Source organism: Moschus berezovskii, chromosome X (assembly GCF_049115385.1).
Source record: "Moschus berezovskii isolate FMDL1 chromosome X, NW_MosBer_1.0, whole genome shotgun sequence".
Classification (NCBI taxonomy): Eukaryota; Metazoa; Chordata; class Mammalia; order Artiodactyla; family Moschidae; genus Moschus; species Moschus berezovskii.
Genome location: NC_142488.1, coordinates 76,317,775 through 76,389,863, shown reverse-complemented (window position 1 = coordinate 76,389,863; position 72,089 = coordinate 76,317,775).

Sequence of the window (72,089 nt, the reverse complement as noted above, 5' to 3'; positions counted from 1 at the left end):
TGGAGATAGCAGAGAAGACTGTGGGGTAGCTACCCCATGAAAAGGCGAAAAGGCCTAACCTAAGACTCCGCCAGACCCGCTCACAGAACAAAGGACTGAGCAAAGCTAGCCAGCTGCGGATGGCCCATCCCCCACTGAGGCAGGCAGAGGAGATCAACCAGAGCCGGAAGGGGGCAATCGTGGCCCCAGAAAGGCATCCGATACAAAACTGCAGGCAGGCTTCATTGTTAACCAAGACTTTTTGGGTTTCTGGCCTGTCAACATACTCCTGAGAAGATGCGCCGGTTGTACACACAGAAAACCAAGCAGGAGGGACTGGGGAGGTGATAAGTCACAGCGACCACACTCGCAAAAGACCTGGTCACTTGAGCTGCTCGGTCTGGTGAAGGCACAAAACACAGGCCCAAACGAGTCTGCGTCTTTGTGGAGTACCTGAGTACATGAACCTGAGTGGCTTAGACCTGGGATGTGCATGCAACCCAGCGCCAGCCTCGGACAGTTATTGGCAGAGCAACCTAGAGCCTGTGCAGTGTAGACTGGGACAGCATACACGCCGTGAGTGGGGGCAAACCCAGTGTGGCCGGACACTGTGAGCACTTTCCACAGATGCCAGAGATATTTATTTGCAGTGTTCTTCCCTTCCCAGAACAGGACTGAACAGGTAAGCCTTTAAAAGTGTCCGCCACTGCCCCGCTAGTGTCAGGGAGGAAATTAAACACTGAAGAGACCAGAAAACAGAAGTTAAAACAGAGGGAACCACCTTGGAAGTGACAGATAGAGAAGTCTAGAGGCTACTGCAAGAATAAGACCGAAAACCAGAGGCAGGAGAATTAAGTCCGAATCGTTAGAACACCAGAGAACTCCTGACTACAGGGAACATTAATCGATAGGAGCTCATCAAAAGCCTCCATACCCACACTGAAACCAAGTACCACCCAAGGGTCACCAAGTTCCAGAGCAAGACATACCACACAAATTCTCCAGCAACACAGGAACATAACCCTGAGCTTCAATATACAGGCTATCCAAAGTAACTCCAAACCCATTGACATCTCATAACTCATTACTGGACACTTCATTGCACCCCAGAGAGAAGAAATCCAGCTCTACCCACCAGAACACTGACACAAACTTCCCTAACCAGGGAACCTTGACAAGCCATCCGTCCAACCTCACCTCTAGCGAGGAAACTCCACAATAAAGAGAACTCCACAAACTGCCAGAAGACAGAAAGGCCACCTCAAACACAGCAATATAACCAAGATGAGGAGGCAGATAAATATTCAGCAAATAAAGGAACAAGATAAATGCCCACCAACCCAAACAAAAGAGGAAGAGGTAGGGAATCTACCTGATAAAGAATTACGAATAGTGATAGTGAAATTGATCCAAAATTTTGAAAGCAAATTGGAGTTACAGATAAATAACCTGGAGACAAGGATTGAGAAGATGCAAGAAAGGTTTAATAAGGATCTAGAAGAAATAAAAAAGAGTCAATATACAATGAATAATAAAATAGATGAGATCAAAAACACTTTGGAGGAAACCAACAGTAGAATAACGGAGGCAGAAGATAGAATAAGTGAGTTAGAAGATAGAATAGTAGAAATAAATGAAGCAGAGAGGAAAAAAGAAAAACGAATTAAAAGAAATGAGGACAATCTCAGAGACCACTGGGACAATTTTAAATGCCCCAACATCCTAATCATAGGAGTACCAGAAGAAGAAGACAAGAAGAAAGCCCATGAGAAAATACGTGAGAAGATAATAGTTGAAAATTTCCCTAAAATGGGGAAGGAAATAATCAACCAAGTCCAAGAAACCAAGAGAGTCCCAAACAGGATAAACACAAGGCGAAATACTCCAAGACACATATTAATCAAATTGACAAAGATCAAACACAAAGAACAAATATTAAAAGCAGCAAGGGAAAAGCAGCAAATAACACACAAGGGGATTCCCATAAGGATAACAGCTGATCTTTCAACAGAAACTCTTCAGGCCAGGAGAGAATGGCAAGACATACTTAAAGTGATGAAAGAAAATAACCTACAGCCCAGATTACTGTACCCAGCAAGGATCTCATTCAAATATGAAGGAGAAATCAAAAGCTTTACAGACAAGCAAAAGCTGAGAGAATCCAGCATCACCAAACCAGCTCCCCAAAAAATGCTAAAGGAACTTTTCTAGACAGGAAACAGAATGAGTGTATAAACTCGAACCCAAAACAATAAAGTAAATGGCAACAGGATCATACTTATCAATAATTACCTTAAAAGTAAATGGGTTGAATGCCCCAACCAAAAGACAAACACTGGCTGAATGGATACAAAAACAAGACCCCTATATATGTTGTCTACAAGAGACCCACCTCAAAACGAGGGACACATACAGATTGAAAGTGAAGGACTGAAAAAAGATATTCCAAGCAAATAGAGACGAAAAAAAGCAGGAGTAGCAATACTCATATCAGATAAAATAGACTTTAAGACAAAGGATGTGAAAAGAGACAAAGAAGGAAACTACATAATGATCAAAAGCTCAACCCAAGAAGAAGATATAACAATTATAAATACATATGCACCCAACATAGGATATGTAAGACAAATGCTAACAAGTATATAAGGGGAAATCAACAATAACACAATAATAGTGGAAGACCTAAATACACTATGCACACCTATGGATAGATCAACTAAACAGAAAAATAACAAGGAAACACAAAAGTTAAGTGATACAATAGACCAGTTAGACCTAATAGATATCTATAGGACATTTCACCCCAAAACAATGAATTTCACCTTCTTCCCAAGTGCACACGGAACCTTTTCCAGGATAGATCACATCCTGGGCCATAAATCTAGCCTTGGTAAATTCAAAAAAATTGAAATCATTCCAAGCATCTTTTCTGACCACAATGCAGTAAGACTAGATCACAATTACAAGATAAAAACTATTAAAAATTCCAACATATGAAAGCTGAACAACACGCTGCAGAATAACCAACAAATCATTGAAGAAATAAAAAAATAAATCAAAATATGCATAGAAATTAATGAAAATGAAAACAAAACGACCCAAATCCTGTGGAAAACTGTAAAAGCAGTGCTAACGGGAAGGTTCATAGCAATACAAGTGTATCTCAAGAAACAAGAAAAAAAAATCAGCTAAATAACCTAACTCTACACCTAAAGCAACTAGAAAAGGAAGAAATGAAGAACCCTAGAGTTAGTAGAAGGAAAGAAATCTTTAAATTAGGGCAGAAATAAATGCAAAAGAAACAAAAGGGACCATAGCAAAAATCAACAAAGCCAAAAGCTGTTTCTTTGAGAGGGTAAATTAAATTGACAAACCACTAGCCAGACTCATCAAGAAACAAAGGGAGAAGAACCAAATCAATAAAATTAGAAATGAAAAGGAAGAGGTCACAACAGACAAAACAGAAACACAAAGGATCATAAGAGACTACTATCAGCAATTATATGGCAAAAAAATGGACAACTTGGAAGAAATGGACAAATTCTTAGAAAAGTACAACTTTCCAAAACTGAACCAGCAAGAAATAGAAAATCTTAACAGACCCATCACAAGCACAGAAATTGAAACTGTAATCAGAAATCTTCCAGCAAACAGAAGTCCAGTTGCAGACGGCTTCACAGATGAATTCTATCAAAATTTAGAGAAGAGCTAACACTTGTCCTATTCAAATGTTTCCAGAAAATTGCAGAGGAAGGTAAACTTCCAAACTCATTCTAGGCTACCATCACACTAATACCAAAACGTGAAAAAGATGCCACAAAAAAAGAGAACTATAGGCCCATATCACTGACGAACATAGATGCAATAATCCTTAACAAACTACTAGCAATCAGAATCCAACAACTCATTCAAAAGATCATGCATCATGACCAAGTGGGCTTTATCCCAGGAATGCAAGGATTCTTCAATATCCACAAATCAGTCAATGTAATACACCACATTAACAAATTGAAAAATAAAAACCATATGGTTATCTCAATAGATTCAGAGAAAGCCTTTGCCAAAATTCAACATCCATTTATGATCAAAACCCTCCAGAAGGCAGGAATACAAGGAACATTCCTCAACATAATAAAAGCTATATATGACAAACCCACAGCAAACATTATCCTCAATGGTGAAAAATTGAAAGGATTTCCCCTAAAGTCAGGAACAAGATAAGGGTGCTTACTCCCACCACTACTATTCAACATAGTTTTGGAAGTTTTGGCCACAGCAATCAGAGCAGAAAAAGACATAAAAGGGATCCAAATTGGAAAAGAAGAAGTATAAATCTCACTGTTTGCAGATGACATGATCCTCTACACAGAAAACTCTAAAGACTCTACCAGAAAATTACTAGATCTAATCAATGAATATAGTAAAGTTGCAGGATATAAAATCAACACACAGAAATCCCTTGCATTCCTATACACTAAAAATGAGAAAATAGAAAGAGAAATTAAGGAAATAATTCCATTCACCATTGCAACGAAAAGAATAAAATATTTAGGAATATATCTACCTAAAGAAACAAAAGACCTATATATATATAAAACATTGGTGAAAGAAATCAGAGAGGACACTAATAGATGGAGAAATATACCGTGTTCATGGATTGGAGGAATAAATATTGTGAAAATGAATATATTACGGAAAGTAATTTATAAGTTCAATGCAATCCTTATCAAGCTACCAATGGTGTTTTTCACAAAGGTAGAAAAAATAATTTCACAATTTGTATGGAAATAGAAAAAAACTCGAATAGCCAAAGCAATCTTGGAAAAGAAGAATGGAACTGGGGAAATTAACCTGCCAGACTTCAGGTTCTACTACAAAGCCACAGTCATCAAGACAGTACGGTACTGGCATAAAGACAGAAATATAGATCAATGGAACAGAATAGAAAGTCCAGAGATAAATCCATGCCCCTATGGACATGGGGCATGGATTCATCTTTGACAAAGAAGGCAAGAATATTCAATGCAGAAAAGACAATCTCTTTAACAAGTGGTGTTGGGACAACTGGTCAGCCACATGTAAAAGAATGAAACTAGAACGCTCCCTAACACCATACACAAAAATAAACTCAAAATGGATTAAAGATCTAAATATAAGACCAGAAACTATAAAATTCCTAGAGGAGAACATAGGCAAGACACTCTTCGACATAAATCACAGCAGGATCCTCCATGACACACCTCCCAGAATATTGGAAATAAAAGCAAAAATAAACAAATGGGACCTAATTCAAATTAAAAGCTTTTGCACAGCAAAGGAAACTATAAGCAAGGTGAACAGACAGCCTTCAGAATGAGAGAAAATAATAGCAAATGAAGCAACAGACAAAGTATTAATCTCAAAATTATACAAGCAATCCCTGCAGCTCAATTCCAGAAAAATAAATGACCCAATCAAAAAATGGGCCAAAGAACTAAACAGACATTTCTCCAAAGAAGACATACAAATGGCTAGCAAACACATGAAAAGATGCTCAAAATCATTCATTATCAGAGAAATACAAATCAAAACCACAATGTGGTTTGATCTCACACTGGTCAGAATGGCTGTCATCAAAAATTCTACAAACAATAAATGCTGGAGAAGGTGTGGAGGAAATGGAATCCCCTTACACTGTTGGTGGGAATGCAAACTAGTACAGCCACTCTGGAGAACAGTGTGGAGATTCCTTAAAACCTGGAAATACAACTTCCATATGACCCAGCAAACCCACTGCTGGGCATCCACACCAAGGAAACCAGAATTGAAAAAGACACATGAACCTCAATGTTAATTGCCGCACTATTTACAGTAGCTAGGACTTGATAGCAAGCTAGATATCCATTGGCAGATGAATGGATAAGGAATTTGTGGTTCAAATACACAATGGAATATTATTCAGTTATAAAAAGAATGCATTTGAGTCGATTCTAATGAGGTTGGTGAATCTGAACCCTATTATACAGAGTGAAGTAAGTCAGAAAGAGAAACACCAATATAGTATAAAAACACATATATATGGAATTTAGGAAGATGGTAATGATGATCGTATATACAAGACAGGAATAGAGACACCAATGTAAAGAACAGATTTTTGGACTCTGTGGGAGAAGGTGAGGGTGGGTTGATTTGAGAGAATAGCATTAAAACATGTATATTACCATATGTAAAATAAATGACCAGTGAAAGTTCAATGCATGAAGCAGGGTACTCAAAACTGGTGCTCTGGGACAACCCAGAGGGAAAGGGTGGGGAGGGAAGTTAGAGAGGGGTTCAGGATAGAGGGACACGTGTACACCTATGGCTGAATCATGGTGATGTATGGCAAAAATCACCACAATATTGTAAAGTACGCAGCCTCCAATTAAAATAAATAATTTTTAAAATAAATTAAATAAATAAATATAAAACTAAAAAAAAATGTTCAAATGCCTCCATAGAGGCTTCTTAATACAATTATCCTGTAAGTAAATTGGAATGAGATACATAATCTCTCCTTCTCATGGTAAAACAGCTGGATTGTTGCTAGGCAGTCAGTCTGCACTACCAAAATTATTAATAACACTTGAAAATGTGAAATCTACCAGGTGTGTCATTTTCAATATACTTCTGATAAGCTATTTTGGTTGCATCTCTTCTTTGGCACCTACATTAAAACATTGATTCTCCACCTCTGAGGAAATTAGTTCATTTCAATTAACCATCAAGGTGAAGGCTGCATGTGTATTTGGTAGGATCTAAACAAAACTATGTGTCAGCTCGATTTACTTATACAGTGTAAAACTTGCCTTTCTTAAACTTTTCATTCTAACTTAAAACATAAAGGAATTTTCATTTTTCAACCTTATGGAACCAAAGCTTTTTATTCTTTGAATTAGATCCACTGATTAAAGTGTTGTGTCACCTTAGCTTTCTACCATATATATATATACATATATATATATACACACACACACACACACACACACACATATATATATACATATATATTGCATCTTGTTTAGTTTCTGGTTTGTTTCTTTAAGGCAGAATAATAACTTAATGCAACTTGTAGAGAAGTTTTATTGATTCTTTACCATTACGCCACCTGAGAAGCCCTATAATGGCCACAAACTATATATAATTTGATATTTAAGCTATTTAACTTTGCTGTTTGATAGCTTTCAGTTTAATGTTCATACAACATGTTTTACAATCATATTAAATTAAGCTTCTATCATTATAAACCAATAAATCTGGCAGGGTTTGGGAAAAATGATAGTTGGTTCGGTGAGCACACAACTCAGAAGTAGTAGCAGAAACATGAAGGAATTATAGCAGCAAATAATTTAGCAATATGTTTCATAGAGGATAAAGATACCATTGGTTAATTGGGCAAGGTAGTTAAGTGGATTGTAGTTGAAAACATTCAGTTCATTGCAAATACATTCATCTCTGATCTTACAAATGACAGTGCTATTTTTAAAGTTACTATGGATCATTGATTATACACATTGATACTACAGTATAGTATTATGTATTATTTGATGTTCTTTCCAAGGATCAATCTTAGTTTTATATTTTATTGGTATATGTCAATGAGGCTAGGGTCCTAAGGTCACACACATTTTAGATGTTGCTGTGAAGGTGTTTTTAGATGTCAGTACCATTTAAATAAGTAGAATCGAGTAAAGCAGATTTACCCTCCATAAGGTTAATGACCTTCATCAAATCAATCGGTTGAAGGCCGTAAGAGAAAAAAATGAGGTCCCCTCAAAGAACAAGGAACTGCCTACATACTGATTTTGAACTCAAGCTGCAACATTAACTCTTTCCTAGATCTCTAGCCTACCAGTATTCCCTGCAGATTTTAATATAAGTAAGATGCGTTTTTATTTAATTAGCTAATTTAGTTCTCTTTCTCCATATTTATTTATATATTTACACACACATATCATACTGGTTCTATTTCTCAGAAGAATCTTAATATATTTCCAATAACTAAATCAGTATGTAAGCAACTTTTAGAAATATTAAACAAGTATAAATAGCTTATATACTACTAAGTGACAGTCATCAAAACAGTATGGTATTGGCACAAAAGTAGACAAATAAATCAATGTAACAGGAAAGAAAGTCAAGAAATGAACTCACACTCTTATAGTCAATTAATCTTTGACAAAAGAGTAAAGAATATTTAATGGAGAAAAGACAGACTCTTTAAGAAGTGGTGCTGGGAAAATTGGACATGTAAAAGAATAAAATTAAAACATTCTGTATCACCATATACTAAAAATAAATCCAAGATGGATTAAAGATCTAAATGTAAGAGTGCATATTATGAAACTTATAGGACAACATAGGAAGAACATTCTGACATAAATCACAGCAGTTTTTTTGATCTGTCACCTACATTAATGGAAATAGCAATACATGTCAATGTATGGCAAAACCAACCAATATAATATTGTAAAATAATTAGCCTCCAATAAAACATAAACAAATTGAAAAAATAAATAAATAAACAGATAGGACAATTTAAAAGTTTTTCTTTTCTTTTTATAAAGGAAACCATAAACAAAAGAAAACACAACCCACAGAGTGGGAAAAATATTTGTAAATTATGTGACTGACAAAGGATTAATTTTCAAAGCATACAGTTCATAGAGTTCAATGTAAGAAAAAAAAAAAAACATATATGAAACGAATCACCAGTCTAGGTTCGATGCATGAGACAGTGTGCTTGGGGCTGGTACACTGGGATGACCCAGAGAGATGGGATGGGGAGGGAGGTGGGAGGTGGAGTTCAGGATGGGGAACACATGTACACCTGTGGTGGATTCATGTCAGTGTATGGCAAAACCATTACAATATTGTAAAGTAATTAGCCTCCAACTAAAATAAATAAATTTATTAAAAAAAAAAACCTCAATAAAAAAATGTGCAGAAGATCTAAATAGACATTTTTCCAAAGAAGACATACATATGTATGGTCAACAAGCACATGAAAATATGCTCAACATCACTAATTATTAAATGCAAATCAAATCTGAAATGAGGTGACACCTAATTCTGCAACCATTCTGCCACTATTCAGAATGGTCATCATCAAAAATTATATAAATAATTAATACTAAAAATAGAATAAGTATATGATCCTGTGATCCCACTCTGGGCACATATTTGGAGAAAACTATTAATTTAAAGGGTGCATGCACCCCAGTGTTAATAGCAACACTATTTACAATAGCCAAGATGTGGAAATAACCCAAGGTCCCATCAACAGATGACTGGCTAAGAGGATGTTATATATACACTTATATGAGTGTGTTTGTGTGTGTGTGTGTGTGTATAGGGACACACAATGTGTCACAGCCTTCATAGACTGGGACCTGGGGACGGGATTCAATGAGAAGAAGGACACAGGGGACCCAAGTCTCGAGTGAAACAAAGGTACTTTATTTGCAGAAACGTATGCTTATATATCTCCAATAAAATGATTACTCAGTCATTAAGAATAATGAAATTTCACTAGTTGCAACAAAATGGATAGTTCTTTAAGTAAAAAGTCACTGAAGAGAGTCACTGAAGGGAGTCACTGAAGGGAATCCAAGCAGGTGCTCTTTCCCATGATCGCAGTCCTGAGAACTGCATGCAGCTCTGCTTGTTCCTGTTTTCCAGGAACTGATAAGGAACAGAGAGTCCTTGAGAAATGGCACACAAAGGAAGAAAACATATTGGATCCTTAAAGTTGAACATCCCCTGACAATTCTCCCTTTTTTAATTTTTTCATAACTGGGGGTGACTGTAGATACTTTTGTGAAAAAGTTCCTGACCAATTGAGCTTGTTTACTTTGAACAATTTTAGTTGAAAGGCATCGGTATACTACAAATATAATCACCAGGATAATTACCAGCTTTACAGCTCCAGATCCAATACTATGTGTAATGTTTTGAAACCATCCTCAAGGGTCTAGCCCAGATAATTGATCAACTAGCTGTTCAGCCAAGGTTTCCAAATTGTTGGAAGAGGGTAGACTCTTAGAGAAGGTTTCAAAGATTTCCTTTTGCAGCAATTGTACATTCAAGGAAGGGTTATTATGTATATCTTGCAAGTGAAATTTGATTTGTTCCCAGTTGTAAGCACTATGGTTGAACCGAACAGAAGTAATGCAAAATTGCATAGAATTCCAATCACATTTTAATAATACTTGTTTTTGTAAATCTATTAATTGATCTCCAACCCATTTGATGGCTGCTTTTAATTCCTGTATTTTATCCTGAACTTCCTCAACTATCTGAGCCTGGGTGGCCCACATAGTATGATCACCTTTAGTCCAATTTTGAATAAAGTTTTGTGTTTGAATTGAAGTTTGTAAAGTGTTGCCTGCAACAACAGCAGTGATACAAATGGCTATTAGTCCGAAAACGTCAAGGCTTGGCATGCTGCGATTCATGGGTTGCAAAGAGTCAGACATGGCTGAGTGACTGAACTGAACTGAGCCATCCAATGAATCACTTAGATTGTCAGGGTAATTCTGTGAGTAACCAGGAGGCAAGTCCTGCCATGGGACCCTCTTTCCAGGGTCATTGGAGATCTACTGGCAACCACAGACTATGTCAAGTTAGAAGAATCAAAAGGGATTCGTATTTTAGAGAAATAGAGGAATTAAGGATACAATTTACAATCTATACAAGTCACAGAACGAAAAGTCTTATTAAATTGTAAGTTTCCTATGGCTATAACAAAAGGAAGGGGAACACAAGCTTGTATAAAGTATGAATGATTATAACGAAGGAATAGATACTATGACTATGACTGGTCTCTGTGAAACAGCCAGTCCAAGTTCCAAGTTTTTCAGAACTTGCAGCAAGTTTCCAGATATCCCATTGTTCAGGCCCAATTCATTTACTGAGGACAATTCGAGGTTCCATTCCACTGTCAAACCAGCCAAGGAGTCCTTTGTCATGGAAGTGTCCCATTGAATTGTTGGTAATCTTCTATGTTACTTGAGTAACATAATCACAAATAGTACTATTAATATCACCTGAGCAGTTAGATAGCCTCATACCATGGGATCCCCAATCAGCAATGGTGTAATTGGCCATAAACATTAATTTCCCTGATTTAGCTTGCCATCTATCCCAATAAACAGGTGTATATTTAAAGTCCTTTTAAGTAAACCCCTTATATTCCAATTTTTGTCCTTTTCCTAGAGTACTGGTAGTACTGACATGGTTTTCATAAAAGGACAGGGCAGTAAACAGTCCAAGTAATGTGTGGAAGTTCCTTTTTGGAGGCAGGACAAAAGCCCATGTTTGTCGACTAACATTAATACATAATTTTGCTGGGCCCGTGCATAAAGGAAGGATTTCATAGCTTAGAGAAATGTTAGTCTTCCTTCTTCCTCAGGATGAGAGGACCCCTCCAAGCTCCAAGGAGGAAGCATATGTACTGAGTCATTAGTGGATATGATCGGTCTTATACCTGTCCATTCTACAACCTGCAATAAAGGGGGGTTAGGCATATAAGCCCAATATATGTGATTAATCAAGTCAGCCTGAGCGGAGGAAGCAGAAGCAACAAAGCAAGCATAGCGACACAAATATTCTCAGAATTCCGAGGCATTCCCTGTTGAGAAACCTGATTTTTAGCTTGATTAGTAAGAGTTTTTATCTGTCCCCAAGTAGGGAGGTCATAAGGTCGTTGACATCGAGTGTGGAGTTTCTTGGAAATTTTTAAAGCCGCCATGGCTTGTACTGGAATCTCCTCCTCCTGGGGATTTTGCCGTTTCTTCTCTATCTTGAACCCTTGTGGTTCCCCTGGGGTGGATCTTCTGAAGAGGGAGCCAGCTGATTTCATTGGATCCATCTAGAGAATGGAGAAATACAAGCTTACCCCTTTCCCTGTAATATTAATTTTCCAGATTTCCATTGTTTAGTCAACCTGTCTTGATACCAAATGGGCAGAGGAAGGGAAGTATCCTTCAATGTCTTGAAATGTTTTTCTGCTTTTGTCAAAATTTCTCCTTGCAGTAAGTTTAAAAAAATTAAAACAAATAAAGCCGTATTAGCAATAGTTATAGGCTTAAAGAATATATTGTATTGGAATCTAGTAAAGACTGCTCTGGATAAGGAAGATAAAAATGTTCCTTTGTATTCCCCATTTTTAAATTGTTTTATTTGTAGTTTCAGTGTATGAAGTGCTCTTTTAATAATGCCTTGCGTTTGTGGATTATAAGGAATGCTTTTAATATGTTTAATAGAAAATAATTGTAAGAATTGTTTGAATTGCCTAGAAATATAGGCAGGGCCATTGTCTATTTTTATAAAACTAGGTGTTGCCATTGTAGCAAAACAAGCTAACAGGTGGGTTATAACATGTCATGTAGCCTCACCTCGAAGAGGTATGGCCCATATAAAAGAGGAATTTGTATCTATTGAGACTTGTCAGAAAGAAGAGGGAGAAAGTTCAGGGCCATGAGTTACATCCATTTGCCATAGTTCATTAGGTTGTAATCTTTGAGGGTTAATAACTTGTGCAATAGGTCAAAGATGTAAGGGCCTACAAGTAGGGCAATTATTAATGATTTCTTTAGCATGGCGGTATGGACTTTTCCAAATTTGGTGTAATGAACCAGCATTATTGTGTAATAGAGCATGTTGCTCTTCAGGAGTAGCAAAAGAGACAAGGTTATCAGTTTGTTCATTGCCATGAGCCATAGGGCCAGGAAGACAAGAATGTGTTAGAATATGGGTAATACAAATGGGGGGAACTGTGTTTCCTAATAAGAGATTGTAGTTCAAGAAAAAGTTGTTCAATAATATACTGATAGAATTTATGGTAGAAGTTTCTATATATCGTAATATAAAAACTGAATATAAAGAATCAGAATCTATATTAATAGGGTAAGGATGTAGGTGAATAACCTGAAAGAGAGCATATAATTCATTTTATTTAGCAGAGTGAAATTTAGTATAAAAAGCTTTATATTTTTTGAGAGACCAGAATAAGTCTTTGGTGTTTTTAATCTCATCTATATAGAAAACATCAGCTTGAGGTATAGGTTGTGATGTGACAATGTGAGAGATAAGAAATTCAGTATTTTTAAAGAAATTCCAAAGTTTGTCAGAAGGATAAAGAAATGAAATTTCTCTAAAATATTTCAGAAGGGCTATTTGGAAATCAGTAGGAGTTTGTAATGTGTTTTCTAATTGAGATTTTTTGATAGGTACTACAATTTTATGAGGGTCGGAGCCAACTAGAGTCTTAGCTCTATTTTTTCTATTGATACTTATTACAGCAATCAAATCAAGATAGGTTGTAAGTGACCTTGCCTCTCTAAAATGGATGTAGATCCATTTTATTGGATATTCTTGTGGGTAAGACGTCTTGTGGGAGAATGGAGAGAGGGGAGTATAAATAACTCTAGAGGTAAATCAAGTCTAATATAAGTAAGAAACTGTTTTTGCAATTTATTTTGTATCAAATAGAGTTCTTTTTGTGTCTCTTGTAAAAAGGAAAGATGGCTATTTAAATCGGGATTTCTTTTTAAAGTGTTAAATTAGTCAGTTGATAATTTGCAACATCTAAAGAGGGTCTAATACAATTTATATCGCCTAAAAGTTTTTGAAAATCATTCAAGGTTGATAATTTATTAACATGAATCTGTGTTAGTTGGGGAGTAATATGTTGTCTATTAACAACAAATCTTAAGTAATAGTAAGGTGTAGATGTTTGAATCATTTTAGGGGCAATGTTTAATATAGAAGGTTTTTAAGCATTGTTGAGTTATGTCAAACATCTGTTGAGTTTATAAAACGGAGTTGAAAACAATATATTATCCATATAGTGAATAAGAAAGTTAGAAAATTGTATTCTTAAAGGTTCAAGAGCTTTGGCTACATAATATTGACATATGGTAGGAGAATTCATCATTCCTTGAGGCAATATAGTCCATTGATACCATTTGTGAGGTCCGATATGATTAGGATACGGGAGAGAGAATGCAAATCTCTCTTAGTCTAGAGGGTGTAAAAATATAGTAAAAAAACAATCTTGGAAATCTATAATAATAATATGCCAGTTTTGAGGAATAGTGGTAGGTGATGGAATTCCTGGTTGTAATGCACCCATAAGTTTCATGGGTCCATTAGCCTTTTGAAGGTGTGTTAAAAGATGTCATTTGTTAGATTTCTTCTTTATCATTAAAATGGGAGAATTCCAAGGGGAATAAGATTCCGCAATATGTTTTAATTTCAATTGTGTATCTATAAGTTCTTTATTAGCCTCCAATTTCTCTTTTGTAAGGGGTCACTGCTCTGTCCAAATAAGCTCGTCATTTTTCCAAGTTATTTTAAAAATTGTATTGTTTATTAAATGAGCAGTGGCCCCTAGGAAAAATGTGGAATATATATTTGAGTTTGCCATTGCATAAATAAATCTCTTCCTATTAAATTAAGGGGTGCATCTATCACATAACTTTTTAATGTTGTAGGCTGGCATTTTGGTCTCTCACATGGATATACTTGGATATTTTGATAAAACTCTTGTACTTTGGTTTGAGATATTCTTGTAATCTGGCAAGAAATTTTTTGTAAAGGTCATGATTTGGGCCATGAATATTTGGAAATAATAGTAATATTGGATCCAGTATCAAAAAGACCAGAAAATCTTTTGTCATTAATTTTTGTATTTATATTTGGTCGTGTATATTTAGATATTACTGAAGTCCATAAGGATTGTTTTTGATCAGTATTACTAAATCCACCTATCCTTATATGGTTAGAGAAGAAAATAGAAATGTAAGGTAAAATAAATAATTGGGCAATCTTTTTTTAATGGCTCTTATCTCTACAAACAAATCATCTTTCATTTTCCTTTTTAAAGGTAGCCACCATTGATTTAGTTAACATTTGTGTTTTCTGAGTTTTTGATCTTAAGTTGTGACAAGCCTTTAAATAATAAAGTTTCTGGTCTCATGAATTGGAGTGATGGCTCTCTGACATTCCTGATTTGCATTCTCATATGTAAGCAGTTTTTCTAATTACATTTTGGCCTCCTCTCTGATAACATTATGGGAGATGGAAACTCCCAGTGTAGCTAAAAAATCAGCACAGGCTTCATTAGGCCCTTGTAATATCTTTGTGTAGCTATCCTTGAGGAGCAATTTGATCTCAAGTTTCAAGGGCAACCTTTTTTTTTTAAGTTGTTCATGCAACAAAGGAGGGCATTGTATCTGAGCTTTTATTGAATCAAATTGTCCCCTACCGGTTAACATTTTAAAAGTAATTTGTCTTTGGGGAGTGCCAACTCGAGCATTAGAATTGGCATGATCTTGGGTCATATCATGAAACCATATTATCTATCGAAGATATTTTCCTGGTTTAAGAGCTTTTATCAAAATTTGTCAATCATAAGGAATAAAATTTTCAATAGAAAATGTCATAGCGTTTAGAGTTTTTTTTTTTTTTAATAAAAGGTGAATGAGGGCCGTACATAGTTACAGCTTTTTTTGTTTGTTGCATGTGAGAAAAATCAATGTCTTCATATTGAGGTATTAGTTGTCCTTGAGCATTAACATGTTTTAACATAGGAAAAGCAAAAAGATCATCTGCCTCAGAGATTCGAGATTGCAAAGCCAATAAATCAGAAAGCTTTTGTTGTGAAGGAGAATGAGTGGATCTTCTATTTTCATAAATATGAGTGTGTGTTAGGGGTTTATAATTGTCATCAAAGAAAGTATTGTTGGCTTTAGTGTCAAAAAGAGCATCAGAAGAATCATCATCAGATTTATCTTGTCCTTGAATCGAGGGGACTTTCGGTTTTGTGCCTGTTACAAGAGGAGGAGGAGTGCTTGGGACGGCTGGAGCAGGGATGGTGGGAAAGTTTTGAAACATTTTATGTTGTTCTCATCGGGCCTTCTATAAAGTCTTATCATCTAATTTATATTTGTATAATGAGTGTTCCACTTGTTGACAAATATCAGGGGGGCTAGAATTGCCTTGAAATGGTAAGATTTTGGCTTTAATGAGGCCCCACAAAGGCCAGAAATATATTGGAAGATTTTCTCCCCGTCTTGTGGCTTGTTTAATATTTTCTTTAACCCGGTTCCAAGTTTTTAAATCAAAACTGCCTTCATCAGGGAACCAGAGATTATATTTAACCACTCTTTGGAGACAAGCCTCTAACTGCTGATGCAAAACCGAAAGTCTTTTAACCATAAATGATGAAGTAAAGTAGAAAAGTGGTGGTCTTTCCAGCCGTTTGTCCCATAACCCCACACTTACCGACCTTTGTAGGTGCTAACAGTCAATCTGTCCTCTGGCCAAGGGTGTTCACTAGGTCCCTGTTCGGGCGCCACTTGTCACAGTCTTAGTAGACCAGGACCTGGGGACTGGAGTTGATGAGAAGAAGGATTCAGGGGACCCAAGACTCGAGTGAAACAAGGGTACTTTATTTGCAGAAACGTATGCTTATATATCAGAGAAAACAATGGAAACCCATTCCAGTACTCTTGCCTGTCAAATCCCATGGATGAAGGAGCCTTGTAGGCTGCAGTCCATGGGGTCGCCAAGAGTCGGACGCGACTGAGTGAATTCACTTTCACTTTTCACTTTCATGCATTGGAAAAGGAAATGGCAACCCACTCCAATGTTATTGCCTGGAGAATCCCAGGGACAGGGGAGCCTGGTGGGCTGCCATCTATGGGGTCTCACAGAGTCAGACACGACTGAAGCGACTTAGCAGCAGCAGCAGCATGCTTATATATCTTCAATAAAATGATTACTCAGCCATAAGAATGAAATTGCACTAGTTGCAACAAAATGGATAGTCCTTTCAGGAAAAGGTCACTGAAGGGAGTCACTGAAGGGAATCCAAGCAGATGCTTTTTCCCATGATCTCAGTCCTGAGAACTGTGTGCAGCTCTGCTCGTTCCTGTTTTCCAGGAACTGATAAGAAACAGAGAGTTCTTGAGAAATGCACACAAAGGAAGAAAACATATTGGATCCCTTAAAGTTGTACGTCCCCTGACAACAATGGAAGGTTACTCAGCCATAAAATAGAATGAAATAATGCCATGTGCAGCAACATGGATGGATCTAGATATTAACATGCTGTCGTTGTCATTTAGTCACTAAGTCAAGGGCAACTCTTTGCAACCCCATGGACTATAGAATGCCAGGTTCCTCTGTCCATGGATTTTTGCAGGCAGGAGTACTGGACTGGGCTGCCATTTCCTTCTCCAGGGGATCTTCCTGATCCAGGGATCCAATTCCTGTCTCCTGCAGGCAAGCTGATTCTTTATTGTTTGATCAGCAAGGAAACCCAAGATATTATCATACTGAGGGAAATAAGTGAGAGAATGAAAAACAACAAATGATATCAATTACACGTGAAATATAAAAACATGATATAAGTGAACTCATTTACAAAGTCTTACACACATAGAAAAGAAACTTATGGATATCAAAGGGAAAAGACAAAGGGGTGAGGGATGAATTAAGAGTTTGGGATTAAAATATATATACTGCTGCTGTTGCTGCTAAGTCACTTCAGTCGTGTCCGACTCTGTGTGACCCCATAGACAGAAGCCCACCAGGGTCCCCGGTCCCTGGGATTCTCTAGGCAAGAACACTGGCATGGGTTGCCATTTCCTTCTACAATATATAAAATAGAAAACCAACAAGACATCTACTGTATAATGCAGGGACTATACTCAATATCTTATAGTAACCAATAATGGAAAATAATCTAAAGAATTATATATATATATATATTTTTTTTTAAGATATATGCATTATATACACATACACGCATGCGCACACACACATATACATATATGTATGTATATATATATGTATGTATATGTGTGTGTGTGTGTATATATATATATATCGGAGAAGGCAATGGCACCCCACTCTGGTACTCTTGCTTGGAGAGCTACATGGACGGTGGAGCCTGGTGGGCTGCAGCCCATGGGGTCACTAGGAGTCGGACAGACTGAGCGACTTCCCTTTCACTCTCACTTTTCACTTTCATGCATTGGAAAAGGAAATGGCTACCCACTCTAGTGTTCTTGCCTGGAGAATCCCTGTGACAGGGGGGCCTGGTGGGCTGCTGTCTCTGGGGTTGCACAGAGTCGGATATGACTGAAACTACTAAGCAGCTGCAGTGTATATATATATATATATATATATATATATATATATATATATAATTGAATCAGTTTGCTCTACATCTGAGCTAGCACAATATTAAAAATCAACTATATTTCAATAAACCTTTCATGGATTATAGCCTTGTTGTGATGAAGGAGTTTTCATAATTCAATGAAGCTATAAACCATGTCATGCAGGGCCAATCAAGATGGACAGATCATTATAGGGAGTTCTGACAAAACGTTGTCCACTGGAGGAGGGAATGGCAAACACTCCAGTATTCTTGCCAGGAGAACCCCAAGAACAGTATGAAAAGGCAAAAAGATGTGACAAATTGGAAAGTGTCCAATATGCTACTGGGAAAAAGAGCAGAAGTATTTCAAGAAATAATGAGGAGGCTGGCCAAAGCAGAAATGACGTTTCAATTGTGGATGTGTCTGGTGGTGGAAGTAATGTCAAATGCTGTAAGAACAATATTGCGTAAGGTCTGGAAATATTGATTTCATGAATCAAGGTAAATTGGATGTGGTCAAGCAGGAGATGGCAAGAGTGAGCATTTATATCTTAGCAATCAGTGAAGTAAAATGGACAGGAATTGGCGAATTTAATTCAGATGACCATTATATACACTACTGTCAGCCATAACCCCTTAGAAGACAAGGAATAGTCCTCATAATCAGGAAAAGAGTCCAAAATGCAGCATTTCAGTGCAATCTCAAAAACAACAGAATGATCCTGGTTCATCTCCAAGGCAAACCATTCAACATCACAGTAATCCAAGTTTATGCTTCAACCACTAATGCCAAAGAAGCTGAATGGTTCCAGGAATATCGGCAAGACCTTCTCAAACTAACACCAGAAATAAAGATGTCCTTTTCTTCATAAGAGATTGTAATGCAAAAAGTAGGAAGTCAAGAGATACCTAGAGTAACAGGCAAATTTGGCCTTGTAGTAGAAAATGAGGCAGAGCAAAGGCTAACAGAATTTTGCCAAGAGAATGCACTGGTCATAGCAAATATCTTCTTCCTATAACACAAAAGATGGTGCTACACATGGACATCATTAGATGGTCAATACTGAAATCAGATTGACTATATTCTTTACAGCTGAAGATTGGGAAGCTCTATCAGTTCAGTTCAGTTCAGTTCAGTCACTCAGTCGTGTCCGACTCTCTGCAACCCCATGAATCACAGCACGCCAGGCCTCCCTGTCCATCAACAACTCCCGGAATTCACTCAAACTCATGTCCACAGAGTCGGTGATGCCATCCAGCCATCTCATTCTCTGTCGTCCCCTTCTCCTCCCGCCCCCAATCTTTCCCAGCATCAGAGTCTTTTCCAGTGAGTCAACTCGTCACATGAGGTGGCCAAAGTTTTGCAGTTTCAGCTTCAGCATCAGTCCTTCCAATGAACACCCAGGATTGATCTCCTCTAGAATGGACTGGTTGGATCTCCTTGCAGTATAAGGGACTCTCAAGAGTCTTCTCCAACACCACAGTTCAAAAGCATCAATTCTTCGGCAATCAGCTTTCTTCACAGTCCAACTCTCACATCCATACATGACCACGGGAAAAACCATTGCCTTGACTAGACGGACCTTGGTTGGCAAAGTAATGTCTCTGCTTTTAGATATACTATCAAGGTTGGTCATAACTTTCCTTCCAAGGAGCAAGCGTCTTTTAATTTCATGGCTGCAATCAGCATCTGCAGTGATTTTGGAGCCCCCAAAAATAAAGTCTGACACTGTTTCCACTGGTTTTCCATCTATTTCCCATGAATAGATGGGACCAGATGCCATGATCGTTGGTTTCTGAATGTTGAGCTTCAAGCCAACCTTCTCACTCTCCTCTTTCACTTTCATCAAGAGGCTTTTGAGTTCCTCTTCACTTTCTGCATAAGGGTTGTGTCATCTGCATATCTGATGTTATTGATATTTCTCCTGGCAATCTTGATTCCAGCTTGTGCTTCTTCCAGCCCAGCATTCCTCATAATGTACTCTGCATATAAGTTAAATAAGCAAAGTGACAATATACAACCTTAATATATAGAGTCAGCAAAGACAAGACCTGGAGCTGACTATGGCTCGTATTATCAACTCCTTATCACAAAATTCAGGCTCAAATTGAAGAAAGTAGGGAAAACAACTAGGGCATTCAAGGATGACCTAAATTAAATTCCTTATGATTATACAGTGGAGGTGATGAATAGGTTTAAACAACTAGATTTGGTGTACAGAGGGCCTGTAGAATTATGGATAGAGTTTCATAACACTGTACAGCAGGCAGTGATCAAAACCATTCCAAAGAAAGAGAAAAGTAAGAAGGCAAAATAGTTGTCTGAGGAGTGTTTCCAAATAGCTGAGAAAAGAAGAGAAGCAAAAGGCAAGGGACAAAGGGAAAGATATACCCAACTGAATGCACAGATCCAGAGAATCGTAAGGAGAGAGGAAAAATAAAAGTCTTCTTGAGTGAAAAATGCAAAGAAATAGAGGAAAACAATAGAATGGGAAAGACTATAGATCTCTTCAAGAAACATGGAAATACCAAGGGAATATTTCATGCAAAGAGGGGCACAGTAATGAACAGAAATGACAAGGACTTAACAGAGGAGCTGAAGAAGAGGCAGCAAGAATGCACACAAGAACTCTACATGAAAGGTCTTAATAACCCAAATAACAAAGGTAGTGTGATCACTCACCTAGAGCCAGTCATACTGCAGTGTGACATCAAGTGGGCCTTAGGAAACATCACTATGAACAAAACTAGTGGAGGTGATGGAACGCCATCTGAGCTATTTCAGATCTAAAACATGATGCTGTTAAAGGGTTGCACTCAATATGTCAGAAAATTTGTAAAACTCAAGCAGTGGCCCCAAGACTGGAAAAGTTTCGTTTTCATTCCAATCCCAAAGAAAGGTAATGGCAAAGAAGGTTCAAACGATCATAAAATTTGTCTTCATTTCACATGTTAGCAAGAAAATGATCACAATCCTTCAAGCTAGGCTTCAGCACTATGTAAACTGAGAACTTCCAGATATACAAGCTGGGTTTAGAAAAGGCAGAGAAACAAGAGATCAAATTACTAACATCTCTTGGATCTTTAAAGGAAGGGAATTCCAGAAAAAACATATACTTCTGCTTCATCGACTGTGTGCATCACAACAAACTGCAGAAAATTCTTAAATATGGGAATATAAGAAAATCTTACCTGCCTCCTGAGAACCCTGTATGGAGCTCAAGTAACAACAGTTAGAACTGGACGTGGAACAATGGATTGGATCAAAATTAGGAAAGGAGTACAATAAGGCTGTATATTGTCACCCTGCTTATTTAACTTCTATGCAGAGTATATCATGTGAAATGCCATGTTGGATGAATCACAAGCTGGAATGAAGATAGCCAGGAGAAATATCAACAACCTAAGACATATAGATGATACCATTCTAGTGGCAGAAAGTGAAGAGGAACTAAAGAGCCTCTTGATGAGAATGAAGGAGGAGAGTGAAAAATCTGGCTTAAAACTCAGCATTCAAAAAACTAAGATCTTGGCATCTGATCCCATCACTTCATGTCAAATAGAAGCGGGAAAATTGTAGCAGTGACATAATTTCTCTTCTTGGAGTCTAAAATCAATGTGGACACTGATTTCAGCATGAAATTAAAAGGTGTTTGCTCCTTGAAAGAAAAGCCATGATAAACCTAGACAGTGTATTAAAAAGCAGAGACATTACTTTGCCAACAAGTTCGGTATAGTCAAAGCTATGTTTTTTCCAGTTGTCATGTACAAATGTAAGAATTTCACCACAAAAAAATCTGAGTTCCTAATAATTGATGGTTTCGAATTGTGACACTGGAGAAGACTCTTGAGAATTCTTTGGACATCAAGGAGATCAAATCAGTGAATACTAAAGGAAATCAACTCTGAATATTCATTGAAAGATCTGATGTTGAAGCTGAAGCTCCAATACTTTGGACACTTGATGTGAAGAGCTGACTCACTGGAAAATACTCTGCTACTGGGAGTGATTGAGGGCAGGAGAAGAAACGGGTGACAGAGTATGAGAAGTTTGAATGTCATCACCAAATTAAGAGACATGATTTTGAGCAAACGTTGGGAGACAGTGAAGGACAGGGAAGCCTGATGTGCTGCCGTCCATGTAGTCACAAAGATAAAACAAAATTTGAATAGAATTTTTTAATAAAGTATAAATAGTCTCTGAGCACTGACAGCTCAACTTCTTTTAAAATTTCAGTAAATACAAAGATGACATTTGGAAAAGTTAGCAATATAAATAATATTATTTTATCGTTTTATTTCAATATTTTCATGTGCACTGAATAATTTTATGTTTGTATCTGTGTGATCTATAAAAGCAATAATGTAATGGTTATTTGTTCAAGGATATATTTTAAATGATTGTTCATTTTCATTGAACATGAAAATGTTCATTGATTACATTGTTTCAGGCTACATGGGCTGGTATAAAATAAGCAATTAATGTAATTGTAAAACACGTGATCCAAATTTTCCATACTATATTGTAAATTTTATGGAGTAAAAACAAAGTAAATGACCGTAAACTTAAATAATCAACTGATTAAATATTTGATATCCCTGGTGCTGGAGAAGACTCTTGAGAGTCCCTTGGACTGCAAGGAGATCCAACCAGTCCATTCTAAAGGAGATCAATCCTGGGTGTTCATTGGAAGGACTGATGCTAAAGCTGAAACTCCAATACTTTGGCCACCTCATGCGACGAGTTGACTGACTAGAAAAGAGTCTGATGCTGGGAGGGATTGGGGGTGGTAGGAGACGGGGACGACAGAGAATGAGATGGCTGGATGGTATCACCGACTCGATGGACATGAGTTTGAGTGAACTCCGGGAGTTGGTGATGGACAGGGAGGCCTGGCGTGCTGTGATTCATGGGGTCACGGAGAGTCAGACACGACTGAGCGACTGAAATGAACTGAACTGAACTGAAACAACTTTTAAGGAGTGGCTGCACTGGCGCAGGAGGGCCGAGAGGAGCTACGCCACGTTCAAGGTCAGAAGTGGCGACCTTGTCAAAGGTAAGGAGCAGTGGTTGTGCTTTGCTGGAACAGCCGTGAAGAGATACCCCACATCCAAGGTAAGAGAAATCCAAGTAAGATGGTAGGTGTTGTGAGAGGGCATCAGAGGGTAGGCACACTAAAACCATAACCACAGGAAACCAACCAATCTGATTACATGGACCACAGCCTTCTCTAACTCAATGAAACTAAGACATGCTGTGTGGGGCCACCTGAGATGGATTGGTCATGGTGGAGAGGTCTGACAGAATGTGGTCCACTGCAGAAGGGAATGCAAACCATTTCAGTATTCTTGCCTTGAGAACCCCATGAACAGTATGAAAAGGCAAAATGATAGAAAGAGGAACTCCCCAGGTCGGTAGGTGCCCAATATGCTACTGGAGATCGCTGGAGAAATAACTCCAGAAAGAATGAAGGGATGAAACCAAAGCAAAAACAATACCCAGTTGTGGATGTGACCAGTGATAGAAGCAAGGTCCGATGCTGTAAAGAGCAATATTGCAAAGGAACCTGGAATGTTAGGTCCATGAATCAAGGCAGAATCGAAGTGGTCAAACAGCAGATGGCAAGAGTGAATGTCGACATTCTAGGAATCAATGAACTAAAATGGACTGGATTGGGTGAATTTAACTCAGATGACCATTACATCTACTACTGTGGGCAGGAATCCCTTAGAAGAAATGGAGTAGACATCATGGTCAACAAAAGAGTCTGAAATGCAGTACTTGGATGCAATCTTAAAAATGACAGAATGAACTCTGTTCGTTTCCAAGGCAAACCATTCAATATCATGCTATTCAAAGCCTATGCCCCAACCAGTAATGCTGAAGAAGCTGAAATTGAAAGATTCTATGAAGACCTACAAGACCTTTCAGAACTAACACCCAAAAAAGATGTCCTTTTCATTATAGGGGACTGGAATGCAAAAGTAGGAAATCAAGAAACACCTGGAGTAACAGGCAAATTTGGCCTTGGAGCACGGAATGAAGCAAGGTAAAGGTTAATAGAGTTTTGTCAAGAGAACACACTGGTCGTAGCACACACGCTCTTCCAACAACACAAGAGAAGAATCTACACATGGACATCACCAGATGATCAAAACTGAAATCAAATTGATTATATTCTTTGCAGCCAAAGAGGGAGAAGCTCTATAGAGTCAGCAAAAACAAGACTGGGAGTTGACTGTGGCTCAGATCATGAACTCCTTATGGCCAAATTCAGACTTAAGGTGAAGAAAGTAGGGAAAATCACTAGACCATTCAGGTATGACCTAAATCAAATCCCTTATGTTTATACAGTGGAAGTGAGAAATAGATGTAAGGGACTAGATCTGACAGAGTGCCTGATGAACTATGCACGGAGGTTCAAGACATTGTAGAGGAGACAGGGATCAAGAACATCCCCATGGAAAAGAAATGAAAAAAAGCAAAATGGCTGTCTGGGGAGGCCTTAAAAATAGCTGTGAAAAGAAGAGAAACAAAAAGTAAAGGAGGAAAGTAAAGATGTAAGCATCTGAATGCAGAGTTCCAAAGAAGAGCAAGGAGAAATAAGAAAGCCTTCCTCAGTGATCAATGCAAAGAAATAGAGGAAAACAACAGAATGGGAAAAACTAGAGATGTCTTCAAGAAAATTAGAGATACCAAGGGAACATTTCATGCAAAGATGGGCTTGATAAAGGACAGAAATGGTATGGACCTAACAGAAGCAGAAGAAATTAAGAAGAGGTGGCAAGAATACAGAGAAAAACTGCACAAAAAAGATCTTCATGATCCAGATAATCACGATAGTGTGATCACTCACCTGGAACCAGACATCCTGGAATGTGAAGTCAAATGGGCCTTAGAAAGCATCACTAAGAACAAAACTAGGGGAGGTGATGGAATTCCAGTTGAGCTATTTCAAATCCTGAAAGATGATGCTGTGAAAGTGCTGAACTCAATATGTCGGCAAATTTGGAAAACTCAGCAGTGGCCACAGGACTGGAAAATGTCCCCAAACTCACCATTACATTTTATTTTCAGCAGATGCCTCTCTTCACTGACAAGATCAAACTGCTCTGCAAATCTTCATTTTTCTCTACCTTAAAATTTCCATTTTACCCATAATTATGCCTATAATAAAGCAAAATGTATCATGTTCTCTGATTAAACTCCTACTTGCAACCTTTATCTGATTCTCTACCTTTTATTCCCTCTGTGATATCTCTTCATCAACATTTTTTATTTCCTTTATATCTTGAATCTCTCTTCAGTCACTGCTTGTTCTCAATCTATGAATATGTTCTAACTCACCTCTCCCAATAATGTTTTGATATATTCAAATTTCTTAAACAGTGAGTCAATGGTGCCTATCATCACCACCAGCTCATACATTTTTCCTTACAATTTCTTTTATAAATATAGTCACTGATTATCACCTAATCACTAAATCTTTCAGCTGTTGTGCAATCTTTTTCCTCCCAAGAAGCCTATGTTGCCCATGATTCCACTGAAAATTTTCTTCTCATTAGCTATAAACTATCATAAAATCCGTGTTTTATTTTTGTATCCCCTAAAAGCAAACATTTACCAAGATTTATTATTGATGTTCCTAAATTCTTTTACTGTACATTTTTCCTTATTCTTGATCTTCCTTAATTCTCCTACTGTATATTTTCCTTTAGTTATCACAGACACTTATGCATTCTATGGTATCAATTTTTATATTTTTTGATAATTTCTAAATTCAAATATCTAATATACACCCAAACTTGTATGGTTAATTTTTAAATGTTAATAATAGTGCATATAGTCTGAATAGATGACAAATATTGTAATAATAGTACACAAGATAAGTAAAGATCTTGAGAAACAAAGGTACAGTTGAATGTACAAGGGCTTTGAACCATCCAGATTTAGATTTAACTCCCACATTACAAGCAAAATAGCTGTTGTTCCTTGAACAAGTGCAATAACCTCTCAAAAATCTATATTTTATTATCTACAAAATGAAGATCATAAGATATATAGTGAAGGATGGCTGTGAGAATCGAAAGTAATATGCAGCTACCAAGACACCGAGCAAGGTTTTCTCCTCAAAAGAGACACTAAGCCAATTGTAGTGTTATTTTTTTTTTTAATTTTATATGCATGCTTTGAAGTTTAGGGACATTCTTTCAGTATGTAAGAATATGGATAATTTTTAAACAAGAGAAGCCTTAATTCCAGTTTGAACTGGCTATTTGAATATGATTCGACATGGAAAGTAACCACCATTTTTTAAAAAAGTATCTTTATTTTCTAGTTTAGTATGTTCTTTGCTCAATTCAGTGAATAACACACCAGTATTCTTTACCACAAAAATAATTCATTAATTTAAGATTGATGGGTAGCAATTATAATCCTTACTTCCTTTCATCATCTAAAGACAGGAAAATTGCTTACTTGTTGAGAAGTAGCAGTAAAACCACTTGTTTATCTAGAGTTTACACTTTTATCCTGATATCGAATTTATTTTATTGCTTTTGTAAACCTAGCCATATTTTGCAGTGTATTTTCTACATTTTGTACTAATTACTCAGAAATGCCTGATAAACTTTAGTGTGGATAGAAACCAGCTTTAAGATTACACGGAAGTGCTTTCCTATACAAACTGGGAATTGAAAGCATGATAACATTCTTGAGCAGCATGATTATGACATAAATAGTGTTTTATTTTATGCCAATAGCATTTGCTACTCACTGCGTACTAGGCCAATAATTAATTTAGCCTAAACGAAATGAGAAAAATCCACAATGAATCTTTTTTAATACTTGAAAGATCTGCTTTGTCTGTTAATTTTAAAGTATGCATGAATTATAATGATATCACTACTGTCTGCATGTATTGTGACCCTTCAAAACATAAAAATACACCAAAAAGAATTTGAGTATAATTCTACACTATACAAAATCTTCCCTATTAAGATTTTTATCATTATTATAATTTTAAAATTAAATTTTAAAATGATAAATTTTTCTCAGTTGGTATCTTATGTACACATAATTAGAGAAGTCTTTGGTGATACTTGCCAATTAATAGTCATGCCATTCTTTTAAATTCAGTAAAGCCTCCTGGGGAGGAGGCAAATGTTAGAATCATGCAGGACTTTGCTAAGCTGAAATTACTAATAAAAATCTTTTGATTACTTACTAAATCACTGCTGAGGTCACTGAATATTTTAACATTGACAAAAAAGTCTATTAATTTATAATCAAGGTTGTAAACATTCTGTAATAGAGTCATCATGTAAACTTGGCAATTATTGTTTTATTATATATTTAACATGTAAAAATATATATGAAATAACTATCTAGTGAGTTTGTAATGAGTGCCTAAAGCAGATTTAACTATTCTTTTTATTTCACAAACATCTGGCTAGAAGCATTTCTTATATTCTCTAGTATAGATTTAAATTGAAAGTGCTCAGCAAAGTAAAAAACAAGCAAAACTTGGTTTTATTTGATAGTTCTTTCTAGTCTCATGGTAAATGCTAAGAAAATTAGTAATTAGGCAAATGTTAAAACTTAACTCTTTTTCCCATCAAAATACTGTACTTATCATTCTGTGTTTGAAGATAATCATAAATGGCATTTTGTTATGAATATGATTGAAATTGCTTTTTTTTTTTTTTTTTGACTGCGCCCCATGTCATGTGGGATCTTAGTTCCCTGATCAGGGATCAAATCCGTGCTCCCTGCTCTGGAAGCATGGAGTCTTAACCACTGAACTGCCAGGAAAGTCCCAGGTTTGGTTGTTTTTGAAATTTGTTTTTTAATTAAAAGACACTAAAAAATATAGCCACTTCTATAATATTGACTAACTTTGTTTGCAAGTTCCGTTAAGATTTTGGAAACTAAAATTTTATACATGTTAATTACAAAAGATCAATTAAAAATATTTTCTCACCTTAAAAATGATCGGCTTACCACAAGATATTTATTATTATATAGATAAGGGATTTGTAGTGCGATACAAAATTTTATTTAATTATTGTTAGTAGTAAACGTATGTTGTTTTCTTAATTTCCAGTGATAGAAAGAACTCCCTAATTCACTTCCTCTTTTCTGCACACTTATTAGGTCCATTTGGTCAACTATTTTTGCTGAAAAATGTTTGCATTTTAACAAAAAACAAAAACAAAAAAACAGAAAACAACTTTACCCTCAGCACGGAAACTCCTGGAAAACATTTTCCACTGTATTGACCACAGAATTGATATTAAGTAATTCTGATGCCAATCATCATTTCCTGAGCTTTATGCTTTCCTTTTTTTTTCCCCAAACAACTTGCAGTATCATCAAAGGTCTTCCATTGCTTTATTTTTAAGAAAGAGATGGTTGTTCCTGGAGCTTTAAATTGTTTTTAATGAAGAAATTTTGTATACATTGCATAATAATTTTAAAGATTATTTTAATATTTTCTTGTTTTTACTTTTGGCCACTTATAGGACTATAGTCTGAGGAATTTTCCTTTTCTTCCTAAGAATAAATGTTATTATTTTCATCTATAAAATTAGTGGAGTTCATTAACTTAACCGCAGGGCATCTTCCAATTCCAAACCATAGCCGATTCTTTTTGTGAAAAAGAAAAGTTAAAATATGTCAAAAATTTTGCCCTTTTAAAAAGTGTATTAAATTCTTTTTATCTCTTTACTTAAAAACAATTATAAAATAAACATCAGTACATAATTTATCATTATCACAAAAATGTTTTTCTAAAATAAGAGGGAAAGACAATCTCAAAATTTACCCAGGAATTATCAGGCTGTTCTCATGACCAAATCAACCTCATGTTCACCTTGTTTATCTGCATAAGTCATTAATGTTAATATAACCAAATTTGCCTCACAACCGTATATGTATGTGCTGTGCTTAGTCATTCAATCATGTCCGACTCTGCGACCCCATGGACTGTAGCGCACCAGGTTCCTCTATTTATGGGGATTCTCCAGGCAAGAATGCTGGGGTGGATTGTCATGCCCTCCTCCAAGGGACCTTCCCAAAGCAGGGTTGAACTCAGGCAGGATCAAACTGCCTGCATTGCAACCAGATTGTTTTTACTGTCTGCGCCAGCAGGGAAGCCCAGGAATACTGGAGTAAGCAGCCTATGCTTTCTCTAGGAGAACTTTCCAACCCAGGAATTGAACTGGTGTCTCCTGATGGCAGGAGGAGTAGGGGACAACAGAGGATGACACGGTTGGATGGCATCTCCTACTGGTTGGACATGAGTTTGTGCAAGCTCCAGGAGTTGGTGATGGACAGGGAAGCCTGGCATGTTGCAGTCCATGGGGTCACAAAGAGTCAGACACGACTGAGCGACTGAACTCCTACCTTGCAGGTGAATTTTATACCAGCTGAGCTACCAAGGGAGCCCTCCCATTTATATAGTTAAATTGAAGTATTAGTTGATTTACAATATTTCATGTATAAAGTAAAGTGATTCAGTTATATATATATATATATACACACACACACACACACAGATGTCTATGTATAACCCACTGCAGTATTCTTGCCTGGAGAATTCCCTGGACAGAGGAGTTTGGCAAACTCCAGTTCATGGGATTGCAAAGAGTCAGACACGACTGAAGCGACTGAGTACGTACTGAGGCAGGAGTATGTATGCATATGTATATATAAATATTCTTTTTCAGATTCTTTTCCTTTATGGGTTATTACAGGATATTGACTAGTTGCCATTGCTATGCAATAAGTCTTTGAAGTTTATTTTATATATAGTAGTGTGAACCTGGACGTTTTTCTTTGCATATCAATTTTTGCATGTGTGCACAACATGTGTAATATTATTTTATTGATCTCATAGATAATAAATATATTTCCACAGTTGTCATAAAGTTATTTCTCAGAGCTATATAATGTATCATCATATTGATATATAAAATGAAATATTGTAATTTCTGTAAATGGTGGGTGTTTTTATTTTTATTTCATAAAAATTAAATTCTGTATGTGTGCATATTTTCTGGAATTTAAAAATTAGAATAATTTCAGAACTTTTATACCTCCTCCCTGGTTTCTGAAAACATAACTAAATGAATTCATTTACTTGAGAAAAATTAATATAAAAAGATGTTTAGTGTTAGCGGAATATGACAAAACAGCAACTCTTGAATGTTTTACATTTTACAAATAGTGTATCATAGTTTTCATTTGAAAATTTAAAAAATGTTTTTCCAACAATGACTTGAACTTCATTTCACTGTATGAAGTGCTTTATTCTTCCATATCCAATAGGAATATGAAGGCCCTGTAGTTGGCACAAGGTTACCCAAAATAGAAATCTGCCAACGTTTAATGTTTGTTTGTTAAAATTTGTAAATATGAAGACTATGATTACATGACAAATTGCTATACTATTACTTTAAAATTTAATATTAATTTATTATCTAAAAGATTTATTTTAATTTGGGAAAGGGAAATTGAATTTTTTCCTTTGTGTAAATCTTTTAAATTAAAAATACCCTCTAATTTATTGTTTAATAATACATCATGTCCATTGTTGAATATTTAGCAGGAGCACCACAAATAATATGGTAGTGGTAGAGTCCCCATGTGCCAATGTTAACTAAAAATATATTATTTTCCTTGGTTAATACTGCTTCCAATGTTTCCCTTTCCATGGTACCCCTCTGTTTATTAAGCACTGCTGTAATAGATTAAATATCTTGGTTAAGTCTTTCATGGAAATTATATTTTGGGAAGTGAATTTCATTTACCCTAAAGCTATCAGAAATATTGACCTAGAATTGCACTCAGCACACAGTTTAATACATCTGTGTGTAAAAATCAAGTACTGATTTTATAAGATTTAGTGCATACACTTCAATGTAAGCATAAATATTAGTTTTAAGCAAAAAAGATGATATTCAGGTTGTTATCAATTATAAATTTTAAACATCTAATGTATATCATATTGTTAAGAATATAAATAAGGCACAAGCTAAAGATTTTCTTACTCTTAGAAAAATAATATGTGGAAGAAACATCCCAAATAAAAATTTAGAATATTTCTTCTATATGTATAATAATGAAATATAACTGCTGAACTGTTTCAAATTTAGACATACGGCAATTTACATAACACATTGTAATTAACAAGATATCCTCTCCTATACCCTGATAAATCTTATTAACCAAAGTCCACCCTACACATTCAACATATTCAACCCTACACATATACAACCATGTAGTCAGGGATAAAATATCAAGAGTGAAAGTTCTAGGTAAAGCTGCTGCTGCTGCTGCTGATAAGTCACTTCAGTTGTGTCCGACTCTGTGTGACCCCATAGACGGAAGCCCACCAGGCTCCCTCTTCCCTGGGATTCTCCAGGCAAGAACACTGGAGTGGGTTGCCATTTCCTTCTCCAATGTGTGAAAGTGGAAAGTGAAAAGTGAAAGTGAAGTCGCTCAGTCATGTCCGACCCTTAGCGACCCCACGGACTGCAGCCTTCCAGGCTCCTCCATCCATGGGATTTTCTAGGAAAGAGTACTGGAGTGGCTTGCCATTGCCTTCTCCGCTAGGTAAAGCTAAATATTTGAAAATAAAGCAAGTGAGGATATAATTAGATCAATTAAGTATTAAAGATGATCAATTATAAAATCCACCTTTATCTGTGACTTTTTTCAACTATCACTATTTTTCATCTTTCCAGATTGAACAAAGCCCTATAAAATTGACTTTTATCTTGTTGAGTAATAGTTATTCTTCTTTGAAAATCCATTTATTTAGCCTTGGAAATTTTTATGCAGGTTATCATCTTAAGAACCTATTAACTCAACTGGAAATGTTGATATCCAAAATCATTAAACCCAAATATACACGGGTATAACAAGTACACGAGAGTTTTCAGTGCAAATATACACATCCTACAATGTTTCTCCCCATAATTATTAATAGACGATACCTCTTAGTTTTTATATAAGTATTAAAGGCTTACATAGTTTGAGTTTTCTCTGTTAAAGTTTCCAACCAATAGTAGTCACTTAATAACTGTGTGATCTTGGCCAAGTTACTTAAGTTCTATGTTTCTTAGTTTCCCTCAGGAATAAAATGGTAAAACAGTCCATTAAGGAGTGTGGTAAAGATGAAGTGAAGGTCAAATACACTATAAAGGAGATAAGTGATAGATGACCCTAGATATGTGGAATATAATTTTATTCTTAGCATTAACAAGTATTGTAAGTACATATAGGAATGCTTATGGTTCCCTGGTAATAAATTATGTAGCAAAGATGCTAAATTCCCCTTAATCAAGGAAATTAAATAAACCAATGGTTTCAATGATTTTTAAAAAAGGCAATATCCATAGAAACTGAAAATGTAATACATCTGAGACACAGAAATTGCATTTCTAGGTCTCTAAATTAAAGAAATATATATGAGTACAAGAAAATACGTGTACATATGTATGTATATTACCAAAGTCACCAGGTGTAGATATGCAATCTGTATTCTGTTCAACCCCACAAGATCTCATTCACATTCAGTATGAGAGGGTAACAAGTAGGAAGGCTAGAGGTCCCAAAGTGTCAGGAGGAAATAAACTGCAAGTGGCAGATGTTTTTTTTCCTTCTCTACACAAAATTAAAAGAGGCTTCTTTTAATTCTGTGTTGAGGACACTTAGTTCTGCCTTAAGCTAACCAATGCATTTTTCTTATGGAAATGTTTTTCTTAAGCCTATGTTATGGAAACTATGTATTTGCTTTGGAATCTGCCATTCTTCAAAATGGTTCTGCCTAAGACTAAATTTTTTTCTTTTATCAAACCTTGGACTGATAATGGCTCAACAAACCGTATTCATGTCAATTGTTTGATGGCCATGGATAACTCACATCATGCCATTTTTTCTCAAAAATGCACATTGTGGGAAAGGGGCCTGGTCAAACTCCCTCAGTCTTCAGGTGTCTCTCTTACCTGATTAATGACATGCTAAGGCACTTTTCATAGAAAAAAACCACTTCCAACAATAAAAAAGAAGTCTATACACGTGGACATCACCAGATGGCCAAGAGCAAAATCAATGATTATATTCTTTGCAGACAAAGATGGAGAAGCCCTATACAGTCAGCAAAAACAAGACCAGGAAGTGACTGTGGCTCGAATCATGAATTCTTTTTGGCCAAATTCAGAATTAAATTGAAGAAAGTAGGGAAAACCACTAGACCATTCATGTATGACCTAAATCAAATCCCTTATGATTATATAGTGGAAGTGAAAAATAGGTTTAAGGGACTAGATCTGATAGACAGAGTGTCTGATGAACTATGGATGGAGGTTAATGACACTGTACAGGAGACATAGATCAAGACAATCTCTAAGAAGACAGAAGTGGAGGAAAGCAAAATGGCTGTCTGAGGAGGCCTTACAAACAACTGTGAAAAGAAGAGAAGCGAAAAGCAAAGGAGAAAAGGAAAGATATAAGTATCTGAATTCAGAGTTCCAAAGAATAGCAAGGAGAGACAAGAAAGCTTTCCTCAGTGATCAGTGCAAAAAATATAGGAAAACAATAGAATAGGAAAAACTAGAGATCACTTAAAGAAAATTAGAGATACCAAGGGAACATTTCATGAAAAGATGGGCTCCATAAGGACAGAAATTGTATGGATCTAAAAGAAACAGAATATATAAAGAAGAGGTGGTAAAAATACACAGAGGAACTGTACAAAAGGGATCTTAATGACCCAGATGATCACGATGGTGTGATCACTCACCTAGAGCCAGACGTCCTGGAATGTGAAATCAAGTGGGAATTAGGAAGCGTCACTATGAACAAAGCTAGTGGAGGTGATGGAATTCCATTTGAGCTATTTCAAATCCTGAAAGATGATGCTGTGAAAGTGCTGCACTCAATATGCCAGCAACTTTGGAAAACTCAACAGTGGCCACAGGACAGGAAAAGGTCAATTTTCATTCCAATACCAAAGAAAGGCAGTGCCAAAGAATGCTCAAACTACTGCACAATTGTACTCATCTCACACGATAGTAAAATAATATTCAAAATTCTCCAAGCCAGGCTTCAGCAATTTGTGAACCATGAACTTCCAGATGTTCAAGCTGGTTTTAGAAAAGGCAGAGGAACCAGAGATCAAATTGCCAACATCCACTGGATCATGGAGAAAGCAAGAGAGTTCCAGAAATACATCTACTTCTGCTTCATTGACTATGCCAAAGCCTTTGACTGTGTGGATAACAACAAACTGTGGAACATTCTGAAAGAGATGGGAATACCAGACCACCTGACCTGCTTCTTCAGAAACTTGTATGCAGGTCAGGAAGCAACAGTTAAAACTGGACATGGAACAACAGACTTGTTCCAAATAGGAAAAGGAGTACGTCAAGGCTACATATTGTCACCCTGCTTATTTAAGTTATATGCAGAGCACAACATGAGGAACGCTGGACAGGAAGAAACACACACTGGAATCAATATTGCCGAGAGAAATATTAATAACCTCAGATATGCAGATGAAACCACCCTTATGGCAGAAAGTGAAGAGGAACTAAAGAGCCCCTTAATGAAAGTGAAAGAGGAGAGTGAAAAAGTTGGCTTAAAGCTCAATATTCAGAAAACTAAGATCACGGCATCTGATCCCATCTCTTCATGGGAAATAGATGGGGAAACAGTGGAAACCGTGTCAGAGTTTATTTTGGGGGGCTCCAAAATCACTGCAGATGCTCATTGCAGCCAGGAAATTAAAATACTCTCACTCCTTGGAAGGAAATTTATGACCACCCTAGATAGTATACTGAAAAGCAGAGACATTACTTTTCCCACAAAAGTCTGTCTAGTCAAGGCTATGTTTTTTCCCGTGGTCGTGTATGGATGTGAGAGTTGGACTGTGAAGAAAGCTGATCGCCGAAGAATTGATGGTTTTGAACTGTGGTGCTGAAGCAGACTCTTGAGAATCCCTTGGACTGCAAGGAGATCCAACCAGTCCATTCTAAAGGAGATCAGTCCTGGGTGTTTACTGGAAGGACTGATGCTAAAGCTGAAACTCCAATACTTTGGCCACCTCATAGGAAGAGTGGACTCACTGGAAAAGACTCTGATTCTGGGAGAGATTGGGGGCGGGAGGAGAAGGGGACGACAAAGAATGAGATGGCTGGATGGCATCACCAACTCGATGGACATGTGAACTCTGGAAGTTGGTGATGGACAGGGAAAACTGACGTGCTGAGATTCATGGGGTCACAAAGAGTCGGACACGACTGAGTGACTGAACTGAACTGAACTGAATCCACTAGTGGCATCTAGATTTAGCAGATAATTTACTGCTACTGCTGCTGCTACTAAGTCGCTTCAGTCATGTCCGACGCTGTGCGACCCCATAGACGGCAGAACACCAGGCTCCCCGTCCCTGGGATTCTCCAGGCAAGAACACTGGAGTGGGTTGACATTTACTGCAAGTAAATAAAACCTGATCTTGAAACAACTGATGAACAGGAGAAAGTTTATCTTGAAGGAAACATGAACATTTTAAACTTTAGAAACATGAACATTTTAAACTTTAGAAAGTTTATCTTGAAGGAAACATGAACATTTTAAACATTTTATATCTGCTGAAGGAAACAAAAAGTAGATGTCATTTTCTCTAGGACAAATGGATTAAGTAGGGAAATCACAGTGGAAAGATTATTGCCATAAAAATAGACCCTCAGTTCAGTTCAGTCGCTCAGTCGTGTCCGACTCTCCATGACCCTATGAATCACAGCACTCCAGGCCTCCCTGTCCATCACCAACTCCCTGAGTACACTCAAACTCATGTCCACAGAGTCGGTGATGCCATCCAGCCATCTCATTCTCTGTTGTCCCCTTCTCCTCCCGCCCCCAATTTTTCCCAGCATCAGAGTCTTTTCCAGTGAGTCAACTCGTCGTATGAGGTGGCTGAAGTATTGCAGTTTCAGCTTTAGCATCAGTCCTTCCAATGAACACCCAGGATTGAACTCCTTTAGAATGGATTGGTTGGATTTCCTTGCAGTCCAAGGGACTGTCAAGAGTCTTCTCCAACACTACAGTTCAAAAGCATCAATTCTTCGGCGATCAGCTTTCTTCACAGTCCAACTCTCACATCCATACATGACCACAGGAAAAACCATAGCCTTGACTAGATGGACCTTTGCTGGCAAAGTAATGTCTCGGCTTTTTAATATACTATCAAGGTTGGTCATAACTTTCCTTCCAAGGAGTAAGCGTCTTTTAATTTCCTGGCTGCAATCAGCATCTGCAGTGATTTTGGAGCCCCCCAAAATAAAGTCTGACACTGTTTCCACTGTTTTTCCATCTATTTCCCATGAAGTGATGGGACCAGATGCCATGATCTTCATTTTCTGAATGTTGAGCTTCAAGCCAACATTTTCACCCTCCTATTTCACTTTCATCAAGAGGCTTTTGAGTTCCTCTTCACTTTCTGCCTTAAGGGTGGTGTCATCTGCATATCCGAGGTTATTGATATTTCTCCAGGCAATCTTGATTCCAGCTTGTGCTTCTTCCAGCCCAGCATTCCTCATGATGTACTCTGCATATAAGTTAAATAAGCAAGGTGACATTATACAGCCTTGACGTACTTCTTTTCCTATTTGGAACAAGTCTGTTGTTCCATATACAGTTCTGACTGTTGCTTCCTGACCTACATACAGGTTTCTCAAGAGGCAGGTCAGGTGGTCTGGTATTCCCATCTCTTTCAGAATTGTCCACAGATTATTGTGATCCACACAGTCAAAGGCTTTGGCATAGTCAATGAAGCAGAAATAGATGTTTTTCTGGAACTCTCTTGCTTTCTCCATGATCCAGCGGATGTTGACAATTTGCTCTCTGGTGCCTCTGTCTTTTCTAAAACCTGCTTGAACATCTAGGAATTCACAGTTCACATATTGCTGGAGCATGGCTTGGAGAATTTTGAGCATGACTTTACTAGCGTGTGAGATGAGTGCAATTGTGTGGTAATTTCAGCACTCTTTGGCATTGCCTTTCTTTGGGATTGGAATGAAGACTGACCTTTTCCAGTCCTGTGGCCACTGCTGAATTTTCCAAATTTGCTGGCATATTAAGTGCAGCACTTTCAAAACATCATCTTTCAAGATTTGAAATAGCTCAACTGGAATTCCATCACCTCCACTAGCTTTCTTCATAATGATGCTTTCTAAGGCCTACTTGACTTCACATTCGAAAATGTCTGGCTCTAAGTCAGTGATCACATTATCGTGACTATCCTGGTCGGGAAGATCTTTTATGTACAGTTCTTCTGCCACCTCTTCTAAATATCTTCTGCTTCTGTTAGGTGCATAACATTTCTGTCCTTTATCGAGCCCATCTTTGCATGAAATATTCCCTTGGAATCTGTAATTTTCTTGAAGAGATCTCTTGTCTTTCCTATTCTATTGTTTTCCTCTATTTCTTTGCATTGATCACGGAGAAAGGCTTTCTTATCTCTCCTTGCTATTCTTTGGAACTCTGCATTCAGTTGCTTAGATCTTTACTTTCCTCCTTTGCTTTTCACTTCTCTTCTTTTCACAGTTATTTGTAAGGCCTCCTCAGACAGCCATTTTTCTTCTTTGCATTACTTTTCCATGGGGATGGTCTTGGTCCCTGTCTCCTGTACAATGTCACGAACCTCCGTCCAGAGTTCATCAGGCACTCTATCTATCAGATCTAGTCCCTTAAATCTATTTCTCACTTCCACTGTATAATCATAAGGGATTTGATTTAGGTCATATCTGAATGGACTAGTGGTTTTCCCTACTTTCTTCAATTTAAGTCTGAATATGGCAATAAGGAGTTCATGATCTGAGCCACAGTCAGCTCCTGGTCTTGTTTTTGCTAACTGTATATAGCTTTTCCATCTTTGGCTCCAAAGAATATAATCAATCTGATTTCGGTGTTGATTATCTGGTGATGTCCATGTGTAGAGTCTTCTATTCTGTTGTTGGAAGAGGGTGTTTGCTATGACCAATGCATTCTCTTGACAAAATTCTATTAGCCTTTGCCCTGCTTCATTCCGTGCTCCAAGGCCAAATTTGCCTGTTACTCCAGGTGTTTCTTGACTTCCTACTTTTGCATTCCAGTCCCCTATAATGAAAAGGACATCTTTTTTGGGTGATAGTTCTTGTATGTCTTCATAGAACCGTTCAACTTCGGCTTCTTCAGTGTTACTGGTTTGAGCATAAGCCTGGATTACTGTAATATTGAATGGTTTGCCTTGGAAACGAACAGAAATCATTCTGTCGTTTTTAAGATTGCATCCAAGTACTGCATTTCGGACTCTTTTGTTGACCATGATGGCTACTCCATTTCTTCTAAGGGATTCCTGCACACAGTAGTAGATATAATGGTCATCTGAGTTAAATTCACCCATTCCAGTCCATTTTAATTCACTGATTCCTAGAATGTCTATGTTCACTCTTGCCATCTCCTGTTTGACCACTTCCAATTTGCCTTGATTCCTGGACCTAGCATTCCAGGTTCCTATGCAATATTGGTCTTTATAGCTCCGGACCTTGCTTCTATCACTGGTCACTTCCACCACTGGGTATTGGTTTTGCTTTTGTTCCATCCCTTTATTCCTTCTAGAGTTATTTCTCCAGTGATCTCCAGTAGCATACTGGGCACCTACTGACCTGGGGAATTCCTCATTCAGTATCCTATCATTTTGCCCTTTGACACTGTTCATGGGGTTCTCAAGGCAAGTATACTGAAGTGGGTTGCCATTCCCTTCTCCAGTGGACCACATTCGGCTGTGGTCCATTTGATCAGATCGACTAGTTTTCTGTGATTATGATTTCAGTGTGTCTGCCCCCTGATGCCCCCTCACAATACCTACCATCTTATTTGGGTTTCTCTTACCTTGTGCGTGGGATGTCTCTTCACAGCTGCTCCAAGAAAGCGCGGACGCTGCACCTTACCTTGGATGAGGGGTATCTCCTCGAGGCCGCAGTATCTTAAATTCTGCCAAGATTAAAATCATATGTGTTTTTAAGTTTAGTCTTTCTCTGTGAAACTATGTGAGACTGGGAAGAAAAACTTGTAAAAGGAAACCATGAGACAGCAAAAAACTTGATTCCATTAGGCATTTAATATATGCGAAACACCAGAACAATGATATGTCCACTCTTCAAGAAATTCTGAAGAAATATTAAAACACAAATCGCAGTTATCTTCCAGGGATAATACTTTTACTACAAGAAAACAGACATCTTTGTGGTGCTCATCCCCCTCAAAAAAGTACAAGGTTTTTCACTGTAAACATCTTCTTTCTTTACTCCAGTTAAAGAACAAATATTATTTGCTAGAGCAATTGACTGTCTTAAGAAATTAAAGAGATTATATTTTGACATGTGTACAAAATTTTACAAATAACACAAACGATTAGTACAGTTATTGTAAATGTGTATGTTATATGAAATGTATTGAAAATAAATCTCATTTACTAGCATAGGAATCATATCTCTTTATGAAAATATGTATTTTGAGTGTAGGAGAGTGTTTACTTGGTAAAGTAAATTAGATGAGCAAGAATGAAGTTGGAGGAACTGTGGATGCTGTGGATATACCCTTTCAAAGAAGAGGTAAATTCAACTAAGGTTAAATTTTTATTTTTTGGGTGGTATGTGCCATCTAAAGGAAATTGTTTAATTGTTAAAGAAAGCAGAGTGGATTTAGAGCCATGTGGAAACATAGGAAGTAAAATGAAGAAGGTGAACAATTGTAAGAAACTTTAGAAAAAAAATAGAGGTTACTTAATGAGAGTTTTAATAAAATTGTTCTGAATGATAACCCTTCCTCTGTTTAACATGGTATCATTCATAGAAAGCAGTTTATAATGTTACAAAATTGAATAATTTTCTTTAAAGTGACAGTAAAATATTGAATATAGCTTGAGGATGAGAATGAAGTGATAACAGAGGCTCCACTCACAGGAAACGAGTTCACATGAATCTGCCTTTAGTGGCTATAGCAAAGTGTGAGAGAAATGTCTTGTGTTGTGTCTTAACAGTTACACTTCTGCTCAAGGAAGGATCTATTTTTGTCTTCTATTCAGTTTTTCCTAAAACACAGCTTGGTTGAAGCATAATTACCATGCCTATATATGTCATATGGGGCACATAGTCTGTTGACATATGTGGACATACATGCTGTCATTTGTCTTGGGTAAATGCTTAGGATTAGGATGGTTGGGCCATAGGCTAAATAGATGATTATATTTATAAGAAATTGCCAAAATACTTTCCTAAATGATTTTATTATTTTGTGTTCTCATTGGCTCGGTCAGTAAAGAGTCTGCCTGCAATGCAGGACACCTGAGTTTGATCCCTGAGTTGGGAAGATGCCCTAGAGAAGAAAATGGCAACCCACTCCACTATTATTGCCTGGAGAATTCCATTGACAGAGGAGCCTGGTGGGCTACAGTCCGTGGGGTCACAAAGTGTTGCACGTGACTGAGTGACTTTCACTTTTTCATTTTCGCATCACTAGTGTATCGGGCTTCCCTAGTGGCTCAGATGGTAAAGAATCTGCCTGCAATTTTGGAGACCTGGGTTCGATCTCTGGGTTTGGAAGATTCCCTGGAGAAGGGAATGAACACTGACTCCAGTATTCTTGCATGGAAAATCCCATCGGTAGAAGATTTTGGCAGGCTACAGTCCATGGGGTCGCAAAGAAATGGAAATGACTGAGTGACTAACATTTCCACTTCCACTAATGTAATAAGTTTCCAGTTGCTCCACAAAAAGATCCATTTTAAACTCAAGATTGTACTGGGAAATTACTTTTGCAACCAAAGAGAGCAGAATAAAATGATCATTTATTCACACATAGTCAAAGTAAAATTTATTCTCTCTTTAATGTTCTTTCCTCTACCATTGTGGCTGGAATCCTTGGATTACATTTTGAAGCCTATTTTGCTTTAGGTATCTGTATATGATTTATAGTCTGTAACTGAGATCACAGACATGATAATTAAAAGGTAGATGGGTGGCAGAAGAAATTCTTCCTCTGGTAGCAGAGGGATTCTGAAATGTGAGAATTTTATAGAAACCAAAATATACATTTCAATCATTTCCCATTTTGGGGGCTGAGGAGAAGCTCAAATGTTAACACTGATCTCCTCCACTTTCTTGATTCAGTTTGATTCAGTTCAGGCAGACAGTCTTGTCCGATTCTTTGTGACTCCATGGACTGCAGCATGCCAAGCTTCCTTGTCCATAACCAACTCCCAGAGCTTACTCAAACTCATGTCCATTGAGTCAGTGATGCCATACAACCATCTCATCCTCTGTTGGCCCTTTCTCCTCCCACCTTCAATCTTTCCCAGCATAAGAGTCTTTTCCAATGAGTTAGTTCTTCACATCAGGTGGCCAAACTATAGGAGTTTCAGCTTCAACATCAGTCCTTCCAATGAACATTCAGGACTGATTTCCTTTAGGATTGACTGATTGGATCTCCTTGCAGTCCAAGGGACTCTCAAAAGTCTTCTCCAACACCTCAGCTCAAAACCATCAATTCTTCAGCACTCAGCTTTCTTTCTAGTCCAACTCTCACATTCATACATGACTACTGGAGAAACTATGGCTTTGACTAGACAGATCTTTGTTGGCAAAGTAATGTTTCTGCTTTTTAATATGTTGCCTAGGTTTGTCATAGCTTACTTCCAAAGAGCAAGTGTCTTTTAATTACATGGCTGCAATCATCATCTGCAGTGATTTTGGAGCCCCCCAAAATAAAGTCTCTCACTGTTTCCACTGTTTCCCCATTTACTTGCCATGAAGTGATGTGATTGTGTGCCACTATCTTAGTTTTCTGAATGTTGAGTTTTAAGCCAATTTTTTCACTTTCCTCTTTCACTTTCATCGAGGCTCTTTAGTTCGTCTTCACTTTCTGCCGTAATGGTGGTGTCATCTGCATATCTGAGGTTATTGATATTTCTCCTGGCAATGTTGATTCCAGCTTGTGTTTCATCCAGCCCAGCACTTTGCATGATGTACCCTGCATATAAGTTAAATAAGCAGGGTGACAATACACAGCCTTGACATACTCCTTGCCCGATTTGGATCCAGTGCGTTGTTCTATGTCCAGTTCTAAAACTGTTGCTTCTTGACCTGCATAAACATTTCTCAGGAGGCAGATCAGGTGGTTTGGTATTCCCATCTCTTTCAGAATTTTCCACATTTTATGATGATCCACACAGTCAAAGGCTTTGGCATAGTCAATAAAGCAGAAATAAATGTTTTTTTCTGGAACTTTCTTACTTTTTGGATTATCCAATGGATGTTGGCAATTCGATCTCTGGTTCCTCTGCCTTTTCTAAATCCAGCTTGAACATCTGGAAGTGCAATGCTGAAGTCTCACTTGGAGAATTTTTAGTGATACTTTACTAGCGTGTGAGATGAATGCAACTGTGTGGTACTTTGAGCTTTCTTTGTCACTGCCTTTCTTTGGGACTGGAGTGAAAACTGACCTTTCCCAGTCCTGTGGCCACTGCTGAGTTTTCCAAATTTTCTGAGTTTTCCATATTGCTGCATTCAATATGCCAGCGCTTTCACAGCATCATCCTTTAGGATTTGAAATAGCTCAACTAGGATTCCATCACCTCCACTTGATTTGTTCATAGTTATGCTTCTTAAGGCCAACTTGACTTTGCATTCCAGGATGTCTGGCTCTAGGTGTGTGTTCACACCATCGTGGTTATCTGTATCATGAATATATTTTTTACATAGTTTTTCTATGTATTCTTGCCACCTCTTCCTAATATCTTATGCTTCTGTTAGGTCCATACCATTTCTGTCCTTTATTGTACCCATCTTTGCATGAAATGTTCTTTCGGTATCTCTAATTTTCCTGAATTATCTTTAGTATTTTCTATTCTTTTATTTTCCTCTATTTCTTTTCATTGATTACTTTGGAAGGCGTTCTTATATCTCCTTGCTATTTTCTGGAACTCTAAAATCATATGGGTATATCTTTCCTTTTTTCCTTTGCCTTTAACTTCTATTCTTTTCTCAGCTATTTGTAACGTCTCCTCAGACAACCGTTATACCTTTTGGTGTTGCTTTTTCTAGAAGATGCTCTTGATCCCTGCCTCCTGTACAATGTCACAAACCTTCACCCATAGTTCTTCAGGCACTCTCTCTCTGTCAGATCTGATCCCTTGAATCTGTTTGTCACTTACACTGTATAATTGTAAGAGATTTGATTTAGGTTCATATCTGAATTGTCCAGTGGTTTTCCCTACTTTCTTCAATTTAAGTCTGAATTTGGCAATAAGGAGTTCATGATCTGAGCCACAGTCAGCTCCTGGTCTTCTTTTTGCTGACTGAATAGAGCTTCTCCATCTTTGGCTGCGAAGAATCTAATCAATCTGATTTCACTATTGACCTGGTTATGCCCATATGTAGAGTCTTCTCTTGTGTTGTTGGAAGCAGGTGTTTGCAATGGCCAGCACATTCTCTTGTCTATACGCTATTAGCCTTTGCCCTGCTTCATTTTGTACTCCAAGGACAAATTTGCCAGTTACTCCAGGTATTTATTGACTTCTTACTTTTGCATTCCAGTTCCCTAAAATGAAAAGGACATCTTTTTTGGTTGTTAGTTCTAGAAGATCTTTTTGGTCTTCATAGAACTGTTCAACTTCAGCTTCTTCAGCATTGCTGGTTGGGGCATAGACTTGGATTATTGTGATATTGAATGGTTTACCTTAAAAACCAACAGAGATCATTCTGTCGTTTTTGAGATTGCACCAAGGTACTGCATTTCTGACTCTTTTGTTGACTATGAAGGTTACTCCATTTCTTCTATGGGATTCCTGCCCACAGTAGCTGATATAATAGTCATCTGAGTTAAATTCACGCATTCCAGTCCATTTTAGTTTACTGATTCCTAAAATGTCAATATTCACTCTTGCTATCTCCGGTTTCACCACTTCCAATTTGCCTTGATTCATGGACCTAACATTCTAGGTTCCTCTGTAATATTGGTCTTTGCAGCATAAGACTTTATTTCCATCACCCAGTCACATCCACAACTGGGTGTTTCTTGATTACATGATTACTTTCCTGACCAATGAGATAGTGATAGCAATTCCCTGACTTGCCAACATAATGGATGGAGAATAACATAAATATTCTGTCAGCCTCCTGATATTTGCTTCTTTAAAACTTCCAGCAATTTTATAAGCACAAATTTATCTGTCATAGCTTCCCATTTGGTTTAAATACCTATACTGGTTTCTGATTTCCTGAACTAAATCATGACTTATATTGGCAGATAAAAGAATTTAGTTTCTGTAGATTATTCATGGTTCACCAGTCAAATAGAGACAAAGAATTACAGTATATTCTCTGAGAAAGATAAATAATGCAGAGAACTAGGAAACCAGAAGATTTTCCTTGGGGATTATTATAGTAAGGCGTAAAAGACTCTGATGCTGGGAAGGATTGGGGGCGGAAGAAGAAGGGGACGACAAAGAATGAGATGGCTGTGTGGCATCACCAACTCGATTGGCATGAGTTTGAGTGAACTCCGGGAGTAGGTGATGGACAGGGAAGCCTGGCATGCTGTGATTCATGGTGTCGCAAAAAGTCAGACACGACTGAGCGACTGAACTGAACTGAAAGTATTGATACGGGAGAAATTTGAGGTAAATCTCTTTGTTTAGCCAAGGATGTGTCAGAGATTCATAAGAGTTTATAGTAGAGATGAATTATGATCTATAGTCAAAGATCGTCAGTGTGCCATGACCAACATAAGTGATCAAATCACAATATTCATACATGAATGATAGCAGGGGAAGCAGTTATCAACCAGACAGTTTCAATGATATAACACAAAATACAATCAAGGGGCATTATGAAGGTATGAGGATTTCTTCATTCAAGTGCCAGAAACAAACTATCTTCTTCTCGTAACCCAAGGAAGGAGAAAGATGGGAAATTTATGAAAATCTAGACATTTCTGCAAAGAGCCAGAATCTTTCAGAAGATATTTTTAAAGCCAGTCTTGATAGGAAGTTGAACTTTGAGTAGACTTAACATTTAAATTGAAAGCAGAATATTCAAATAAGAAGAAATAAAAAATATTAATTAGTAAATATAGGTGGTACATTCTACCCAGGTGGGTAGAGCTTATAGAAATAAAGAAACTACATTATTTATGCATACCTGAGTGTAGTGTGAGTACATTTGTGAGTTTTAAACTTGTGACTTTTTTATACAGCTGACCATATTATATTACACTCAACAAATTCTCTTTAGAATTCACTGGCTAAAAGAGAAATTGATATAAAATTTGAGCATGTCTACATGTGAAAACTAATGCATTTTTATAAATAGTGTTAAAACCCAAATAAAGGACCTCCTTTCCTGCTCAAGATGAAGTAACAGGAACCAGATTTATTCTCCCACTTGAAATAACTAACAAAAGCAGACAAAATATGTGAAATAATGATTTTCAAGACATAGGTATCAGAGAGCAAGGCCAGTGATATTTCATTTGGAAAACAAATGAGGCCATTTCTGTGATTGCTCCAGTTTACTAGTTCTAGAGAGTTTCTAGGACCAGACATAGAACAGGAGCCCAGAAGAATCTCTGGATTGAGGGAATAGAACTTAGATTCTGGGGTTGCCTGGCATTTAGTTCAGAGTATCAAAAAATAGAGGACTAAACAGAAATAAAACACCAGAAATCTGCAGAGGGCTTCCCTCAATTACTCAAAAAAAAAAAAAAAATGCTGATTATGCAACTATGGTGAGGAAACTATGAGATCAGAAATAGTTTTCTAAAGGATTAGTAAGTATAATGGGCTTACCTAGTGGTTCAATTGTAAAGAATCTGCCTGCAGTTCAGGTGCCACATGTTCGATCCGTGGGTCAGGCAGGTTCCCTGGAGGAGAGCATGGAAACCCACTCCAGTATTCTTGCCTGAAGAATCCCATGGACAGAGGAACCTGACAGGCTATGGTTCATAGGGCCGCAAAGAGCTGGACACAGCTGAAGCTGTGCACAGTATGATTTCCAGCATTAACGGAGGGTCAAGAATGGCGTTCCTACCAGTCGGACAGGGAAAATTCATGATACAGAAGACAGAGTACTGAGAAAGATCTGTGCCTTGGACCACGAAATGAAGCAGGGCAAAGGCTAATAGAGTTCTATCAAAAGAACGCACGGGTCATAGCAAACACCCTCTTCCAACAACACAAGAGAAGAATCTACACATGGACATCACCAGATGGTCAACACCGAAATCAGATTGATTATATTCTTTGCGGCCAAAGATGGAGATGCTCTATACAGATAGCAAAAACAAGACCAGGAGCTGACTGTGGCTCAGATTGTGAACTCCTTATTGCGAAATTCAGACTGAAATTGAAGAAAGTAGGGAAAACCACTAGACCATTCAGATATGACCTAAATCAAATCCTTTATGATTATACAGTGAAGTAAGAAATAGATTTAAGGGACTAAATCTGATAGATAGAGTGACTGATGATCTATGAACGGAGGATCGTGACATTGTACAGGAAACAGGGACCAAGACCATCCCAATGGAAAAGAAATGCAAAAAAGAAAAATGGCTGTCTGAGGAGGCCTTACAAATAGCTGTGAAAAGAAGAGAAGAGAAAAGCAAAGGAGAAAAGGAAAGATATAAGCATTTGAATGCAGAGTTCCAAAGAATAGCAAGGAGAGAGAAGAAAGCCTTCCTCAGCGATCAATGCAAAGAAATAGAGGAAAACAACAGAATAGGAAAAACAAGAGATCTCTTCAAGAAAATTAAAGATTCCAAAGGAACATTTCATGCAAAGATGGGCTCGATAAAGGACAGAAATGGTATAGACCTCACAGAAGCAGAAGATATTAAGAGGTGGCAAGAATACACAGAAGAACTGTACAAAAAAGATATTCACGACCAAGATAATCACGATGGCATGACCACTCACCTGGAGCCAGACATCTTGGAATGTGAAGTCCAGTTGGCCTTAGAGAGCATCACAATGAACAAAGCTAGTGGAGGTGATGGAATTCCAGTTGAGCTATTTCAAATCCTGAAAAATGGTGCTGTGAAAGTGCTGCACTCAATATGCCAGCAAATTTGGAAAACTCAGCAGTGGCCACAGGACTGAAAAAGGTCAGTCTTTATTCCAATCCCAAAGAAAGGCAGTGCGAAAGAATGTGCAAACTACCGCACAGTTGCACTCATCTCACACGCTAGTAAAGTCATGCTCAAAAGTCTCCAAGCCAGGCTTCAGCAATATGTGAACCGTGAACTTCAAGATGTTCAAGCAGGTTTTAGAAAAAGCAGAGGAACCAGAGACCAAATTGCCAACATCCACTGGATCATGGAGAAAGCAAGAGAGTTCCAGAAAAAACATCTATTTCTCCTTCGTTGACTATACCAAAGCCTTTGACTGTGTGGATCACAATAAACTGTGGACAATTCTGAAAGAGATGGGAATACCAGACCACCTGACCTGCCTCTTGAGAAACCTGTATGCAGGTCAGGAGGCAACAGTCAGAACTGGACATGGAACAACAGACTGGCTCCAAATAAGAAAAGGAGTTCAACAAGGTTGTATATTGTCACCCTGCTTATTCAACTTATATGCAGAGTACATCATGAGGAACGCTGGGCTGGAAGAAGCACAGGCTGGAGTCAAGACTGCTGGGAGAAATATCAATAACCTCAGATATGCAGATGACACCATCCTTATGGCAGAAAGTGAAGAAGAACTCAAAAGCCTCTTGATGAACATGAAAGAGGAGAGTGAAAACGTTGGCTTGAAGCTCAACATTCAGAAAACAAAGATCATGGCATCTGGTCCCATCACTTCATAAGAAATAAATGGAAAAACAGTGGAAACAGTGTCAGACTTTATTGTTTTGGGCTCCAAAATCACTGCAGATGCTGACTGCAGCCAGGAAATTAAAAGATGCTTTCTCTTTGGAAGGAAAGTTATGTCCAACCTAGATAGCATATTAAAAAGCAAAGACATTACTTTGCCAATCAAGGTCCGTTTATGAAGGCTATGGTTTTTCCCGTGGTCATGTATGGATGTGAGAGTTGGACTGTGAAGAAAGCTGATCGCCGAAGAATTGATGCTTTTGAACTGTGGTGCTGGAGAAGACTCTTGAGAGTCCCTTGGACTGCAAGGAGATCCAATCAGTCCATTCTAAGGGAGATCAATCCTGGGTGTTCACTGGGAGGACTGATGGTAAAGCTGAAACTCCAATACTTTGACCACCTCATGGGACGAGTTGACTCACTGGAACAGGCTCTGATGCTGGGAGGGATTGGGGGTGGGAGTAGACGGGGATGACAGAGAATGAGATGGCTGGATGGCATCACCAGCTCGATGGACATGAGTTTGTGTGAACTCTGGCAGTTGGTAATGGACAGGAAGGCCTGGCGTTCTTTAATTCATGGGGTCGCAAACAGTCTGACATGACTGAGCAACTGAACTGAACTGAACTGAACTGAGACCTCCTAATAAATTTTCAAAGAAAGACTCTAAAGTATCAAACTTTTCCATATAACCTAATTTAATCATAGAACCAACCTCAGGAAGACTTATAGGAATACAAAAATAACTAGCACCCAGTGAGGTATAGGAAAGACTGAACTGTTAAGTGGGCAGCTGGAAAATAGAAAAAAGTCTCAAATCTAACCTTAGAGATGAAACTCCAAATATTTAAGATGGCAAATCACACTGGATTGTATCCAGCTAAAGAAGAAGCAATGGATTTGAGACACAGCAATGGAAACTATTAAAAAGAAAACACAGATCCCATGGCATCTCAAGATGGACTCTGCATCAGTGAGCTGTGGGAAAACTTAAAATGACCTAATATACATGAGGTTAATAAAGAAAACAGTAATGCAGGTACAATTGAGAAGAGCTATATCAGATGGAATTAAGTTTACTAATCTGCTGACAATAAACAGGAGATTTTCCTGGTGGTATCAGTGTAATCATGTGGGTGTGTGCATGCTAAGTTGCTCATTTGTGTTCAACTCTTCAAAACCCTATGGACTGTAGCCTGCCAGGCTCCTCTATCCATGGGGATTCTCCAGGCAAGAATACTGGAGTGGGTTGCCATTCCTTCCTCTAGGGGGTCTTCCCCACCCAGGGATAGATCCCACATCTTCTGTGGCTCCTGCATATAAGGTGAGTTCTTTACCACTGAGTCACCAGAGGAAGACCCTTAAAAGGGGCTTTTAAATGACATGGGCCATTAAAAACATACAGAAAAGTGAAGAGTCAGCCAGAGAGAGATGCCAGAAAGGAAATATGGAGACATTCAAAACATGAGAGGGACTTGATCCACCACTGTTGGAGGAAGGATGCATGGGAAGCTTAAGAAGGAACTTGGACAGCTTTTAGGTGAAAACACCAGTCTCTGGCTGATAGTCAATAAGACAATGGGACCTTAGTCCTACAAACACATGAAAATGAACTCAATCAATAATCTGAATGAGCTCAATTTAAATTCTTCCAGAAACCTCCCAAAAAGAGCCCAATATGGCTGATGCTTTAATTTCTGCTTTGTGAAACCTGGAGCAGAATAAACGTCCAAACCAAACTGGATTTGTTGTTATTGTTCAGTCACTAAGTCTTGTCCAACTCTTTGTGACCCCATGAACCACAGAACCCCAGGCTTCACTATCTCTGGGAGTTTGCTCAAACTCATCTCCATTGAGTCAGTGATGCCATCTAACCATCTGATCCTCTGTCACTCCTTTCTCCTGTCCTCAATCTTTCCCAGCATCAGGATCTTTTCCAATGTGTTGGTTCTTTGCATCAGGTGGCCAAATTATTGGAGCTCCAGCTTCAGCATAAGTCCTTCCAGTGAATATTCAGGGTTGACTTACTTGGGATTAACTGGTTTGATTTCCTTGCAGCCCAAGGGACTCTCAAGAGTCTTCTCCAGTATGACAATTTGAAAGTGTCAGTTCTTTGGTGGCTCAGCCTTCTCTATGGTCCAACTCTCACATCTGTACATGACCACTGGAAAAGCCATAGCTCTGACTGTTTGGACCTTTGTCAGCAATGTGATGTCTCTGCTTTTTAATTTGCTGTCTAGATTTGTCAAAGCTTTTCTTCCAAGAAGTAACCCTCTTTTAATCATCATCAGCAGTGATTTTGGAGCCCAAGAAAATAAAATATGTCACTGTTTAGATTTTTTGCCAGTTATTTGCCAGGAAGTGATGGGAGTGGATATCATGATCTTAGTTTGTTTAATGTTGAGGTTTAAGCCAGCTTTTCACTCTCCTCTTTCACAGTCATGAGGATGCTCTTAAGTTCCATTTTTCTTTCTGCCATAAGGTTGGTATCATCTGCGTATCTGAGGTTATTGTTATTTCACCGGGAAGTCTTGATTCCATCTTGTGATTCATCCAGTCTGCCATTTTGGATGATGTACTCTGAATATAAGTTAAATAAGCAGGAGGACAATATACAGTCTTCATGTACTCCTTTCCCAATCTTGAACCAGTCCATTTTTCCATGTCCGATTCTAGCTGTTGTTTCTTGATCTGCATTCAGGTTTCTCAGAAGGCAGGTAAAGTGGTCTGGTACTCCCATTTCTTGAAGAAATTTCCGCAGTTTGTTGTGATCCACAGTCAAAGCTTTAGTACAGTCAATGAAGCAAAATTAGATGTTCTTCTGGAATTCTCTTGCTTTTACTATGAACTAATGGATGTTGGCAATTTGATCTATGGTTCAGCATGTGCATCTGGAAATTCAGCATGTTCATCTGGAAATTCTCAGATCATATACTATTGAAGCCTTGATTTAAGGATTTTGAGAATTACCTTGCTAGCATGTGAAATGAGTGCAATTGTACAGTAGTTAGAACACTCTTTGGCATTGCCTTTCTTTGGGATTGGAATTAAAACTGACCATTTCCAGTACTGTGGTCACTGCTGAGTTTTCCAAATTTGCTGACATATTGAGTTAGTACTTTAACAGCATCAGCTTTTATGATTTTACCTAGCTCAGATGGAATTCCATCACCTCTACTAGCTTTGTTCATTGAAACACTTCTCTTTTTTTAATAAAAATGTATTTATTTTAGTATGAAGCTATTACTTTACAATATTGCATTGGTTTTGCATACATCGACATGAATCTGCCACGGGTGTACAAGTGTTCCCCATCCTGAACACCCCCTGCCACCTCCCTCCCCATACCATCCCTCTTGGTCATCCCAGTACACCAGCCCCGAGCATCCTGTATCGTGCATCAAACCTGGGCTGGTGATTCATTTCACATACGATAATATACATGTTTCAATGCCAATCTCCGAATCATCCCACCCTCGCCCTATCCCACAGAGTCCAAAAAACTGTTCTATACATCCGTGTCTCTTTTGCTGTCTCTCATACAGGGTTGTCGTTACCATCTTTCTAAATTCCATATATATGCTTTAGTATACTCTATTGAGGTTTTTCTTTCGGGCTTACTTCACTCTGTATAATAGGCTCCACTTTCATCCACCTCATTAGAACAGATTCAAAGGCATTATTTTTAATGGCTGAGTAATACTCCATTGTGTATATGTACCAAAGCTTTCTTATCCATTTGTCTGCAGATGGACATCTAGGTTGCTTCCATGTCCTGGCTATTATAAACAGTGCTGTGATGAACATTGGGGTACATGTGTCTCTTTCAATTCTGGTTTCCTCAGTGTGTATGCCCAGGAGTGGGATTGCTGGGTCATATGGCAGTTCTATTTCCAGGTTTTTTAAGGAATCTCCACACTGTTCTCCATAGTGGCTGTACTAGTTTGCATTCTCACCAACAGTGTAAGAGGTTTCCCTTTTTTCCACACCCTCTTCAGCATTTATTGCTTGTAGACTTTTGGATAGAAGCCATTCTGACTGGCGTGAAACGGTACCTCAGTGTGGTTTTGATTTGCATTTCTCTGATAATGAATGATGTTGAGCATCTTTTCATGTGTTTGTTAGCCATCTGTATGTCTTTGAAGAAACGTCTGTTTAGTTCTTTGGCCCGATTTTTTGATTGGGTCGTTTATCTTTCTGGAATTGAGCTGCAGGAGTTGCTTGTATATTTTTGAGATTAATTCTTTGTCAGTTGCTTCATTTGCTATTATTTTCTCCCATTCTGAAGGCTGTCTTTTCACCTTGCTTATAGTTTCCTTTGCTGTGCAGAAGCTTTTAATTTTAATTAGGTCCCATTTGCTTATTTTGCTTTTATTTCCAATATTCTGGGATGTGGGTCATAGAGGATGGCCCACTTGACTTCACACTCCAGGGAGTTTGACTCTAGGTGAGTGACCAAACCATCCTTGTTTCCATGGTCATTAAGACCCTTTTTGTACAGTTCTTCTGTGTACTCTTGCCAACTCTTCTTAATCTCTTCTGTTTCTACTAAGTCCTTGTCATTTCTGTCCATTACTGTGCCCGTCTTTGCATGAAATGTTCCCTTGGTATCTCCAGTTTTCTTGGAGAGATCTCTGATATATCCCATTCTATTATTTTCCTATATTTCTTTGCATAGTTCATTTAAGAAGTCATTCTTATCTCTCCTAGGTATTCTCTATAACTCTGCATTCAGTTGGGTATGTCTTTCCCTTTCTCCTTTGCCTTAGCTTCTCTTCTTTTCTTAGCTAATAGAAGACAATTTTTTGTTTCTTTTAAGCCTCTAAAATTGTGGTGGCTTTTATAGGTTAAAAAAAAAAAACTGTTAAAGCATAAAAAAAAGACAAACCCAAATTTATAGTTTAATATTCCATCAACCCTTTCTTAGTAACTGATAGAATCATAAATATAAAATTACTTAAGATATAATAGATTTGTATAAGATAATCCACTAAGATGATGTAATTAACATTTACAAAACACTCAACCAATTAACAATAAATCCACATTCTAAATATAAGATGGCATTAATCTACTCCCTTTGCTTACAAAAGTCATTTACTTATGGATACATGCGTTGGAATGCAATCCTTTTGTGGAACACTTGAAACCCTTACACAGTGCTTGTGGAAATATTCAGTTCAGTTCAGTCACTCATTCATGTCCACATTTTTGTGACCCCATTGACTTCAGCACAACAGGTTTTCTTGTCGGTTATCAACTCCCAGAGTTTGCTCAAACTCATATCCGTCGAGTTGGTGATGCCATGCAACCATCTCATCCTCTGCCATCCCCTTCTCCACCTGCATTCAATTTTTTCAAGCATCAGGATCTTTTCCAAGGAGTTAGTTCTTCACATCAGGTGGCCAAAGTATTGGAGCTTCAGCATCAGTCCTTCCAATGAATATTCAGGACTGACTTCCTTTAGGATTAAATGGTTGGATCTCCTTGCATGTCAAGAGACTCTCAAGAGTCTTCTCCAACACCATAGTTCAAAACATCAATTATTTAGTGCTCAACTTTCTTTATGGTCCAACTCTTACATCCATACATGACTATTGGATAAACCATAGTTTGACTAGACAGACCTTTGTTGCCAAAGTAATGTTTCTGCTCTTTAATATTCTGTATAGGTTTGTCATAGGTTTCCTTCCAAAGAGCAAGCATCTTTCAATTTCATGGCTGCAGTCACCATCTGCAGTGATTTTGGAGCCCAATAAACTAAAATCTATCACAGTTTCCTTTTTTCCCCCCATCTATTTGCTAAGAACTGATAGGACCAGATATCATGATCTAACTTTTTAAAATATTGAGCTTTAAGTCAACTTTTTCACTCTCTTCTTTCACATTCATCAAGCAGCTCTTTAGTTCCTCTTTGCTTTTTGCCATAAGGGTGGTGTCATCTGTATATCTGAGGTTATTGATATTTCTCCTGGAAATCTTTATTCCAGCTTGTGATTCATCCAGCTCAGCATTTCACATTTGTACTCTGCATATACGTTAAATAAGCAAGGTGAAAATATACAACCTTGACGTATTCCTTTCCCAATTTGGAAACAGTCTGTTGTTCCATGTCTAGTTCTAACTGTCGCTTCCTGACCAGATTCCAGATTTCTCAGGAGGCAGTAAGGTGGTCTGGTATTCCCATATCTTGAAGAAATTTCCACAGTTCATTGTGATTCACACAGTCAAAGGCTTTGCCATAGTCAATAACGCTGCTGCTGCTACTGCTAAGTCACTTCAGTCGTCTCTAACTCTGTGTGACCCCATAGACGGAAGCCCACCAGGCTCCCCCATCCCTGGGCTCCAAGCAAGAACACTGGAGTGGGTTGCCATTTCCTTCTCCAAAAAACGCAGATGTAGATATTTTTTCTGGAATTCTCTTGAATTTTTAATGATCCAACAAATTGTGGCAATTTGCTCTCTGGTTTCTCTGCCTTTTCTAAATCCAGCTTGAACATCTAGATTTTCTCACTTCATGTACTGTTGAATCCTCATTTGGAGAATGCTGAGAATTACTTTACTAATGTGTGAGATGGGTGAAATTGTGCAGTAGTTTGAATACTTTTGACAATGCTCTCCTTTGGGATTCGCATAAAAACTGACCTTTTTCAGTCCTGTGGCCACTGTTGAGTTTTACAGATTTGTTGGCATATTGAGTGTAGCACTTTAACAGCATCATTTTTAAGATTTGAAATAGCTCAGCTGGAAATCTATCACCTCCACTAGCATCGTTCATAGAGATGCTTCCTAATGCCCATCTGACTTTGCATTCCAAGATGTCTGGCTCTAGGTGAGTGATCACACCATCGTGATTATCTGGGTCATGAAGATCTTTTTTGTATAGTTCTTCTGTGTATTCTTACCACCTCTTCTTAATATCTTCTGCTTCTGTTAGGTCCATACCTTTTCTTTCCTTTATTGTGCCCATCTGTGCATGAAATGTTCCCTTGGTGGCTCTAATTTTCTTGAAGTGATCTCTAGTATTTCCTAGTCTATTTGTTTCCTCTATTTCTTTCCATCAATCACTTAATATCAGAATGAGAGATGTATGGCACAATCACTTAGGAAAGCAACTTATCAGTCTCTTAAAAAATTCAAGCATTCATCTACTCTATTGTCCAACCATAGTCATAGTCTTTTAGCCAATAGAAATGAAAGTGTTTAACCATACAAAGATTTGAACATGGCTATTCATGACAATTTTATTTGCAATAGTAAAATACTGGAACTAATTCAATCACTTATCAGTAAACAAATATATAAATATATATTGTGATGTATTCACACAATGGAATATTCTTCAGCAATAAAAATTATTATATATATATATATGCTAAAACATACATGAATCTGAAAGTTACACTAAATGAAGATAGCCAGACAAAACAGAGTACATGTTGTGTAATTCCATCCATATGAAATTTCAATAAGTGCAATGTAATCTATAGTGATAGAAAGCATATCAGTGGCTACCTGGGGATGATTGTGCAGGGAAGGATATCAGTGATGGTTTACAAAGTGTCACTAGGAACATTTTGAGAGTCATAAGATGTTCATTCTTTTTATTGTGGAGATGATTTCATGGATGTATACGTATGTGAAAATATATCAAATGTTTATACTTTAATTATGTGCAGCCTATTGTATGCCAATTTTGTTTCAATAAAGCTATTTTTGAAATCTATACTATAAGATAATGATCATTCCACAATGGAATGAAATGAGGCAAAAGCTATGTATGACATTTAAAAAATCATCACCATATAGATGAAAATGCTTCCAGAAAGAATCAGAAAAGAGCCTGCTCTTTTGGTCATTCTGCTTAAGCGTTATCATCAATTGCTTAGAGTAAAAACTGAAAATTAAAATTCTAACTTCAGAGTAGATGTTTTAGAGTTTTACTTTGTTTCTGGATTCCTTTATTTGTTTTTCTTCTCTGATTGCTGTGGCTCAGACTTCCAAAACTAAGTCGAATATTAGTGGTGAGAGTGGGTACCCTTGTCTTGTTCCTGATTTTAGAGGAAATGCTTTCAATTTGTCACCATTGAGGATGATACTTGCTGTCTGTTTGTCATATATGGCTTTTACTGTGTTGAGATATTCTCCTTCTAAGCCTGCTTTCTGGAGTATTTCTATCATAAATAGATGGTGAATTTTGTCAAAGGTTTTCTCTGCATCAAATGAGATAATCATATGGCTTTTATCCTTCAACTTGTTGATATGGTGTATCCCATTGTTCACTTTGAAAATATTGAAGAACACGTGCATCCCTGGGATAAAAGTACACTTGCTCATGATGTTTAGTGTGTTGTTGGATTCTGTTTGCTAGAATTTAGTTGAGGATTTTTGAATCTATGTTCATCAGTGGTCAGTTCAGTTCAGTTCGGTTCAGTTGCTCAGTCGTGTCCGACTCTTTGAGACCCCATGAATCACAGTACGCCAGGCCTCCCTGTCAATCACCAACTTCAGGAATTCACTCAAACTCATGTCCATGGAGTCGGTGATGCCATCCCGCCATCCATTCTCTGTCGTCCCCTTCTCCTCTCGTCCCCTTCTCCTCACGCCCCCAATCCTTCCCAACATCAGTGATATTGGCCCTTAGTGTTTTTTTTTTTTTTTTTTTTGTAGCATCTTTGTCTGGTTTTTTGATATGCTGGTGATGGTGACCTCATAGAATGAGTTTGGGTGCTTACCTTCCTCTGCAATTTTCTGGAAGAGTTTGCATAGGATAGGTGTTAGCTTTTCACTAAGTTTTTCATATAATGGTGGCTCAGACGGTAAAGCATCTGCCTACAATGCGGGAGACCCGTGTTCAATCCCCAGGCGGGGAAGATCCTCTGGAGAAGGAAATGGCAATTCACTCCAGTACTCTTGCCTGAAAAATCTCATTGGAGGAGCCTGGTAGGCTACAGTCCATGGGGGTCACTAAGAGTTGGACATGCCTGGGCAACTTCACCTGTGAAGCCATCTAGTTGAGGACTTTCGCTTGTTGTGAGATTTTGAATTACAGTTTGGATTTAGGTGCTTGTGATGGGTCTGTTTGATTTAGACTGAACTGAATGGTCTAGTGATTTTCCCCACTTTCTTCAATTTAAGTCTATATTTGGCAATAAGGAGTTCATAATCTGAGCTGCAGTAGGCTATCAGTCTTGTTTTGCTGACTGTATAGAGCATCTCCATCTTTCCCTACAAAGAATATAATCACTCTGATTTTGGTGTTGACCAAAATGGTGATGTCCATGTGTAGAGTCTTCTCTTGTGTTGTAGGAAGAGGGCGTTTGCTATGACCAGTGTGTTCTCTTCGCAGAACTCTATTAGCTTTTGCCCTCCTTCATTCTGTACTCCAAGGCCAAATTTGCCTGTTACTCCAGGTGTTTCTTGACTTCCTACTTTCACATTTCCAGTCCCCTATAATGAAAAGGACATGTTTTTGGGGTGTTAGTTCTAGAAGGTCTTATAGGTCTTCATAGAACCGTTCAACTTCAGCTTCTTCAGCATTACTGGTCAGTGCATAGAATTGGATTACCGTGATATTGAATGGATTGCCTTGGAAACAGAAATCATTCTGTCATTTTGGAGACTGCATCCAAGTACTGCATTTCTGACTCTTTTGTTGACTATGATGGATACTCCATTTCTTCTAAGGGATTCCTGAGCATGGTAGTAGATATACTGGTCTTTTGAATTAAATTCACCCATTCCAGTCCATCTTAGTTTGCTGATTTCTAGAAAGTTGATGTTCACTCTTGCTATCTCCTCTTTGACCACTTCCAATTTTCCTTGATTCATGGACCTAACATTCCATGTTCCTATGCAGTATTGCTCTTTACTGCAGTATACCATGCTTCTATCACCAGTCACATCCACAACTGAGTGTTGTTTTTGCTTTGTCTCCATCCCTTCATTCTTTCTGGAGTTATTTCTCCACTGATCTCCAGCAGCATATTGGGCATCGACCGACCTGGGGAGTTCATCTTTCAGTGTCCTACCTTTTTACCTTTTTATACTGTTCATGGGGTTCTCAAGGCAAAAATACTGAAGTGGTTTGCCATTCCCTTCTCCAGTGGACCACATTCTGTCAGACCTCTCCACCATGACCAGACTGTCTTGGGTGGCCCCACAGGCATGGCTTAGTTTCATTGAGTTAGACAAGGCTGTGGTCCATGCGATCAGATTGTGATTGTGGTTTCCGTCTGTCTGCCCTCTGATGCCCTCTCTCAACGCCAACCATCTTACTTGGTTTTCTCTTACCTTGGACGTGGGATATCCCTTCAAGGTGCTCCAGCAAAGCACAGCTGCTGCTCCTTACCTTGGACATGGGGTAGCTTCTCTTGGCCGCTCTCCCTTATGACTATACACTGGAAGTGAGAAATAGATTTAAGGGAATAGATCTGATATACAGAGTGTCTGATGAACTATGGACAGAGGTTAGTGATATTGTACAGATGGGAATAATCAAGACAATCACCAAGAAAAATAAATGCAAAAAAGCAAAATGGCTGTCTGGGAAGGCATTACAAATAGCTGTGAAAAGAAGAGAAGTGAAAATCAAAGGTGAAAAGGAAGGATATACCCATTTGAATGCAGAGTTCCAAAGAATAGCAAGGAGAGATAAGAAAGCCTTCCTCAGTGATAAATGCAAAGAAATAGAGGAAAACAATAGAATGGGAAAGACTAGAGATCTGTTCAAGAAAATTAGAGATGCTAAGGGAATATTTCATGCAAAAAATGGCTCAATAAAGGACAGAAATGGTATGGACCTGACAGAAGCAGAAGATATTAAGAAAAGTTGGCAAGAATACACAGAAGAACTGTACAAAAATGATCTTCACGACCCAGATAATTACAATGGTGTGATCACTCACACTCACCTAGAGCCAGACATCCTGGAATGTGAAGCCAAGTGGGCCTTAGGAAACATCACTACAAACAAAGCTAATGGAGGTGATGGAATTCCAGTAGAGCTATTTCAAATCCCAAAAGATGATTCTGTGAAAGTGCTGTACTCAATATATCAGCAAATTTGGAAAACTCAGCAGTTGTCATGGAACTGGAAAGGGTCACTTTTCATTCCAGTCCCAAAGAAAGGCAATGCTTTCATTGTATCGCTTATTGCTATGGTTCACTGTATCATTTATTGTTTCTGTTTCCTTACAAATATTCTGTTTGGTTGTTTTATCCATAAGTGTCAGTGGGAGATTAAAGTACCCTGCTATTACTGTATTCCTGTTAATTTCCTTTCATCCTTGTTAGCATTTGCTTTACATATTGAGGTGATCCTATGCTGGGATCATATATATTTATCACTGTTATATAGTCTTCATGGATTGATCTGTTGATCATTATGTACCATCATTCTTAGTGTCCTCTTATCACGGTCTTTATTGCAAATTCTATTTTATCTGATATGAGTATTGCAACTCCTGTTTCCTTTTGGTCTCCATTTGCATGATATATCTTTATCCAACCCCTCACTTTCTGTCTGTACATGTCCCTAGGTTTGAGGTGAGTCTCTTTTAGACAACATACATAAGGTTCTGCTTTTTGTATCCATTCGACCAGTGTTTGTCTCTTGGTAGAAACATTTAATTCATTTGCATTTAAGGTAATTATTGATAAGTGTGATCCCCTTTCCACTTACTTTGTTGTTTTGTGTTCATTTAAATAAACCTTTTCTGTTTTTCCTGTCTTGAGAAGATCCTTTAGCATTTACTGAAGAGTTGGTTTGGTGGTGCTGAATTCTCTCAGCTTTTGCTTGTCCATAAAGCTTTGGATTTCTCCTTCATATCTGAATGAGATCCTTGCTAGATAGGTTAACCTTGGTGGTATGTTTTTCTCTTTCACCACTTTAAGTATGCCCTACCATTTCCTTCTAACCTGAAGAGTTTCTACTGAAATATCAGCTGTTATCTTTATGGGGATCCCCTTGTGGGTTATTCATTGCTTTTTCCTTGGTGCTTTTAATATTTGCTCTTTGTGTTTGATCTTTGCTAGTTTGATTAATATGTGCCTTGGCATGTTTTGTCTTGGGTTTTTCCTGTATTGGAATTTCTGTATTTTTTTAGACTTGGGTGGCTAATTCTTTCCCCAGCTTGGGGATGGTTTTTCTTTTTGTCTTCTTCTTCTGGGACACCTAAGTTACAAATGCTGGGGCGTTTAACATTAGCCAAAAGGTCTCTGAGTCATCCTCGTTTCTTTTCATTCTTTTTTCTTTGTCTCCTCTCTGCTTCATTTATTTCCCTCGTTCTATCTTCCACCTCAATTATTCTCTCTACTTCCTCAGTTATTCTACTATTGGTTCCCTCCAAAATGCCTTTACTCTCAGTTATTGAAATGTCCATTATTGACTGACTCTTCATTTCTTCTACGTCCTTGTTAAACATGTCTTGGAACTTCTCTATCCTTTTCTCTAGTTTATTTATCTGTAACTCCATTTTTTAAAATTTTAATTGGAGGCTAATTACTTTATATTATTGTATTGGTTTGCCATATATTGACATGAATCTGCCCCGGGTGTACATGTGTTCCCTATCTTGAATCCTCCTCCCACCTCCCTCCCCATCCCATACCTCTGGTTCCATTTTGTTTTCAAGATTTTGGATGATCTTCACTATCATAATTCTGACTTCTTTTTCAGGTAGACTCCCTATCTCCTCTTTTGTTTTGGTTTGGTGGTTTGTTTTTTTTTTATCATGTTCCTTCACCTGCTGATTACTTCTCTTCATTTTCATGTTGTTTAGATTACTGTGTTTAGGGTGCTCTTTCTGCAGGCTGGAAGTTCATTGTTTCTCTTAATTGTGGAGTTGCTCCCTGTAGGTGGGATTGGACCAGTGTTTTGTCAAGGTTTCCTGGTTGGGGGAGATTGCATCTCTGTACTGGTGGGTGAAGCTGGATCTCTTTTCTCTGGAGTGCAATGAAGTGCCCAGTAGTGCGTTTTGGGGTGTCAGCCGGGAAATTAAAAGACACTTACTCCTTGGAAGGAAAGTTATGACCAACCTATATAGCATATTAAAAAGCAGAGACATTACTTCGCCAACCAAGGTCAGTTACTGGTGTGGCTTGCCATTGCCTTCTCCGCAGTCTAGTCAAGGCTATGGTTTTTCCCGTGGTCGTGTATGGATGTGAGAGTTGGACTGTGAAGAAAGCTGATTGCCGAAGAATTGATGCTTTTGAAATGTGGTGCTGGAGAAGACTCTTGAGAGCCCCTTGGACTGCAAGGAGATCCAACCAGTCCATCCTAAAGGAGATCAATCCTGGGTGTTCATTGGAAGGACTGATGTTAAAGCTGAAACTGCAATACTTTGGCCACCTCATGCTACTAGTTGACTCACTGGAAAAGAGTCTGATGCTAGGAGGGATTGGGGGTGGGAGGAGACGGGGACGACAGAGAATGAGATGGCTGGATGGTATCACCAACTCGATGGACATGAGTTTGAGTGAACTCCGGCAGTTGGTGATGGACAGGGAGGCCTAGAGTGCTGAGATTCATGGGATCGCAAAGAGTCAGACATGACTGAGTGACTGAACTGAACTGAACTGATGGTCTCTGCATGGTTTTGGGAAGCCAGTTTTTTAATGTTCTGGGTTGTATTCCTGTTTGCTGAATAATTAGCATGGTGTGTCTTGCATTGGAATGTTTTGTCTCTTGAGTTAAACTTGGTTTCATGTAGGTATGGGGACTTTTTGGTGAACTCTGGTCTACTAATGCTCCCTGCAGTTTGTAGTTCTCTGTTGTTCTAAAGTTCTGGAGTTAAGCCTCCTGCCTCTGGGTTTCAGTCCTTCTCTTACAGTAGCCTCAAGATTTCTCCATCCATACAGCTCACACAATAAAATGTTTAGGTTAATGGTGAAACATGTCTCCATAGTCACAAACACCCAGAGAGATTCACAGTCTTATATGGAGAAAAGAAGATGGGAGAAGGAGATAGAGGTGACTAGGAAGAGAAAAGGGAGAGTCAAAAGTGGAGAAAGAAATGAAGCCATTAATCAAATCTCTAAGTGCTCTCCACACCCAGGAACACCCAGAGAGAGTCACAGAGTTATATAGAGAAGAGAAGAGGGAGGAAGGAGATAGAGGTGACCCTGGGGAGAAAAAGGAGAGTCAAAAGGGGAGTCAGCAATCAAGCCAGTAATATAATTCCTTAATGAAAATGCATACTGAAAATTAGATTCTTAGAGCTTCAAAATTGATAACAAATATTAAAAAGCAAAAGTTGAAAACTTAGAATAGAGGTTAGAATCTCAAAAATACAATATAAAACTGTGTTATTTTTTCTAATATGGGGTTTTTGATAGGTAATAGTAGGCTATAAAAATGAAAGTTTTGATACATGATACAGGATGCTCAGGGCTGGTGTACTGGAATGAACCAGAGGTATGGGATGGGCAGGGTGGTTGGAGGGGGGTTTAAGATGGGCAACACATGTCAATGTATGGCAAAATCAATACAATAATGTAAAGTAATTAGCCTCCAATTAAAATAAATAAATTTTAAAAAAATAAAACAAAAAAATGAAAGTTAAAGGAGTGAAGAACTACAATTTTTAAAAAATTAAAAAGTGATAATAGTAAAAAATATGTCTAGGAATTTCTCTGGAGCTTTGTGTGCAGTGTGGGGTCAGTTCGGTGTCAGGTAGTCCCTTATTTTGGCTTGTAATTGTTCTCAAGGTCTACAGTTACCCCCTCAATTGCACACTATCAGCATTAACTTCAGGCTTTAGTCTTTTGCACCTGTCACTTCCGGAGAGGTTCCCCCTTCTTTGTTTATTTTGGCTTCCTGTATTTTCAAGTCTCATCAGTGTCTAATTTTTGCCCTGAAGTGAGGGTGTGAAGGTGGCCACTTATTTATGCTCACTTTTTCAGTTGTGTTGTGGAGAGGGAGGGACACTGCAAACAAATACTGCTGGCATGTGGGGGGAGTGCTTGCAGTGGGTGGACCACACTGGATTTGCCACAGCCCATGGAGGTATGTGCTTCCTGTTTCCACTCTGCTTAGGCTCCAGGATGCTCTGCAAGGGCATAGTCCCAAGTGGGCCCTTCATTTCGTGCACTGCCCAGGCCAATGTCATTCAGGTCTCAGATGTTCTGCAAGGACACAGACCCAAATGGGCTGTGAATTTTGTGTCCTCCCTAGGTCTAAGCTGCTCAACCAACTGGGTGCTTGGTGAGCACACTGTCCCTGGTGGACCATGTATTTTATGCACCTCCTCAGTTCCAGCCACTTGTTTCCCAGGTGCCCTATGAGGGCACAATCCCATATGTCCTGTGTGTCTCCTCTGGGGAGCTCATCTCAGGCTGTGACACTCCTGGCACACATGAACTGTTCAGGATCCCAGGAAGATGTGGTTAGCAACTGGCAGCCTGCTCACAGTTTGGTGGAAGATGCAGTTTCTGTGGCCAAGATTGCAGCAGCCCTTTGCCTTCTGGAACTTGCTGTGGCACACCAGCCTCTGTACCTATGGGGAGGGAGGGCGCTAAACGACAGCTGGCTTGCTCTCCTTTGGTATTCACTAGGCACACACAATATTTTGTTCTGTTAGCATGCCAGGGTCATCATGCAGCATTAGAGTATTTCACAGGAAAGTTTTTTTTTTTTTTTTTTTGCCTCTCTTGTGATCCCATAGTTTGGGTTGCTAGGTTACCTTACCTCCCTCAGCTTGTCCTCAGGGCATTCAGACCTTAAGGACCAATGATGCAGCACATGCATCCCTGCCCATCCCCCACTCGTTGCTGGTGGACACGAATGTCTGCACCATTTCTCCACAAGTATTTGTGGTTAGGTGCATATTCTGTTTTTTTTTTTTTTTCCCCTGATTATGCTGTCCTCTGAAATTACAAATCTCCCCACAGACACACCTATGAGAGGGTTTCCTATTGTGTGAAAACTTCTCCTCTTTCATAACTCCCTCCCCAGGAATGGGTCTCAGTCTCCCTACAACTTTTGTCTCTGTTTTCGTATTTTATATTTTGCGCTACCTCCTTTCAAAGAGATTGGGCTGACATTCTGGGTGCCTGGTGTTCTCCGCCAGTATTCAGAAGTTGTTTTGTGGAAGTTGCTCAACATTCAAATGATATTTTGATGAATTTGTGGGGGTGAAAGTGGTGTCCCCATTCTGTTCCTCCTCCATCTTGGGTCCGCCCCTTCCTTTACTTGACTCTTTATCATAACAGTTAACATATTGGGGCAATAATAGGTTATTTTTTGAGACAAATTTTTGTCTAAAAGTGAGCTATATTTTATGTTTGCATAAGAAAAATCTGGTTTCATGAAAAACTTACATGTCTAGATCATAGTTTTCAGTAATAACCTACATAATAACAAAAAGTGGCTCCAGTAATTCTTTGTACTTTGATCTTCTGTTCTGTTCTGTTCCATCGCTCAGTCATGTCCGACTCTTTGCGACCCTGTGGACTGTAGCCTACCAGGCTTCTCCGTCCATGGGATTCTCCAGGCAAGAATACTGGAGTGGGTTACCGTTTCCTTCTCCAGGGGATCTTCCTGATCCAGGGATCGAACCCAGGTCTCCCGCATTGGAGGCAGACGCTTTAACCTCTGAGCCACCAGGGAAGCCCAAAGTCAATAATACCTACACTCTAGGTGACATTGCTCCTTTGTCTCATAGAATCTATACTAAGAAAAATATGGTTGTATAGCTATCATTCAGAATGAATGGTAAGTTGTTTGTTTACAAGTTTTTCAAATTTCAGTTTTACCGCATAATAGCAGTTAATTGAATATCGTAAGAAGAGAAATATTTTAGTTAAAATATTTTGGTCAAATTAATTTTATACAGTGAAACATATCAAATAAAAATATGTTGAATGTAAAATATTTTTGAGCTAGCCTTTCCCTGGTGACTCAGGTGGTAAAGAATCTGCCTGCAATGCAGGAGACCTGGATTTGATCCCCAGGTCAGGAAGATCCCCTGGAGAAAGGAATGACAACCCACTCCAGTATTCTTGCCTGGAGAATTTCATAGACAGAGGAGCCTTGGAGGTTACAGTCCATGGGGTCACAAAGAATTCAACATGACCCAGCGACTAACCTGCCTCCTGAGAAACCTTAATTCAGGGGAAGAAGAAACAGCTAGAGTCAGACATGGAACAACAAAGTGGTTCAAAATTGGAAAAGGAGTACATCAAGGCTGTATATTGTCACCGTGCTTATTTAACTTATATGCAGAATATATCATGTGAAATACTGGTCTGGATGAAGCAGAGGCTGAAATCAAGATTTCCAGGAGAAATTTCATTAACCTTAGATATGCAGATGATACCACCCTTATGGCAGAAAATGAAGAGGAACTAAAGAGCCTCTTGATTAAGGTGAAGGAGGAGAGTGAAAAAGCTAGCTTAAATCTCAGCATTCAAAAAACTAAGATCATAGCATCTGGTCCCATCACTTCATGGAAAATAAATGGAGAAACAATGGAAATAGTGTCAGACCTTGTTTTCTTTACTCCAAAATCACTGCTGATGGTGACTGCAGTCAAGAAATAAAAATATTCTTTCTTCTTGGAAGAAAAGCTTATGACAACCTCGTCAACCTATTAAAAAGCATAGGCATTACTTTGCCAACAATGGTTTGTCTAGTCAGAGCTATGGATTTCTAATAGTCATGTATGAAAGAGAAAGTTAGACCATAGAGGAGACTGCACACCAAAGAAATGATTCTTTTGAGCTGTGTTGTTGCAAAAGACTCTTGAGAGTCCTTTTGGCTGTAAGGAGGGCAAAACAATCAATCCCAAAGAAAATCAATCCTGAATATTTATTAGAAGGACTGATGCTGAAGGTGAAGCTCCAAAACTTTGGCTACCTGATCTGGGAAAGATAGAAGGCAGAAGGAGAAGGGGATGACAGAGGATGAAATAGTTGGATTTCATCACTAACTCAATGGATATGAGTTTGATCAAGATCTGGCAGATAGTGAAGGACAGGGAAGGCTGACATGCTACAGTCCATGGAATCACAAAGAGTTTGACACGGCTGATTAACTGAACAAAAGCATAGGCTAACACTTTGACTTTAGTAACACAGCAGATTATATTGCTTTATATACAGCATTTTCTTTTTTTGTGTGTAAATACATATAAAAAAATGATGCTTAGAGATTTGTATGTCTTATCCATTTTTTGTAGTCTGCACATTAAAAAGCTTTGGTAAAAATTATGTTAAACTCTGACCAGGTTCTTCTAAATGTGTTTAACATATATTTCATAATAGTCACATATATAGTCACATTATATAGTCACATAATAGTCACATATAAAGTCCATAAATAGATAAATAGAGGACTTGGTATAATGTGATTTGAGATGCTATAACACTGATTTCACAAATCACTAAACAGTAATAACAACAGCAGAAACAACAATAAGAGCAAAAAAAAAAATTGCTTGTTCCCCATTATCCACACTCTACTCATCATTCTACAAAGTGTACATTTACTTGATGTTATTGCCTCTACGTCTATCAAGAGGTTTATGGAGAGGAAAATTCATCTCTTTTAAAAATGAAAGTAGTTTGCATGGTGTATACTTTAATTTACAAAATTATACCTATTGAAACATGTACTGAATATTCACTCTATCTCTGACATCATGCTGCTGCTGCTGCTGCTAAGTCGCTTCAGTCGTTTCTGATTCTGTGCGACCCCATAGACGGCAGCCCACCAGGCTCCTCTGTCCTTGGGATTCTACAGGCAAGAATACTGGAATGGGTTGCCCTTGACATCACACTAGGGTCTGGAATGCAAGTATAAATAAGATGCATTCTTTGCCCTCAAAGAAGCTACAGTCTAGTATGGGAAATAGGTAAAGACAAATAAACCATAGTATACAGCAATATGTAGATGCTACAGAAATGCACACAAGGGCCCTCTACTTAAATGTGTCTGTGTCTATGTGTCAGACTGGGGAAGTTCAGAGGTGACAAGAGAGTCATGGAAGGTACCTGAAGTGAGATTTTCCTTAAAATTTGTTTTGAAGGATAATTAGGAGTTGATGAAGCTAAATAAATGTGGCTACAGTGTACAGCCTAGGTAGCTACCCATTCAGAGGCTCAAGGGAATATGGCACAGTTGGGAACTTGTAATACTTGATTATGGTGGAAATGCAGAGTGCAAAGAGGAAAACAACAGTGAGGAGAGATGAAAGGGAAAAGACACATAACCTTAAGGTCATAAAGGGCTCTGTATTATGTATCAAACATTTGTGACCTCCTCCTAATTGGATTTTCCCCTCTAACAATTCTTTCCAAGAAAAGTCATTAAGAAAATGAAGACTTTTGTGGGAAGAATGAAAGCAGCACTCACATTTATTGAGCATCTGCTATGCCTAGCAGCAATAGAAAATCAAAGTCTATGTTTGATATGATGAGTGTGGACATTTAAGATCCAAATATTCCCTTTCCTACCACCACACATCTAGTAAATCTGCACTTTTATTGAAATCTTGACTCCTGTGGGAATTTGAGCCCTACAGTCCTATTCTGTAAGTATAACCATTCTCCAGCCCAGCTCTCTGCAAAAGTCACACCAACTCTCTGCTCTGCTCTTGCCATTTCACTTGCCTCTACGCAAATGTTCCTTGGGTGAATCGGACATCTAGCCTACAGAATTGTGAAAGTATAGCTTTCGGTTGTTTCAAGCCAATGTTTGTAATAATTTATTACAGGAACCATGTAAATCTATTACAGAAGTTATAAAAGCACAAGAAAAGATGCTCATCATTACTAGTCATGAGGAAAAGAATAATAAGCCAATCATATCAAATGTTGGTGAGAATATGAAGGGGCTACAACCCACACACAGATCGTGGGAATGTAAAGTGGTACAATCAATTTGGAAAACAGTTTAGTGGTTTCTTTTTTTTTTAATTTTTATTTATTTATTTTTATATTGGTTGGTTTTACCATACATTGACATGAATCTGCCTCGGGTGTACATGAGTTCCCTTCCTGAACCCTCCTCCCACCTCCCTCCTCCCTTTATCCTCCCTCTGGGTCATCCCCGTGCACCAGCCCTGAGCATCCTGTATCATGCATCAAACCTGGACTTGTGATTTGTTTCACATATGATAATATACATGTTTCAATGTCATTCTCCATGCACCATGTGATGCAGTCATCCAAATCCTAGGTATTTACTTAAAAGAAAAGAAAGTAAACTTCCATACATAGACTTGTATGTGACTGTTCTTAGCAACTTTCTTTGTAATAGCCAAAAACTAGAAAATGTTAATAAAGGTGTAAAAGGGTGGTGTATCCAGGCAGTGGAATGAAACTCAGCAATACAAAGAAATGTATGAATTGAGCATGAAGAAGCATGGATGAATACCAAAATCATTCTGAGTGATAAAAGACAGGCCAAAAATGTAAGTACTGCAAAATTCTATTTAAATAGAACTGTAGAAAATGAAAATCAATCAACAGTGACAGAAAGAAAAGAAGTGGCTGCCTGGGAAGAGGCTTGGGAAAGACAGCAATGATGGATTACCAAAAGGCAGGAGGAAACCTTGGAGATGACAGATGATTTCATAAGTATATACTTCACCAAATTATACCTTTGTGAAGTTTACATTTACTGTATATCATTATATTCCAATAAAACTGTTAAAATGTAAAATTTTTATTGAAAACATTCAAGACATGTGAAGTGTGATCAGTCTCAATAGCTGACTTATTATTTGGGCAAGTTTCATCTCACCTTCATGCAAGTGATCATAAAATATTGACTGTTTATTTACCATACATAATCTGATTTATGTATCAATACAACCATTTGAGTGAGCTTTTATTATTTGTGATTTTCAGAGGAGTAAACTAATCTTCAGAGAGGTCACTTAATCTGTCCAAGGCCGCACAGCTAATAAGTGGTAGCATCAGGACATGAATCCAGTTCTATCAAAATCCATAATCCCTGCAGAAAAACAAAGGCCAGGTAGAGCCCTAAGGATCACGACCTTACATAACTAGAGGCAATATTTTCTTTATCTGAAAAGTGAAGAAGTCTGGAAAGAAAAATAAATCATTAATGAAGTCATACTGGCACTAATCCACTAGAAAACTGCAGTGTGTAGATCTAGTCTCATCAGATTTCTTCTAAAGTTGGAGTGACAGTTAATGGAAAATGTCAGTGAATACAATTGTCATTAGAAATTTCTTCTATAAAACTAGCAAATAGTTTCTCCCTTTTGTCATTCTTTAATTTGTTGTTTATTCATTGGTTTACCCGAAGAGAGTTCTAGCCTTTATCCTGAAATCTTAGAAGGTAATCTCTAACTACTTAGAAAAGTCGAAACATATGTATGCCTTTGTTTTGCACTGTGGGCTTCGTGAAGTACACTTAATAGTTTAAACTAATGAGATGACTTATGGTAGGTCCCTTTGGCCCTTTGATATCATCCAGACCTCCAAAAAGTAGGGAGGATGGAGACTGAGATCAACCACAAGGACAATCAATCAATTAATTATTCATATCTACTAAAGTTCCAATAAAAACTCTGGACACCAAAGTTGAGGTAAATTTCCCAGGTTGGCAATACTCAGAGTACACTGTCACAGGAGAGTACCATAGACTAAATGTTTATGTCTCCCCTAAATACATATATTAAAACCTAAGCTTCAGTGTGATATAATAGGACATGGAGCCTTTGGGGGGTGGTTATTAGCTCTTTAGGGTGGAGTCCTCAAGAATGGAATTATTGCCCTTATTTAAAAAAGAACCCTGATAGCTTTCTTTCCCTTTCAACTCTGTAAGGTTATAGTGAGAAGATGCCCGTCTATGAATCAGGAAGGAAATCCTGACAAGATACCAAGTCTGCTGAAACCTTGATCTTGGATTTCTCAGCATCCGGAACAGCAAAACACATATTTCTGTTGTTTATAAGCCATTTAATGTATGCGACTTTTGTTATATCAGTCAGAACCAATTAACACATAAGACATGTTGTACTGATAGCAAAGATAGTTTTGCCTTTGGAATCCTTCCAGACTCTGCCTAATGTATCCATTCTTTTGGCTAATTTTTTGTACCAATTCCTTATAATAAAATACAATAGGTTTCAGTGAGTTCTTTGAGTCTTCGTAGTAAATCATAGAATTCAGATTGATTTGGGGAAGCTGCCAAAATTGTACTGAAATGAGAAGGGTCTTGTGTGGATTCTTCCCTCTAAATTTGTAATTGGTCCTTAACTCCTTGCAGTTGGGACCAGAAGACTTGTGTGGACTTGGCTATCTGGAGGACTGTGCCTTCAACTTCATAATTTAGCTAACTTCAAGAACTTATATGACTAAACTGCAATGCAGTCACTTTTGACTTCGGGAAAAAGATAGCAAGAATTTAAAATTACATCCATACTACAAATTTTAGCTTTTATTAATTTCATATCAGAAATATAAAAACAGCTCAAATGGTGCCAGATTATTTTTAAATGCACAAAATTCCAAATGCTTCAGTAGATTATTATAAACTAGAGAAATATCACAGAAATTAAAAAATAAAAGCAATGTACATATACCTGTAGCATGCCATTTTTTAATTTGAGAATAATTCTAACTTATACATAAATTAATTAACTTATTTATATTCATGACCTGTTAGTCTATTTTATTATAAGTGTACATGAGTTCTTGCTAAGTCACTTCAGCTGTCCCTGAATCTTTATGACCCTATGAACCATAGCCACGAGGATCTGTCCATGGAATTCTCCAGGCAACAATACTGGAGTTGGTTGTCATGCCCTCTTCAGGGGATCTTCCCAACCCAGGGATCAAATTCACATTTCTTGTGTCTCCTGAATTGGTAGGCCAGTTATAAGCAACAGAACTTTTATACTATGATAAATTACAAAGTATACCACTAGAGTGCGCTAAAACATTTTCTTAAATTAGAAAGTAATTTCTAAAATCAATATTCATAAACTGCTCTGAGCAAAATGTTCTATTTATAGTTGGATTAACATTATAAAATATATTTGAAGAATGTAAAGTAAAAACAAGAATTTTCAACTTTTCTATTAATTATCTTAGATTTTGTACACAAAATTATTTTGATCTGTGGTTGGTTAAATCCATGGATGTGGAACATGCGGATACAGAGTTTTTGTTCAGTTGCTAAGTTGTATCGAACTCTTTGCAACCCACCGACTGTAGCACACCATGTTTCCTGTCCTTCACTATCTAGGAGTTTGCTTAAACTCATGTCCATTAAGCCAGTGACCTCACCCAACCATCTCATCCTCTGTCCACCTGTTTTCCTCCTGTCCTCAATTGTTCCCAGCATCAGGGTGTTTTGCAATGAGTCAGCTTCTCCCAACAGTTGGAGAAAGTATTGGAGCTTCAGCATCAATCAGTCCTTCCAATTCAGGGTGATTTCCTTTAGGATTGACTGGTTTGATCTCCTTGCAGTACAACGGACTCTCAAGAGTATTCTTCAGCACCACAATTTGAAAACATAAATTCTTCAGCATTCAGCCTTCTTTATGGCCTACCTCTCACATCTATACACGACTGACTACTGGAAAAACCATAGCTTTGACTATACAGACCTTTGTTCACAAAGTGATGTCTCTGTTTTTTAATATACTGCCTAGGTTTATCAAAGCTTTTCCTCCAAGGAGCAAGCATATTTTAATCTCATGGCTTCAGTCACTGTCAGCAGTGATTTTGGAACCCAAGAAAATAAGATCAATCACTGTTTCCATTTTTTTCCCTCTATTTGCCATGAAGTGATGGGACCAGATGCCATGATCTTAGTTTTTTGAACGTTGAGATTTAAGCCAGATTTTTTCACTTTCCTCTTTCACCCTCATCAGAAGACTCTTTAGTTCCCTCTTCACTTTCTGCCACTAGAGTGGTATCATCTGAATATCTGAGGTTGTTGATAGTTCTTCTGGCAATTTTGATTCCAGGTTGTGATTCATCCAGCCTGGCATTTCTCATGATGTACTCTTC